At 35.8% G+C, this 71,926-nt stretch overlaps 6 protein-coding genes across 12 annotated transcripts in view; 3 read left to right on the top strand and 3 right to left on the bottom strand.

Annotated features, from left to right (window-relative positions):
* The window catches only part of LOC127805789 (uncharacterized), a 2,084-nt gene extending 900 nt beyond the window's left edge, over positions 1-1,184 (top strand). The window contains exon 1 of the mRNA XM_052342568.1: positions 1-1,184. This exon is cut by the window's left edge and continues 900 nt beyond it. Within this exon, the coding sequence (XP_052198528.1) occupies positions 1-758 (758 nt within the window). The 3' untranslated portion in view covers positions 759-1,184.
* A 9,786-nt stretch (positions 1,185-10,970) lies between these two features.
* LOC127806844 (thioredoxin-like 2, chloroplastic) lies at positions 10,971-21,587 on the top strand. The gene is made up of 4 exons (XM_052344382.1): positions 10,971-11,304; positions 19,550-19,732; positions 20,476-20,640; positions 20,998-21,587. Exons 1-4 carry the CDS (start codon positions 11,104-11,106, stop codon positions 21,133-21,135), a joined length of 687 nt encoding a protein of 228 aa, XP_052200342.1. The 5' UTR covers positions 10,971-11,103; the 3' UTR covers positions 21,136-21,587.
* A 2,052-nt stretch (positions 21,588-23,639) lies between these two features.
* Positions 23,640-28,239, top strand: LOC127806672 (protein PLASTID MOVEMENT IMPAIRED 1-RELATED 1). Of its 4 annotated transcripts, none has more exons than XM_052344100.1 (4): positions 23,640-23,785; positions 23,897-23,973; positions 24,158-26,604; positions 26,714-28,239. In XM_052344100.1, the coding sequence occupies exons 3-4, from the start codon at positions 24,161-24,163 to the stop codon at positions 27,855-27,857; spliced, it is 3,588 nt and encodes a 1,195-aa protein (XP_052200060.1). In that variant the 5' UTR covers positions 23,640-23,785; positions 23,897-23,973; positions 24,158-24,160; the 3' UTR covers positions 27,858-28,239. The 4 variants fall into 4 exon arrangements, with proteins under 4 accessions (XP_052200060.1, XP_052200058.1, XP_052200059.1 ...); XM_052344098.1 differs by having other exon boundaries at positions 24,155-26,604; XM_052344099.1 differs by having other exon boundaries at positions 23,694-23,785; positions 23,900-23,973; positions 24,155-26,604.
* A 14,651-nt stretch (positions 28,240-42,890) lies between these two features.
* LOC127806755 (protein MAIN-LIKE 1-like) lies at positions 42,891-46,174 on the bottom strand. 4 transcript variants are annotated; one of them, XR_008024495.1, is made up of 6 exons: positions 46,089-46,174; positions 44,694-45,043; positions 43,917-44,590; positions 43,688-43,784; positions 43,192-43,611; positions 42,891-43,102 (listed from the first exon to the last, which is right to left on the bottom strand). XR_008024495.1 is itself a non-coding variant. In XM_052344250.1 (3 exons), the coding sequence occupies exons 2-3, from the start codon at positions 45,039-45,041 to the stop codon at positions 44,204-44,206; spliced, it is 735 nt and encodes a 244-aa protein (XP_052200210.1). In that variant the 5' UTR covers positions 45,042-45,043; positions 46,089-46,174; the 3' UTR covers positions 43,800-44,203. The 4 variants fall into 4 exon arrangements, 1 of the variants encoding a protein (XP_052200210.1); XR_008024494.1 differs by having other exon boundaries at positions 43,688-43,718; XR_008024496.1 differs by having other exon boundaries at positions 43,405-43,611; positions 43,688-43,718.
* Positions 46,175-47,582: 1,408 nt separating this feature from the next.
* LOC127806994 (ankyrin repeat-containing protein BDA1-like) lies at positions 47,583-50,219 on the bottom strand. The gene is made up of 2 exons (XM_052344650.1): positions 49,404-50,219; positions 47,583-48,720 (listed from the first exon to the last, which is right to left on the bottom strand). Exons 1-2 carry the CDS (start codon positions 49,980-49,982, stop codon positions 47,866-47,868), a joined length of 1,434 nt encoding a protein of 477 aa, XP_052200610.1. The 5' UTR covers positions 49,983-50,219; the 3' UTR covers positions 47,583-47,865.
* A 5,616-nt stretch (positions 50,220-55,835) lies between these two features.
* LOC127806184 (PHD finger protein ALFIN-LIKE 4-like) lies at positions 55,836-68,869 on the bottom strand. The gene is made up of 5 exons (XM_052343303.1): positions 68,679-68,869; positions 68,496-68,528; positions 58,642-58,870; positions 57,769-57,904; positions 55,836-56,338 (listed from the first exon to the last, which is right to left on the bottom strand). Exons 1-5 carry the CDS (start codon positions 68,773-68,775, stop codon positions 56,078-56,080), a joined length of 756 nt encoding a protein of 251 aa, XP_052199263.1. The 5' UTR covers positions 68,776-68,869; the 3' UTR covers positions 55,836-56,077.
* Between the last annotated feature and the right edge of the window lie 3,057 nt (positions 68,870-71,926).

The raw sequence follows: 71,926 nt of genomic DNA, 5'->3' as shown, positions 1-71,926 counted from the left end.
TTGATGCTGTTTTAAGCCACTTTGATCTTCCGAAGAATGAAATTCCGGTGTTCATGACGCTGTATTTCGAGGACCCAGATCACCAGGGGCATCGGGTCGGGCCGGATGACCCTCAAATCACAGATGCCATTGCTAGGGTTGATCAAATGATTGGGAGGCTGATTCAGGGCTTGGAAAAAAGAGGGGTTTTTGAGGATGTGAGTATAATCATGGTGGGTGATCATGGAATGGTTGGAACGTGTGATAAAAAACTAATCTTTCTGGAAGATCTAGCTCCATGGATTGAAATTCATGAAGACTGGGTTCAGTCTTATAGTCCATTGTTGGCAATTAGGCCGCCTCCAAATTTGGATGCTTCGGATGTTGTGGCAAAGATGAACCAAGGATTGGGGTCCGGCAAAGTTGAGAATGGGAAGAACTTGAGAGTTTATCTCAAGGAGGAGCTGCCCGGCCGGCTGCATTACTCAGCCGGAGACCGGATCCCGCCGGTGATCGGGTTGATCGAGGAGAGCTTCAAGGTGGAGCAGAAGAGATCGGCCAGGAAAGAGTGCGGAGGATCCCATGGCTATGACAATCAAGTGTTCTCGATGAGGACCATCTTCATCGGCCATGGCCCTCAGTTTGGTCGGGGGAGAAAGGTGCCATCTTTCGAGAATGTTGAGATTTACAATTTGGTGACTTCAATTCTGGGCATACAAGGAGCTCCCAACAATGGAAGTGCTTCCTTTGTCAATTCACTTCTGTTGCCTAGCAACTGATATGCATATCCATTCGGGGATGGCATGCAGCTCGCTTGTTGATTCGGCAGATTGAGTTTGAAACTGCAACATACTTCGGTTGGTTCGGTTTAGAAGTGTAAAAGGGTTTCGGAGCTGGCATGTGGAGTATAATCACGTAGAGTGAGGAGTTTAGATTGTTAGATGATAAAGGGGTCATTTGGGATTTTTTTTTTTTTTTTTGGTTGGGGGGGGGGGGGCATTGGCACTCGATTACAAATAGAAGTATGAAAGTTTATTATTAAGTAAAAACAAACGATTTAAGGCATCGGCCATTGAAGCATAATACAAGGGAGACACTACATGTAATTCTGGTGATTATACGAACCATATGTGACTCTTTGAGATGTATAGTGGAGGCAGAGGCAATTATTTTTGTACAACAATTACAAACATCTTTGTACTTTCTTTTCTTGTGATAACAAGATACGAAGACTAAAATCATCGTACTCTCCAAACAAGGCTGTGACTTGTCTTTTTGAGTTTGGGTATGAATGTTAACATATATATATACATATATATAATTGCAATGAATGCTGATAAATAATGTGAATGTAGGCCCTTTTTGTTGTCTTTTTGTCTTGTAATTTGAAAATGTTGTCAAAGCATGTGGACGAAAATGGATTCGTCATGGAAGGACAACCTGAAATCAGCATATTAGGGCAATATGCGAGTACATGTGAGGAGTATATAAATAAGTGAAAATCTATTTGCAGTAGTCATATGTGTTTTTGTTGTTCACAATCATATTTTACTAAAATTTAATATCACTAGTAGAGAAACAATCCATTTTTGTCCTTCATTTACAATCACGAATATGTTCTTCTCCGTTCATCATCGTCGGCGACTTTAGTCGCCGACTTGCTTCCTTAACAACAGCCACAAAGGGTTTTAGTTGTCAAAGAAGAAGGAGGGAAAGAGATTGAGGGCTATCGCGATGATGAACAACACACGATGATGACCCAAGACAACGAGCAAAAGAATAAGACGTGTTGGCCAAAACGAAACACGAACCGTCGACCCATGACAGTGGTAGTGATATACATGGAGAAGATGACGACAACAACAGTTACCATAGCGGTGTTGATAGCCGTCGCATTGAACACATCCCAATCCTAACGCCATGAACGCGTCCAAATCCTAAGGTTTGAAAGCGTTCAAGCGTCCCCAAATCTTAGGATTCGAGACGCATAATTCCTAACTTGCACACACACACACACATATATATATATATATATTATATTCTACATAATACATGTAAGTTTGGGAATTACACGCCCCCAAATCCTGGGGTTCGAGGATGCCTTCATGGCGTTAGGATTGTAACATGTTCAACGCACTAACCATCGATAGCCGTTATGGTGGTGGTTGTCGTTGTTGTTTTCTCTATGTATGTTGTGGACACTACCATGGTTGATGGTTTGTATTCCGTTTTGGTTAATGCCTCTCAATCTTTTGCTCGTCGTTGTGAGTTATCGTCGTGCGTCATTGCCATAGTTGTCGATCTCCTCCCTTTCTTTTTCCTTGATGACCGACAACCTTTGTGGCTACTATTAAGGAAGCAAGCCACCAGTGATGATAAATGGAGAAAAACATATCTGTGGTTGCAAATGAAGGGCAAAAAAGGGTTTTTCCTCTACTTTATTTTAGTGATATTAAATTTTAGTAAAATGTAACTGTGAAGTGCAAAACATATGGTTGCTGTAAGACCCCGTTTCGGCATAAGGTCGCCACGTAATTTAAGCAAGTTTAGAATATCAAAAAATTGGCTTGATAACAGTTATAAATACCGAATCGACTACAGGGAATGCCTCGGAGTAAAATTGTTTGAGGGAAATGATACGACTTTGATAAGCATACTAAGATTGGATTTATGATATCGAAAGAAATCAAATCGGGAATAATTTTTGGTACAGTTAAAATGTAGCTGTCATTTAGGCTGCAAAATCGAATCTTTGTAAGAGACTCCCAAAAAATCAACGGAACCCTAGGGGGATTCGGTTTTGCGTAAGGATCAACCCTTCAGTGGTTTTGGGATGAAACGACAGCCCGGTGAGGATACTAGGGCAAAATCGTCACTATTGAGTAACTTTGAAGTTATTAATTTTGCGTTTTCGGTATTGTAATGCAAATTAATTTGAGGTTTAAGGGCATAGTTGCAATAAGAAAATTTCTCAAGTGATACTATAATCAAATTAAGGATTAATATGTAATTTTTTTTAAATATATTAGTGTAATATATAATTATATATATATAGATATGTATGTTCGTAGCAACGCAGGGGCTTGAGGCCATGCCTCTGCAAATTCATCCCATGCCCTACAACTCCAAATCTCCAAGCCCTGCAACTCCAAATCTCCAAGCCCTGCATGATTTAGAAGATTTCATACACAAAGAAGAATATAGGCGAGGCAGGCGTGAGGCAATGGTGTGTGATGCCTATAAATAGGGGAATAATGAGAGTAGAGAGGCATGGAGCTTGAGCTTCGGCCGAGAGAGAGGCAGAGAGGACTCAGGGGATTGAGAGAAAGAGGGAGATAGATCGCGAGAGAGAGTGATCGGCCGAGGAGTGGCCGTTTCCAGCGGCCATGGCCGCGAAGTAGAAGCTTCGATGCTTGGCCATAGCGGATAAGGAAGAAAAAACAGCAAGCGGGTGACCGGCAGCGGCTGAAACATCGACCCAACAAGGTATGTGGGTGATCGAAAGGCTCGGTGGAGGCCCAAGAAGAGACAAAATAGCAGCCATGGCCGCGAGCTCATGACCGGACGCAAAGTAGGGGAGGCTACAATGGGCGACCGAGGGTATGGTGCAGCTCAGCAGTGGTCCGGCGCGACTGAGGAGGCCTGGGGAAGGCCAGGTGGAGGTCGGCGGAAGGCCAAGTGACAGCAGCTGCATGGCTGGTGCACGCTGTGCGGGAGTTGCAGGCACGAGAAGAGGAAGAAGAAAGAGGAGAAGAGAAGAAAAAGAAAAAGAAGAAAGAAGAAAGAAAAGAAAAAAAAAAGGAAAAGAAAGAAAATATAGAAAAATCTTAGAAAAAATTTTTGGAAAATAGGGAAAGGAATTTTATTAATATTTCGGAGATTTTGGACGAGAAAATGGTTCGGGCACAAGTTTCGAGGATATGACACGCATATCGAGAAAGTCTGAGAGGCTAAGTTAAGGTAAGTAAAAATTCTATAAAAAATTTTAAAAATTCAGAAATATTATTTTATGAATTTTCATAATAAAATATTCGAGGAAATATTTAGTTTGGATTTATTGAGGAAAAATAGGAAGAAATAGAAAGAAAAATAAATAAAATGCAAGAAATTATGGAAAATAAGTTTTAATTCTTATTTAAATAAATGTGGTGATTAGGATGCTTTGAGACTTAAAGTTGAAGTGACTTGTGCAAATTGAGGCGATGCACGAATTTCGAGACAAGACACTAATATCGAGGTAGATCGATAAGCTTGAGAAAGTAAGTGGTACTTCCTAATTAAATTTAGTTTTATGAAAAATGTTTGATTTATAAATGATTTATGTTTAAAAGACCTGATCCTCGAGAATGCTTTCATCATATTGGCATGCTCTGATATGTATCTATCACGTAGACTACATACATGACATGCTATGAAATGTATATGTACACGTTGGTATCATTGATCACACGCATTGTGGCTGTAGGGAATACGAACTGGCACCGCTGCTTTACCAAGGGTGCCCTCATACACCCCGGCTTCGAAAGAGGTGGCCGCAAAAATGGTGAGTAGCATGAAGGGTGCAGTTGACCCCTACGATGAAGTAAGACATTGCATACATATATGATAAAATATTTTGTGCCTTTACTTAGATAATTCATCATCTAACTTGGGTTTTGCTCCTAAAATATTCAAACGTTCTAAATGGAGATTGTAGCAGATACGAGAATGAATAAGGTATAAAATGACACTTAACAGAATGCATCAAGAATGAAATGTATGTTATGTAACCCATGTATTTAAATTTTGCTACTTTGAATTCTGAATGTTTTGAAAGAATGATAACATATAACCCTATTTAGGGTTAATATTAGTTGAGAACTTATGTTTTGTATTAAGTTGGGTTGAGGAATGATGATGTAAGAATTGATTTATGATCAAATGTTAATATATCAGGTTCAATCCTTGCTTCCGTATATGATGTGTGCATAATGATTCTCTTTCGAGATAAATGAATAAGAATTTTGGGACGAATTTGAGGAATGATGTGGTTTAATATTGATTTGAAAAAAAAAATTTATTATCCTAAATTATAATGCGCATGAGAAAAGGGGCGTTACAGATGCAAATTGAATTTCCCTTATAAATGGACGATTCTGTGTCCCATTTTAGCAAAGTATGTGTTGTTGGCCGTGACTGAGGGGATATATGCCCAGTTCACCCTTCTCACCCCATGTTTATGTTATATATTAATATTATTATCTAATAATAATAACATTGGTAATTTTATGATGTATATATATATACATATTATAATTTATTCCTTAATTTACTTTATTTAAATAAAGTGATAGCTCTGGAATGAAAATACATGTACTTTGGTTTAAATTTAAAAAGACATACTTTCAAATTTTAAAATTTATATATTTTTAAAGAGTTGTGACTTTTTTAAAGAACAAGTCTATTATCAAAAGATATCATCTTTCAATAGATTGTCTTCTTTAGTTTTTGTGTCTATTAGTAGGACCGTTCAATGTTTATCAATAGTGTGGGCATTTAGAATGCAAAATGAGACAATAATCCATCTATTCCCCTTCATTCAATTAATACTATCTATCTTTCTATTTACTCTCTATTTTTTTCTCATTTTTGAGTTGAGTTTTTGGTAGTAGAAGAGATCAAAGAATGCAATTTTGATTTCTTAAAGTTAAACATTGTATTCTCATGGACGGATCCAGGACTTCCCCAGATCCATTAGTGATTTCAGCCCCTCTCCCCTCTCAAATAGTTCAAATTTAAGAGAAAATTTGAGTAAGGGTTAAGAGTGGCATCTAGATCCGTCCATGTGTATCCTAGAGTTAGAATTTTTATAAATCATTTATACTTAGTGAAAAAATTACTATCCTAAAGCTAGTTTTCTTGAAAACGTTTCGCCTAATATATTTTATATTCTTAGTTTATCTTTTCTCTATTTTTGTTATTAATTACTACAACAGTTTAGTCCCCCAGCAACAGATAGGATATCAATGTTCTTTCATAAACCAAGTGTTCAACAACGTGATTAGAAATTGTAGGTCACTAACTGTTTCACATCACATGGAGCTTAGACATGAGGTCAAGCCGACGACTTGTGTCTAAACAGGTGCATGTTTAGACAGACTGTCAACATGACTTGCTTGGAGCTGCCTCGTCCCAACCCCACGGTCATGAACCTATCTCAAACTGGGACAGATTAAGAATCTATGTTGAGATAAATTGAAATTTTAAAAAATTATTATAAGAATCTATGTTGAGAGAAATTGAAATTTTAAAAAATTAATATAAGAATTTTTTTATAATTAAAAAATCAATACAATAAATTGTTATTAATATTATTTGGGTTTGTTTAAAATTAATAATAGAATTTAGATAGGTTTGGTCTTAAACTTATAATTTTTTACTTATAAACCGGTTATAGTCAAGAGTAAAAATCTACGCCTCACAGATTTTGAGGTGGATTATAATTTTTTTAAATTAAATTATTATTAAAAATTAGTTTTTTATATTAAAAAATTAAATATAATTGTGGGCTGCTCTAGGCTACATGTAAATCCGCCAGTAACTTTTATAAACAATACCTAACAAATAACTCTAAAATTAAATTCGAGATGAGAAGAAAGTAGCCAAATATCTTCCTCCAAGTGAGATAATTAAGGGCATCATCTATCATGACCAATATTAAGATGAAAATGCCTCCAGAGATCGAGCAATCGAAGAGTTGATATGTTGAGTTTGTATCGGTGAGTCGTAAATTTAATTCTCATTCCACGTAATGAGATAAATCTCACACTTATGATTTACATCCTCTATCGAAATCAAAAATACGAGCAACGAATATTGCACAAAAACGATCATCCCAGAATTAAGATGAAGATAATTATACTAAAAACTCTTTCTCTCTCTCTACAAGATAAACTTTGACTATTATTATACCTTAATGAGCATATAAAGATAGTTACCCCAATTACAATCAATCACCCTTTCACATCTATTACTTATACTTTTCATTGGCTACTACTACCCTACATTCTTGTATTTATATGATTTGCAAATTATATTATTCATACTCTCATCAATTATTTGCTTCCGTTCACCATTTGATTAATTCTTACTTTAGGATCCAATAGTGTTATTGGCCATAGCTTGTTGTAACGTTTTATTATAGTTAGTTGCATGTATCGTGATTATCAACATATTCTATAAGGTGTTTTATTTTTATATCGTGGAGTCAAGTTAATCTATTATTTCTTATTAATTATTTTTATGTCATCATAATCACTAAAAATACTATCAATCATTAAAGTAAATTGACATCTAAATTAAAAATACTGATTATAAAAAATAGATGCAAAAATTGAAAAATAAGTACTTCTTATTGTGTGCCCACAAAAAAATAAAATAAATTAAAAATAAAAATATCTATAAAAATATTGAATATCATTTAGTGAATATAAGATATATGAAATGTGCATGAAATTATAACTCCTTATAACAAAGTTAATGTCCATGGTCCATAGATGGACATTATATCTATAGAAGTATTAATTTGATGAGCATATGCATTATATTTATAGAAGTATTAACTTGGACATATGAACATTATATTTATAGAAATATTAACTTAGTTTTGATGATCGATAGACATACGAACATTATATATATAGAAATATTAACTTTGACATATGAACATTATATCCATATAAGTATTAACTTAGTTATATATGATAGACATTATATCTATAGAATTATTAACTTAGTTATAAGGGGTTATAATTTTTAAGGGACATGATATAATGTTCAATCCGATTTAGTGATTTTTTTTTTTTTTTCATTTAGCCCATGCACATGTAATTTTATTATTAACTCTTAGCCAAATTGTAGTAAATATGGATTGTGTACTCAAGATTGTTCGCCCATAACGAGTTTTGGATCCAACTCCTAATTTAGATTTAGACCCAAATTCATAATTAAATATGCAATCGTTGTCTGCGAGGAAAGAATAATCGATTACAATTGAATCCCATTTCCTCATTTCATGTTGGAAGTGGGTAGTGGATGAAAAATCATGATATGTATATATTAGTTATATATATTGTAGAAATGATGCAAAAAACAAATACATAAATTGCTATGAGAAACGGATTTGAAAACTCTCAAACATTTAAAAAAATCTCTATGCGCTTGTGAAACATTTAGGCTATGAAAATAAACAATTTTTATTGTGATTTTGTTTAATACTGGTAACTCAACCAATCAATCTTATTTTCACTGTATAAATTGGGTAAGTTCAATTTATTGTATGAAGTATTTGGTTTCATTATTTCTAACACAAACAAAATCTTAAGCCCACAAATTCCATGAGGTGTGAAACCACTCAAGCATGTCAAAGATCACTCAAATTACTACAAGACCCAATATTTTTCATGATGTCCAATTCGGTACAAAAACAAGTTTGTCTCAATATTTGATTCATAAATTTTTGTTTTTAGATCTGACTCTCATTCGCATTAAAGTATTTTTAAAATTTAAAGATATATTCAATTATAAAAAATGTTTTTTTAATTTTGATTTTTATTAAATAATTGAGTCTTTCATTAAAAAATAGAAAACTTAGACTATGTTCTCTTTATTTTTCAATTTTTAATTTTGAGTTTTGAATTCATTTTTAGTTTTCTATTTTGATAGTTTGTTTTTAGAAAATTAAAAATGTGTTCTCTTTACTATTTTGAAAAACTATTTCTCAAAACAAAAAATAAGAAAATACATTCTCTTTGAAATTTTGAAAATAATTTTTTAATAATATTTTATTCAATAAATTTTATTACTTAGTAAATTAGAAATATTTAATGTTATTATATTATTAAAAATATATATATATTTTAAAGTTAATGAATTTTGTAATATTTTTTTCATTACAATAATAAAATATAAATAAATAAATATGTTTTGAGTTTAGAGTTTATTTTAGATAAGAATATTCAAAACAACTTTTTGTTGTTTTGAGTTTTCTTTACAATTTTTTTTTTCAAAAATGCATTTTTAAAAACAATAAAAGAGAACGCGTTTTCATTATTTTAGAAAATCGAAAACTAAAAATGACTTGAAAACAGCAAAGAGAATACAACCTTAGTTTTCTAATTGTTTTCAATTTTATATTGTTAATTTAAAAACATCATTTTTTATATTCTTTAAGTCTTTTAAAAATGAATGTTATAACTTTTTTAAATATGAAGTGTTAAGACATCTTTAATTACAAAATTAATAATAGAATTAGAGTCCAATCACCAAGATTGTGTCTTGAACTAAAAAGACGGGGTTGGTTTTCTTGGTATAGTTTTCAACACTAAAGGTGCGTTTGATTGCAATGGTAGAATTTGGGTGAAAAGAAAATAAATTACAGGGAATTGAATTACCTATAATTAAATTCTAAGGAAAATATCAATTGAAAGTATTTGATTAACTTAATTTTCTATCTAGAAATTGTTATATTTTTTTAACTTTTGGTATTTGATTATTATAATTTTTCATAAAAAAAAATTATATATACATATGCAGATAATTAATAAATACACAAATAATAATTAATACATAAAATAAATTAAATATACATACACAAAATATTTAAAAAATAAAATAATACATACACACAGCAAAGATGATGAAGAATTGCTGCTGCCATCGCCGCTGCAACCACAATCGCTGTCAATGGCCGTCACTGCCGCCCTCATCGTTCACCCCTTAGTCGCGCAACGTCACTCCATTGCTGGCTGTTGTTCACTCGCCTTTTCTCTCACTCACCCTCTTTCTCGCTCGCTCCATCACTGGCTGTAGATTGCTCACTCACTCTCTCTCTCTCTCGCTCACACTCGCTTTTTCTCTCACTCGCACTCACTCTTAGCCATGGCTTCCCACTGAGCTCCAGTCACTGCCCCTCCCCCTCTCTCGCTCCATCGTTGGTAGTAGATCGCTCGCTCTCTCTCTCTCGCTCGCACTCGTTCTTAACCATGGTTTCCCCACTGAGCTCTAATCGCTGCCCTTCCTCCTCTTTCGCTGCAAATCGAAGGTTCCCTCTTGCCTAGAAAATAATTTCTCTCCCCCACCCTAAGAATTGATTTTTCAGCAAAAGTGAGAAAAGAGAGTCATGTGACTCTCAAGTGAGAATTTAACTTACCTAGAAAATTAAGCAATCAAACATTACCAAAACTAGAATTTAGATGAAAAATAGCCATTTTCTATAAAAAATGTGGCCAATCAAACATGCCCTAAAGTTAATATATTAAATAAGTAATAAAAAGTATTGAATGTTTGGAGTTGTTTGGTTTACTTGTGGAAGTTCAATACTTTTATATAGGTGGGAGATCAAGATACTCAGAATTATCATATATGAGATTTTTGGTCTTGATAATTTTGTATTATGAGAAAATCTCACTTGTTAGATGGAGATAAAAAGAAATGATTATGTTAGATTTTATAGTTATAAAATGAGTTAAGTAAATATAACGTAGATTTTAGTTATCTGAAAAAGATATGATCAAATAGAAATATAGCTTCTAAATTATTTGAAAATGTGATAAACTAGTAATTATCTATTGATAGTTATTTTGTTCGCAAGTTATCTTTCAAATTTAAGTCAGAAGAATTGTGCCATTCTTTTACCTTTTAATAATATAAATTATATTTTAATAATACGAGTATATGACGCAATAAAATTTATTGTTTATTTAGATATAATTTGATAAATTTTAATTTCTTAAATATATTTACAACAAAAATAAAAATATTTTTTTTAAAATGTTAAATTTTATTAATCAATGTTAGAAAAACATTGTCATAAATAAATATTTAATTGAATTAAGACTGAAAAAGAAAAATAAATTCCATTATAAACATCTCGGGTTCGGGTCGGACTCGCATTCTCAACTTGCCATCCTATTCGTGGATGATCTGGTTCACACAAAGACTCTTCCGATATTTAGCGCGGCATAGGGAAAGCGAGCGGCAGACAGAGAGCTTGCTTTCATGGCGTTTACTTTTGCTTTCAACTGATTTAAATAAAATCCGTGCATATATAATAATCAATAGTGTATAGGAAAATCTGTCTCTTCAATGGCCGATGTTGCTCGACTATCTTTTAATTCGCTCAGCTTATCTTCTTCGGTGCTAACCTCCTTCAAATCTCTGCAACCCGCTATCCCGCCCAGTCAGAAATTGTATAAGAGGATTCTATCGGCCGCAAATTGCCCTTCTACTACTGGAATCGTCGCTCGATTTCCTTTCAGACCCGCGAAGCAATTCGATTCCTTCAAGGTGAAATTAAGACCTCTTTTGGCAATACTCTCCCTTTAATCCTTGCTCTGCTTTTGGTTATAGTTACACGAGCGACCGGTACTGAAGTCAATTGAGCAACGCGTTTGCGTCATATGATTTACTGCGCTTTTTCCCCTATTGTTTTTGGATTTTATGATGTTTGTAGGGACGGAAATCTGTAGGTTTTCCGAAATTGAGGGTTTCTCTTAGTTTGCAGACCTTCAGTTTATAGACGCTTTGGTACTGGAATTTTAAGTTGAAAATTAGAAGATTTTTTATGGCGCTCGTATGCAGCATAACACCACGTGTTGATTTTTATTGTATTAATTGATTTCCACTGGATCACCTGCGGCATTTAGCATTTGATGTGCTATGAAGGTAAAAATTGAAAATTGATAATTCCAGATCCCTTTTAGCTTCTTCTGCCGTCCTTTTTCTCACATAGTTATGCGGGGAACACTGGAAGAAGCTATTTTTGGCTGTCATTAAGCTCCCAAACGATATTTTTTATTCATTTGGCCGTGTGGTTTATGTGAAATTGCATCTATTGTTTCTATAGCTTGTTGGTAATTTCACTGCTAATTTTACTTCACCTGCCTGGGAAGGAAAATCTCAGAGCTCTAAATAAATAAATAAATAAATAAATAAACAGTTATTTTGTTTTTGTGTTGGCTTGAAATTTGATTGGTTTACCCAATGGTTATAGAATGTGGTCCTTAAAATCTTCTTCTGGGGAGTTTCAAACGGAGGAGAGGCTGATGGGCATTTCAGCATTAACTATGTTATCTTGGCTAAATTTCTGAAGAAACATGAAAGGTTGCTGCCTTGTGTTTTTTCTTTGTAACGTTTTTTTTATCAAGCTTGTATCCCACTGTATGGGGTCAGTTAAATGAATTCTATCTCATTAGTCATTTCTATCTATAGCCTTATCTTTTGTAAAGCCCTTATAACTTGTATTACATCTTATATAGAAACAAACAAAACAAAAAATATCATCAGGAAAAGCTAAAAGGAGTCTGAGGAGAATGGAGCATCCCCCCATATCCAAAAAAGGGAAACTATAGGAAGGGAGAATGGGTCCTCCTGACACTATCAATTTATTTCTCTATACTTCAAAGCCCCTATAATTATTTGTGCCAACTACACTACATGGCAAAAAAAGGAGTGGTTATACTAGTGTCACATTCCTAGGGGCAGTATTGTAACTGTATTCTTTTCCTGCTATTATTGTTTGTATGTAGTGGTTATGGTAATTATGCTATTCCGGGTTGTACACTATGGAACTTTGTATGGCTGGGCTATAAATAAGCCATAATAGAGGATGGGGATCATCATGCTAATTGATCTTTCCTCTCCAACTTTCTGTTATCTTTTCTCTCTCTTCTCTCTCTCTTCGATCATCCTCCCTCCTACTTTCCCTCTCCCTCTCTTTATTCAAATCTTCCCTCCAAAATTTCCCCAAACTCTCGATTTCACATTTGCCAGATCCTTTGGATCTGACAAGTGGTATCAGAGCCAGACGGTCTTAGGCCAACGAAGTGAGACACATTGATCGCAATCGGAAGTTGCAATTCAATCTCGACCAGTGACCAACATCGACATCCAAGGGCGTTAGTTGGAAGTAAGAGAATGGCGGAAGGTACAAGGATGAAACACCGTAATGGGGGTTGGATTACACCAAAACCAAGAGCGAATGGAGGATCGGTTGGAGACAATGAAAATGGGAATTCAATAGATGTAGGAGGAGGTGAGTCGCAATTAGTCTGAAAATGCGGCATCACATTGTCATTGGAGGAAACGGTCACAGGCTGCCGATCGGAAAACGTAGCTACTTGCTAGGCACAGCTATCATTGGAGAAAACAGTAATGGGCCTCAAGGATGAATTCTCTAGTCTGGGCCAACAATTGAGCGCTACCTTGAGCATGTTCTCCAGGTAATCAAACGTGAGCCTCCGATTTCCCTCCCTAGGTCCACCACGACACTAATCCTATTGGCGCCAAGAAACCGACAACAAGCTTTCGATCCTCTGGAAACCGAGGATCGACTGGAATTGGATAGGGAGACATCGGTTAGGGGAGCCTACGAAAGCCACATAAATCCACCATCTAGGCTTTATACCTTCAAATGTCGAAATCTCCATCCTTAGTGAGAGGTTCTTTCACCAGTATCGAGTAGTAGAGAGGAAAAAGGTCAACATGGTAGCTGCATATCTCAACAATGTGGTAGACGCTTGGTTTTAGGGGTGGAGCTAGAGCAGAATGGAGTGGAGTTGGTTGGAGTTTGTAATCGACCTTTGCACTCGATTCGGAGAAAGATAAAAAACGAATGTAATTGAGGAGTTCAACAAGTTTAGGTAGGAAGGTTCGATGGATGAATGCTAAATCAGATTTGAGGAATTGAGATCCCTCCTCTCACTGTCACACCCAACCCTGGATGAATCCTACTTTGTGTCCAGCTTTATCAGCAAGTTGGATGAGCAACTTAGGCCAACAATCAAAATGTTGCAACCGGCCATGGTTAAGCAGGCCACAGAACAAGTTGAACTCTAGGAGATGGCCTTAGAGGCATTTGCTAAGAAGCACAAACTATCAACCAAGAGTTATCAGGAATATGTTCCACAAAGCAATGGAAGAACGAATCTTAAAAGTAGCAATCAATTGGTGTAGAAGGGAAACCTAGCCTCTAGAAATTTCTCTACTACCACTCTAGTGCAGTCACTTTTAGTGGAGCAGAAGCGTTAACTGGGGCTTTGTTTCTGTTGTGGTGAGAAGTATGGCCCTATTCACCAATGTAGAAGACAACTATTGCAAATGGAGGGACAAGAAGAAGAGGATGAGGAAGGGATAGAAGAAGTTGGAGAGCCGGTGATCATAGGAAGTATGGCAGCAAAGGAAGAAGATGGAGAAATATCCATGCATGCCTTGTAAGGCTACCCCTCGAGTAGAATACTTAAAGTGAAATGATTGATGGGAAAGAAGGAGATGATGATCCTCATCGATAGTGGAAGCACTCATAGCTTCCTTGATGAGGAGACTGCCACAGACTTGCAGTGTGTAACCCAGGAAACCCCTCCCTTATTTGTTATAATTGCCAATGGCATCAAGATGATAAGCAGATGTAAGTGTCGGGGATTTAAATGGGTGACGCATGGCCAAGAGTTCATTGCAGATCTTCGAATCCTGAAGTTAGGTGGTTGCCACATTGTTCTTAGGGTGGATTGGATGAACATGTTTAGCCCTTTGGTATTTGATTTCAATACTCTGGAGGTCACCTTTGAGGTAGAAGGGAAGAAGGTCACGTTAACGGGATGTATGGAGACGGGAGAATGTAGGATGATGTCCAGTTGAAAGATGTAGAAACTGATAGAACAAGGAGGAACTACGATAACTCAATTACAATCCATATACACAGTGGAAGTTGAGGTGGGAGCAGAAGAAGAAAGAGGATAGGCAGCAATAGTAGTTCCAGATCGTTCATGGCCTGCCTCTACTTCTACCTTACATTCGATCACAAAGGTAAATCCTTGCGATCCCTTACACTCATTATTGATTGAATTTGAGGACCTCATTGTCGAACCATCAGCCTTAGCCCCACATCAATTCCTAGACCACTCCATACACCTAAAACCAAATACAAAACCCATTAACATCTGATCCTATAGATAATCTCCCTTACAGAAGGATGAAATTGAGAAGCTAGTAAAAGAAATGCTGTCTAAATCTATAATCCAGCCAAGCCAAAGCCCTTTCGCCTCTCCTATCCTTTTAGTTAAGAAGAAGGATGGGACTTAGTGGTTTTGTGTAGACTATCGCCAATTGAATTTTATCACAGTTAAAAGAAAATTCCCCACCCCCATCATCAAGAACCTACTAGATGAACTAATCGGAGCCACAATCTTTTTCAAATTGGACCTAACATCCGGATACCGTCAAATCTGGATAAACCCAATAGATAGCCCCAATATAGCCTTTCGAACTCATCAAGGGCACCACGAATTTCTAGTTATGTCTTTTAGCTTGACTAATGCCCTAGCCACATTCTAGGGCCTGATGAATCATATTTTTGAACCCTACTTGAGGAAATTTATCCTTGTGTTCTTTGATAACATCCTCATATATAGCCCATCCCTGGACCAACATTTAACTCATCTAAGAACAACATTTGAGATCTTCAAATCTAATCAATTATTTGTGAAGAGGTCCAAGTATACATTTGCTGAAACAAAGGTGGAGTATTAAGCCATATCATCACCGAAGAAAGGGTAAGTATAGACCCTAAAAAGATTGCGGCAACTGGCTAAGACCTCAAACTATCAAGGAGCTAAGGGGCTTCCTAGGCTTAATCGGGTGTTATAGAAGGTTTATTAGGAGATATGGGGTCATAAGCAAGCCCCTGATTGATTTACTTAAGAAAAATAGTTTTTGTTGGAACACGGGGGTGGAGGGAGCCTTCCAGACACTAAAAATAGCTATGACACAAGCTCCTATATTAGCTTTGCCCGATTTTTCAAAGCCCTTCACTTTGGAAATAGATGCTTGTGAGATAGGGGTAAGAGCTGTCTTGGTTGAAGAAGGCAAACCTGTGGCTTTCCTTAGCCCCAAAACACTTGGGACTAAGCATATATGATAAATAATTAATTATAGTGTTCCTAGCTGTTGACAAATGGAGATATTACTTGGAGGGAAATTGGTTTGTGATAAACCGACCATGAGAGTCTTAAGTTCTTAACACAACAGAGAGTCCACACTCAGTTGCAATTGCAAAGGAAAGGGGTTACCAAATTACTTGGTTCGACTACATTATACGATATAGAAAGGGGAAGGAAAATACAGTGGCATATGCTCTGTCTAGGAAGGAGGAAATGTGGAGTTATCAAGCTATCTCAGCTGTAGTTCCTGACTGGGTACAAGACATAACAACAAGCTATGAACAGTCAACATGGACCAAGGACCTCCTAGTAGAGGTTAACCTTAACAGCCGGACTACTCTGTTATAAGGGAAGATTGGTGATTGGGGAGGATGTCGAGCTTAGGGAGAGGATCCTACAATCACTACACGACTCACCAGTAGGAGGGTACGGGGGTTTGAATGTTACCCACCATCGAGTGAGGCAGTTGTTCTGTTGGCCCGATCTTGAAAGGGATGCAACACAATATGTATTAAATTATGCTACCTACCAACAATGCAAACATGAACAGGTACCTTATCCTGGCTTGCTGCAACCCCTGGACATACTAGCTCAAGCATGGGAATATATTTCAATGGATTTTGTCGAAATCAGAGGGTCACGACACTATACAGGTGGCGATGGATAAGCTAACAAAGTTCAGTTATTTTGTAAGCCTGGAACACCTTTTTAGAGCCCCAGAAGTTGCACAGAAACTAATGAATTTAGTGTTAAGGTAGATGGTTTCCCCCATCCATAATTTTTGACTGGGACAAAATATTTACTAGCTGGTTCTGGAGACAGTTGTTCAAGAATTTGGGGGTAGGACTACATATGTTAATGGCTTATCACCCAGAGACCGATGGACAGACTGAAAGGGTGAACCAATGCCTAAAAACCTACCTCAGATGTCTTTGTTTTTCTAGGCCCAAAAGTTGGAACAGATGGCTGCCTCTGGCATGGTGGTGGTATAACTCTATACATCCCTCAAAAGATCCCCATTTGAAGCTCTCTTTGAATACAAACTGCCAATACTCCCTGCAGTCATGCACTACAGCAGAAACCATGGTGGACCAATACCTAAGGCAGAGGCAGGATACCTCGTAGGTGATAAAGAGGGAGCTTACCCTTGCATAGTATAGAATGAAACAACTGACAGATAGAAAAAGGAGTGAGAGAACTTTTGAAATGGGCGACATGGTCTATTTGAAAGTAAAACGATTTCAACAGCAGCTCTTCCCCACAATCCCTACAACTAAGCTCAGTCCTAAATACTACTGGCCCTTTCCTGCAACAGCCAAGGTTGGCACAGTGGCATATGGGCTGCAGCTACCTGATGGGGTGGGAATACATCATGTTTTCCATGTCTTTCTACTGAAGAAAGTGATTGGCCCTACTAATCCCATCAGTGGGGATCTTCCCTCGTCGAAGTGGAACCCCTAGCAATACTGGAGAAAAGGGTGACCTATTAGAATTCGGTGCCCCTGATACAAGTACTAGTGCAATGGACTCACTCACATCCGGATCACACAACATGGGAGTACTTGCTGGACCTCCTCAAGTAGTTCCCTTGGATTGCCCAGCTTTTGTAACTTCTTGGGGATAAGAAGTATTTCCCGCGGGGGGGGGGGGGGGGGGGGGATTTGTCACATTCCTAGGGGCAGCACTGTAACTGTGTTCTTTTCCTGCTATTATTGTTTGTATGTAGTGGTTATGGCAGTTATGCTATTCCAGGTTCCACATGTGAGCTGATTTGGCTTAACAACTCCTTAAGAAGTTGAGATTTGGAGATTTAGGAGCTTAGGCAGCTTATTTGTGATAATCAGGCAGCCCTACATATTGCTTCTAATTCCGTTTTTCATGAACAAACTAAACACATAAAGATAGACTGTCATTTTGTGAGACAACAGTTCATTTCTGGAGAGATTAGTACCTCATTTGTTGGCTCTAATGACCAATTGGTTGATCTTCTTACAAAGGTTGTTGAAGGAAGAAAATACGAAATATCTATTGCTATGTGGTGTAAGAAGAGATTGGAATGAGTGGTAAAGGAGATAAGATGATAAGAAGAGATTGAAAAAGTTTTTAAATTAAAGATGGTTGAGACGATAAAGAAGGGATAAAAAGTTAGAGATAAAGTAGTTCCATAAAGATAGGATGGAACTATCACTTAAGTTTGAATCCTATCTTATTTGTTGTACCATATTTGAATTTTTATTTTGTATCCCTATGTTCTAGGAGCAAACCGGGGCCTGTCATGTATAAATACCTCATCTAAGTTCAAACACAGGTGTGAAAAACAGTTTGTTTTGTTCACCTCCAATTATACCATGAGTTTACCTACTTCGGGTCTTCTATTTGTTCAAAGGCATTATGGGTCCCTGGCTTGACTACACTTGTACCAAGCTAGACACCTATGATATATATGTGCCTGCTTGAGGGGTAGTGTTAGAAGGATGCAGCTTAGTTGTATTGTACACAATGCTGTTTCTTTCAGTTGTACAGAGTTAGTTTTTTCTGTAGAGCTGTATGCATACCTAACTATGAATAGAGAATTTAAAACAACTTGTTTTCTCTCTCTCTCTCTCTATATATATATATATGTATATATATATATTCCAGTCTTAATTTCCCAACTTTTGGTATTGTAAAGCTTGATCATTCTTACAACTGTCCTATGAATTTCTTTTGGGTCTCATAAGCATGCACTGATCATATAAAGCACCCCATGCATTTCTTCACTTAGTTGCCTTAATAATCTTTGGGTCACATTTACACCAGTCTATCCATCCTTGTATTGAATAGAGTTCAATTAGGGTTCTTCTTAGCATTCAATATTGATTGTTCCTTTATTTCTATTCTTATTTTCTGCTATAGTTTAATTCCATATATTCTTCAGTTTTGGCACTACTCGTATTTTTGGAAAACTCCTGATTTTAAAACTATTTCCCGATGTTTTAATTTAACATTCTACAACTGTTTGTGTAAACATTTAAATTATCTTTTTGCCTGAATTCTAGGAATTGCATTAACACTTATCATATTCAAATTACCAATTTGAAAACTCTTAGCCTTCAGTACTGATTGTTCCTTTATTTATATTCTGATTTTCTATTAGAGTTTCATTCTATATGCTCAGTTTTGGTTTTACTTGTACTTTCGGAAACTTCTGATTTTAAAAATCTATGAAGGTGGTCATTGTAATTATTTGGCATGAAATTTTGTTATCAAAACGTAATAAATAGAAGTTGAAATTGAATGTTTTAAAAAATCCATCGACATCTAATGTGAGGCTGAGACTTGGTAGCAACATAAGGTTGCTCCTTTTTGATTGGCAAGTCATGGGCTCAGTTGTAGAAATAGCCTTTTTTTGAAACGAGGTAAAGCTGCATACAAAAACAACCCTCTCTTGACCCTCCCAAAGTGGAGAGCCTTATGTAGCGGGGATGCCCTTTTTTCAGACATTTATCATGATATCATTCTCATATAATTACATTGATTTTTGTACTAAATGAACAAAATTTTGTGCACATTGTTTATTTAAAATTTCTTGTGTTTCTGTTGGATGTTAACTTCAGGTACATGCAACTGTTGCTGAAACTGAACAGCCAAAATGGTGGGAAAAAAATGCAGGACCAAACATGATTGACATTCATTCTACACAAGACTTCTTGAGTGCTTTAAGTCAGGCTGAAGACAGACTAGTTATAGTTGAATTTTATGGTACTTGGTGTGCTTCTTGCCGAGCACTTTTTCCCAAGGTAACCTCTGTCACAAATGATTTATTTATGGCTTTATAGCCTTGACAATTTTAGGCTATACTAGTTGAACTGCTTTACTGCTTTTAGTAGCTAGCTTCCAGATATTTTATTTCTCAAAGAAGGAAAAACATGTCCAAATATTATTGAGAAACTACTGAAGATAGGTCTCAAGCAGATATGACCGTGGAGACACTATATTTCCTTATGATAAGTGGGGAATGAGAAATCTTTGTGGTATCAGTACCGTTTTACTCTCTTGTGCTGTGTAATGAGGAAAGCCCTTGTAATATTTCTTTGGTGCTAAAGAGGCTTGAGAATTTTTTTCATGGTGTGCCATCCCTAAAAGGCCAATATAAGGAGTTAAAAATGTTCAGATTGTAGACTTCTTTGAGTTGGTTCAAAATCAGAAAAGCATGCATTTAGATTGCATATAAGCTTTTTTGATGACACAATCTATTGTATTTGATTGGAAAGTGATTGTTTTGCTAACTGCATTACTTTGTCAATTTCCGAAGCCTTTTTTTGTTTTTTGCTTGGTAGTTTCCAATGTCTTCACTTGTAAGTTCCTATCTATGTTCTAGAATACCAAGTTAGAAATCAATTGAATAGACACATACAAATTTTATGAGATCTTTAACATAGCTGAATGAAGTAGATTGCATCTATTTCATGATGTTCCTGAAGTTGGTGTTGGATTAAGTTAATATTATTCTGGAGGATGTATCTGATACTGGAATTTTCAGCTCTGTAAAACTGCTGAAGAGCACCCTGAAATTCTGTTCCTGAAAGTTAATTTCGATGAGAATAAGTCTATGTGCAAAAACTTGAATGTGAAGGTGCTCCCTTATTTCCACTTCTATCGTGGAGCTGATGGACAGCTGGAATCTTTTTCATGTTCACTTGCTAAGGTAAGAACACCTGTTGCACTACCTTTTTCATTTTTATGTGTACATGCAATGCGATGCATTATGACTTTAGGCATGAGAAATCTTCCACTTGTCTGTAGAGAAGAAAGTATAGAAACCATGAAATTTGTAGGATCAGTTGGGATTTTTAAGCAATTGCTTGATATGAGTACTACATAATTATTGCATGGGGGGCTTCTGGGTTAGCAATTTTTCTGTTCAACTTCTTGAAGGACCTTTCTTTTGGATAGATAAATAAAGAAGTTAGTAGAAACAAGGAACCTTCTGTATCCAATATGCTACACATTTGTACCTTTTCTCATGGCTAGATTTCTGATGGTTTTTGAATACGGTCAACAGTTTCAGAAAATAAAAGAGGCCATTGAGGCGCACAACACTGCTCGCTGCAGCATTGGCCCGCCTAAGGGTGTTGGAGATCTCAACCTGGAAACTTTATCTGCTCCAAAGGACACACAAGCAGGGTCCTCTACAACGTAGGGTTTATTTCGATTTGGGAATTTGTCCATAATGTGCATCCCTCTGATTCTTGGCAGCAGCAATGGACGACCATATGGTTGGTAGCTTTGGAAATTTTATTTTGTAAATTTGCATTGTTTTCCCAGAAGAATGGAAAGCAGAGGATGATGCCCAACAGCTGGCTGAGATTTCTGCGTCGGCTCAAACTTCTCTGCTTGTAATATAGTTTAGTTTTGCTCACCGATTGCGGCGAAAAGAGAATGAAATTCAAGGCTGTCTTTTTATTTAATGATGATACCTTTGCTTTTGTGTTAAAATTTTACTCTAGTCAAGGAGATATTTGTTATTGCTGCAGCAAAACTAAATAGGAGACCCAGAGCAGCCTGCTTTATAGATGCTCAGATTTATCCCTATGTATGCCACTGCCCCTTCTTTTAATTATAAGAATTAATGAAGAATTGTTGTTTCCAATCGATCTGGGCCAGCCAAAATAGTAGCATGCAATTCAATCTTTTTGGCATCGCTGCTGCTCTTTACTCATAAACCAACATTAAGTTATTCTCTCTATTATTCGAATTGCAGTTCATCTTCAAATTAATCTCTTTCTTTTTTTTTTTTATATATCAAACAATAAATTCAACTTTTATTTTTAAAATATTTGAAAACTGATGGCACTATCGGACAATAGGGTTAGCTTGCTTTCATGTCTTTTAACAAAAAAATAAAAATAATAAAAATTAAATATAAAATTTTAAGAAAAATATTATAGCTACTCTTAGGTTACTTTTTAGTTACTTGAAATGTGTAAAATGATAAAAATATCCTTTATCTAAGATAGTGAGACACATGACTAAATTATCATTCAGGACGATGAGATAAGACGGTGAGATGCAAGGGATATTTTTATCACTTAACATGCATTATATAGTCTAAGAGATAGAATAAAGGGTATTAATAATATGATTCAAATTTTAAGTACTTAGATCAAATCAAATTATTTAAATAATAGCATAAAAAGTAAAATTGTTGAGACGCCAAATTCTTCTCAACTTTAATTAATGTTTGAGATCAATGAATAATTTATTAAACTAATATATTTAATAAGTGGATAGTTGATTAAAAATGAGGATTAGCATCAGCATGCCACTTCCATTTCCACTGCTAAATTATTATTACCGGTAGCAATAATGAAGTGAATCCGTTGAAGCATAGGATTAGGATAGGATAGCATATATTATTATTATTAAGCAACTTGTGAAACAGTCAATATGAATAATTAGGATGTGACAAATGGGGTTGGATTGATAATGAGATCCACATTGCACATTGTTCATCTGAGAAGTAAAGTATTTTCGCCAAATGGGACACCTACCCTTCCCGTTTATTTTTGGCTTTCTTGTAAACAAGACAAAGCGCGTATTTTTAGCTTAATTCCTTTGCTTCCTACAGGTTTTCCCTTATTGCACTAACTACCTCATACCTTTTTGCAAATTACTAAAACTTCATATCAGTCGGTACAGCCAGCAAACAAACACGTGAATTGATTTGAATCAACCTTATTAAGTTGGATTTTTTATTTGAATTTGATTTAATTTTTTTTGGATTCGATATTATATCATTAAATGTATTTGGTTTAACCCATTTATTTTTTTTTATTAATATGCTTTTATGTTCATATGTTATATATGATTGTTTTTTTAGAATTTATATTAAAATGAGTTTTTTGAATCTTAATATTTTAGTGTTCCAAATTTGAATTATAAAAATTTAAATGGTTGTATAAATTTTGACTCCAATTAAACCAAAATTTAATTGCGACTTATTAGTTCAATCATGCTATCCCAAATTTAATCTAAATGTGTTGGTTTAATTTTGTTTTGTGACTGAGTGATATTAAAATTTAAAATTTCATATTCACATAGGATTGGTTTAAGTTTGAGTTTATATAAAATTCAAATTAATCCAATATATATAGAGTAATTTTAATATAAGTCTATTAGGTTGAACAAATATTTAAATATATCATAGCTGAATATTTAATCTTAGTTGAGAGATATAAATGAATTTAATATTTTTTACTTTATTATTTGGGATCATCACTTTTGCGTGGTCTTTGATGCCAGTGCTATCGATTATGTCAAGAGAGGTAAATCATAAGTGTGAGATTTCGTCTCATTGGGTAAGGTGGGGATCGAACTCATGACCCACTAGACTGACACTAACATATCGCTTATCCAATCATTTGACTTATGTTTTGAAATTTTTTTTACTCTTTTACTTTAATTATATGAAAAGAGAAGAGAAAGAAATTAAATTTATAAATCTTTAAATACACGTTTTTATTATATTTTATTTATATAAGACATTTTAATCTTTCAACAACAAAATGACAAAAACAAGAAAGTGTAGGCAAGGGTATAGAAGACAACAACTGAAGAATGGAAGCTGAATTGCAGAAAATTCTAGAGTAGATGGGGCACAGTGATATTCTTCCAAACACAGGGGCTTCTCTGGAAACTCCGCCATAAATATTCGATTCCACTTCAAGTTTGAAACTTTGAATGTGGCGTCGTCACGCGGGTCACGCCACAATAGGGAGAGAAATTAAATTTAGAGTGAGAGAGAGGGAGAGGGCCCTTGGGAGGAATCTCCGGCGGAAACATCGTCGCCGGTAATAATTCTATTCCAATTTCTTCTATTTGTACTCTTCAGCTATATATATATATACGTATATGAGGTTGTGAAAAGTTTGTGTGATTTTTGAATTCTTTTTCTGAATCAGAAGTGTTGCGGAGGTAGAGGCGATGAAATTATAGTCTAGGGTTTCGTGCTCTGGGTCACTGTTGGAATACCATCCAGGTTAGTTAAAACCAATCAATTTTTGGCGAGTTCTATTCATTACTGGTCCTAGTTTCATCTTGTTTTGTTCGAATTTACCGAATGAATTTGAATTGTTAAGATGGAGTGTTTTCTGATTTGAGTTTCTAGTTATGGGTTGTGAAGTATCTGAGTTCCTGTATTTCCTCTTTTCTTTCTTCAGTAGAAGATGATGTCAAAAAAAGTCGAAGCTCCGAAGAAATTTGGGGATAATTCGGGACACGAGAAGTTGTTACATGACCTTGAAGCCATAAATAAAGCCCTGTACACAGATAGAACTCGTTCAAAAAGCTCTGTTTCTACTCTCAATAGTCGCTCTAAGTCTACAGGGAAAGCCCATGTAGTGGATCCTAAAGCTAAGCAGAAGCATAAAAATGAAGAGTCATTGCGGAAGGATAAGAAATCTATCTGGAGTTGGAAGGCCTTAAAGGCTTTTAACCATATCCGCCATCGCAGGTTCAATTGCTGTTTCTCTCTCGAAGTCCATTCAATTGAAGGGTTACCATCTCATTTTGATGGTCTTAGTGTGTATGTGCATTGGAAGAGGCGTGATGATGGGTTGGTCACTCGTCCATCTCAGGTTTTTCAAGGAATAGCTGAATTTGAGGAACAATTGACATACACATGCTCGGTTTATGGAAGTAGAAATGGTCCCCATCATTCAGCAAAGTATGAGGCAAAGCATTTCTTGTTGTATGCAGCAGTTTTTGGTGCTCCAGGGATTGATTTGGGAAAGCATCGGGTTGATCTCACAAGGTTGCTTCCTATTACTTTGGAGGAGCTAGATGATGAGAAGAATTTTGGGAAGTGGACAACTAGTTTCAAGCTATCTGGCATAGCTAAAGGTGGAAGTTTGAATGTCAGTTTCGGGTATTCCATAATTGGTTGTGATCCTGTTGCTCCCTCTGCTAACAAAGATCCTCCACCAATATTTAGTTTGAAACAGAGTAACACAAGCATGGTCAAACCTATAATAAAAGTTGATCAAACTGATGATAAGGGTAGAGTACATCGTGCTGGACGCCTTCCCACAAAGTCTTCTTCCTCATCTCATCCCGTTGAAGACATAAAGGACCTTCATGAGGTTCTACCGATATCAAGTTCAGAACTTTCCAGTTCAGTAAGTATACTGTTTCAGAAACTTGATGAAGAAAAGCTAGATGCTAGAGTTGATTGCAAATCCGAGCTTGATGTTTCCATGGAACCCCTCGAGTGCCACAAACAGTCATCTGATGCTGGTCAGGAAAATGATGAAAGGGTGCATGAAGATGGTGATTTTTCTGTCGTAGAGCATGGGATAGAGTTATCCTCAAAGAAACAGATAACATCTGAAGAAGTTAACTTAAAGTGTACAGATGGTTCTGAATTAGAAAGTCATGGCTGTACTAATATTCAAACTGCTGTTGCAAAGGCCTTCAAAAAGGAGACCAAACTCCATCACCAGGTTGAGGAAAGTGGAAGTCAGACAGAAGATTTTGTCATAAGTTCCTTATCCTCAAAGGAACAGGTATTGTTGGAAGAGGCTAAGTTAAAGCGTACAGATAGTTCTGAATTAGAAAATTCTGACCTTTCAATTATTGACACTGCTGTTGCAATGGCCTTTGAAGAGGAGACCAAGTATCAACCCCAGGTCGAGGAAATTGGAAGTCACAGAGAAGATTTTCTCATAAGTGCCTGCATCTCCAAAGAGAATGAAGACAATACCAAAGAATCACTCATGAAAGATTTGGAGTCAGCTTTGCATAATGTGGCAGATGCACAAATAGAGGTGGAATCTACAGAAGTTGAAAGTGATATTTTAGGTGAAGAAAATTATATGGAGGTTAAATCAAACTACAAAATGAGGAGGAAGGAGAAGTCACATAGCTTGGATGATGTTACTGACTCTATAGCTTCTGAATTCTTAAACATGCTAGGGATAGAGCATAATCCATTTGGCTGGAGTTCTGAAAGTGAGCCAGAATCTCCAAGAGAGCGCCTGTTGAGACAGTTTGAGGAAGATGCTCTAGCTGCAGGGTCCTCCTTACTCAGTTTTGATGTTGAAGATGGTGATCATGAAGAACAAAACTATGAAGCTCCAAGATGGATGACCTACAGCGAAGACTTTAATCTATCTCCCATGGCTCAATTAGCAAGTCAGGTGGAAAGTAGTAAAACTAGTGTCTCAATGCTAGAAGACTTGGAAACGGAAGCTTTAATGCGTCAATGGGGGATGAATGAGAAGGCTTTTCAACATTCCCCACCTGACAGCTCTGGTGGGTTTGGGAGTCCCATTGATTTTTCAACTGAAGAGCCTCAACAATTGCCTCCTCTTGGAGAAGGCATAGGTCCATTTGTTCAGACCAAGAATGGAGGATTTCTCCGGTCTATGAATCCTACCCTTTTCACGAATGCTGAAAGTGGTGGTAGTTTGATTATGCAAGTTTCTAGTCCCGTTGTGGTGCCTGCAGAAATGGGTTCTAGTATAATGGAGATATTACAGCGTTTAGCTTCAGTTGGAATTGAAAAGCTCTCCATGCAGGCAAATAAGTTAATGCCACTGGAAGACATTACAGGGAAAACAATGCAACAAATAGCATGGGATGCTATGCCTGGTCTGGAGGCACGTGAGAGGTTTGTATCAAAATTTGAATATTGCCTCCTTGTGTTTGAAGCTGTATTCTCTTCTCACTCATGCACTATAAAGTTATAATAGTGGTAATTATTCCATCCCTTGTTGCAGGCAAGTTCTGTTGCATCATGAATCTGAGTTGGGACAAGATATAGCTGGTGGGCAAAGGAGAGTCAAAGGAACATCCCTTGACTCAAGTTCAATTGGGAAGGAGACGTGCTCAGAATATGTATCACTAGAAGATCTAGCTCCATTGGCAATGGATAAAATTGAAGCACTCTCACTTGAGGGGTTGAGAATACAGTCTGGCATGTCAGATGAGGATGCGCCTTCCAATATCAGTCCACAATCTATTGGTGAAATCTCGGCCCTTGAAGGGAAGAGGGTAAGCATTGGTGAGTCCTTAGGTATGGAGGGAGCTGGTGGATTGCACCTGTTGAACATTAAAGACAGCAGTGATGATGTTGATGGACTAATGGGCTTATCACTAACACTTGATGAATGGATGAAGTTGGATTCTGGTGAGATTGAAGATGAAGATCAAATTAGTGAGAGGACTTCAAAAATTCTTGCAGCCCATCATGCCAACTCCATGGATTTGATGCGTAGCAGGTCGAAATCAGAGAAAAGACGGGGCAAAGGCTGTGGCAGAAAATATGGCTTGTTTGGTAATAACTTTACGGTGGCACTAATGGTGCATCTTCGCGACCCCTTACGAAACTATGAACCAGTTGGTGCACCGATGCTTGCACTTATTCAAGTGGAGAGAGTGTTTGTCCCTCCAAAGCCAAAAATATATAGCACTGTTTCAGAGGTGAGGAACAACAATGAAGAGGATGATGAATCTATATCTGTTCCTGCCAAAAAAGAGGAAATTGAGGAGCCTAAAAAAGAGGAAACTCATGAACAGGAAGGCACTCCCCAGTTCAAAATAACTGAGTTACATGTTGCAGGCCTAAAAACAGAGCCTGGGAAAAAGAAGATTTGGGGTTCTGCAAGTCAGCAACAGTCCGGGTCACGTTGGTTGCTTGCTAACGGAATGGGAAAGAACAACAAAAATCCTTTTGTGAAATCCAAGGCTATTGCTAAGTCTGCTTCACCTGTGACAACCACAGTCCAGCCTGGTGATACATTGTGGAGCATCTCTACTCGTGTTCTTGGCACTGGGACTCGGTGGAAAGAATTGGCTAAGCTTAATCCACACATCCGGAATCCAAACATTCTCGTCCCTAATGAAACTATCAGGTTATGCTGATGGGCATGCAAGCCTTTTCCTCCATTCAGAAAATCTCCATCTTTAGCAAATGGGTATTTGCAAGTTATGACATTGTAAGTGACTCAAAATTCAGAGGGTTTTTTATGCAATTTAATGGGTTTTGTTTGTAGAGATATAGCTCCGATTTACACTGAATATGGCCTGGCCCTGGACTTGAAAGCTAATATAGCTTTTCACAAAACATCAGGGGTTTGAGTTCCCTGTCTAGACCCGTTGTGAAAAAAATGGTTAACGGTGTAAGAGTCTCCTATTTTGGAGACACAGTGTGGCGCATGTTTATCACCTATTTTAAGTTAATATGATTGTTATTAAATAACCATTTGATTAAATTAAAGGGCGATTAAAGGGGGTGATTATCTAAGGTCTGGTTTTTATCTATTAGTAGGATGGAGTTATTCTTGAGAGGATGATGTATGTTAATCTCTATGGGTTCTCAATTTTGCCTGTAAGTATAGCCTATATTGGCCTATTATGATACACTGTACATGGGATTGAGTAATCCCGAAGAGTTCTTGAAGTCAAATCCAAAGAAGATGGATTCAAGTTCATTGCTTAATCAATTATGGCTGGAGGTATGATATATACATTTTTTTTATATTCTGTAAACGTTTATCTGCTTTTATGATTTCTAACAAACGACTCATGGATTGAATGTTTTGAATGCATTTGTTTTTAATAGCAAACATCTGTTTCATCATTTTCTGTCCTCGGGAGCAATTGTCTAAATTATCTCTTGGTAGAACAGATTGTAGCTTGTTTTGTTGCAAATAACGGCCAATTAATTTCCAGGTATATTTTCCTAATCTGGGTGGTGTAATAAAGTGGGATTCTCCTACTGCACAGTGCCTTCTTGTTAGACACGTTAGTGGTTTGGTAGAATATGACTATGCAATTCTACATCAACAGTATGAGACGGGTTTGGGTATATTATTTCTCATTTTATAAACCCGAATCTGTCATCTTCACAATTAGCAGTTTTGGATGAGTGCCAATCCGTAGTATTATAAGTAAAATCAAAACTAACCTAAGGCAGTAGTTGTAAAAATTATCTTGTAGCTAACGTGATACTTAAAGGAATATTTTGTTAGATATGTTAGCTGATCAAATAATTGAAGGGTTTAATAAGATAATTGATTATTAAAGTTTTATTTGGTTTAAAAGATAAATACAACTCTTGATGAGACTTGATGTGAGGCTATTTTTATAATTATAAATAAAGGTTTAGTCCTCTCTCTACCCTAGGTATAGAAAAATAAATTATTGATATATATTTTTATCCATTATCAAGATTGGAGTTAAGGAGAAATTAAATCCGATTGTTTTAAGTTCTAATGAATCAAAATATGTTTTTAAGGGCCTGTTTGGCTAAGCAGTTTGATCGCTTATAAGTTAGTTATGTAGCTTATATGCCATCCAATGTTTTTCCTTAAGTGTTTGACAACACTAAATAGTTTAAAAACTATATAGCTTAAATGTTAATATTACAGTGTTTGAAAAAAGCTTCTAACCCTAGCTCTTGCAAAAACGCTATCACTAGCTTATTGCGTTGACCGAGTCATTTACTATTTTGCCTTCCAACATTTTTAATATTTACACTCATCCTTTGCTAATATAATGTTACCTCTTCTCTTCCATTGCTATCTCTTCTCCCACATTCCCTTCGGATTTTCCATTATTGCTGTTACTGTCGTTGCCCAGCTCGGTCACTGCAAGTCGCCTCTTGTTGGTGGGTCTCTTCCTTAGTCGCATCATCGTCGCCTCTATTTCTAGATTTGTTGCCACAAGTTGCCCAACGTTGTCGCGTCTCCTGCCGCCTTCTTCTTTTCCAAATCAATCGTCGTCGTTGCTGTCACCTTGTGGGTCTTTTCTTTGGTCATGCCATCGTCGCCTCCTGTTTTCGTCGCAAGCTGCTGAGATTTCTCTCCAGATCAACTATCGCCTTTGTCGTTGCTTGGTGGGTCTCTTGGTCTCACTTGTAACGTCCCCATTTTATAATCAATATATATATATTTTTTTTGAGGACTCGACGTCGGCACGATTACCAAAAACTCATGGTGACCTCTTCCTTGGAAACCCTTGCTGAGGAATTCAAAGGGAAACGTCAGAATGATTGGCTCATGCCAGAGTCTTACTGAAAACATCATAACCAGCACACCAATTTCTGATAATAAAGCTTTATTACCACTACATACATCATCTATTACATTCCTAAGCATTCATTAAGCAACACAAGAGCTAACATATAACTCTCTATTACAAAATATCCACAGGAAAACGTCACTACTAGGACCTTTTAGTTGGGACTACTCTGTACACGTCTAAACCCTCGCCTCAAGTTCTGTCTAGCTCGCCATCAACTGGCGTTGCCTTTACCTGGAATGACGCAAGCAAACATGAGTCTCAAGGCTTAACAAGCATAATAGAATAAAGACAACAGGCTAAGGAAAGAGCTCTTCCCATACCACATGCGTTTCATACCAATGCAACAACATATCATGCCATGTACAGTACGTGTTTTAGCCCTTAAATGCATAAACATGAAGTAAACTACACATATACGGTCCTTGGGGCCCACATAAGATGCACACACTGGCTCCCAAATTCCTACATACAAACTTGCTAGCAACTAAGCATAGGCTACCAAATCATTACTTTAACATTACCACGAGTCCGACATATAACCCACCCAAGCTTGAAACATGCCTTTCATCATATCATTTAACATCTCTCGCCATCATTCATAACATATAGTTGTTGTGGGTCTCATCCCCACAGTTTTATGCGTATTTTTCTTATCCATCATAGTCACTCTTGCTCACCATGCAATGTAACATATAAGAAATGCAATGGCTTGTGTAGCATAAATGTGATGACAATGCCCCATAAACCAAGTATCAAGTTATGCTACGCCCACATAAGAACTCACACAGGCAAAATGTTCTAAATGCATATGCTCGCCTAATATACCCAAGTTAACATTGCCAATCTGGTTATGCCAATGCTCACACTTCCCCCCACACACAAAGTATGTCTCCCCAATGAATGCAACCCAATCCCCATGTGTCACAACAATACCATGATATGCACAAAGTCAAGGTGGGTAACTGGCAGTACTAGCTCTCTTGGTTCGTCTGTGGTTTGTCACAACGATTGATAGTTGACGCTTATACATCCAAAGATCGATTGTCACGACCCAGCGGTCAGTAACTAGTAGTTTTGCACCCCACACCCTTAAACACCCATAAACCCACACATACCATTCCCTTCACAAGGAGACACAAATCCCTACATCATCTGACCCTAACAATAACGCGTCATTTCTTAAGAACTTGAGGGCGATTCGACACCCTCGTTGAGATTACAAGCGTGGCTCAACCGAATTTAACATTATAGGCTAAATAAATTAAATCGAATCAGACTATTTAATATTGAAGAGGATAGTGCAAGAAGAGCTTACAATCGAAATCGAAGGAAGGAATAACTCACAGTCTGTAAGAGAGTTAGGAGCTTGCCTTTTAATAGTAGATCCGATAGTTTCCTATAAAAAACACTAATTTCTATAATTCAGACATCAATTATTTTTACATAATATTGTTCTACTTAATCTAACTTTTTTTCTATGAAATTACAAGGGGAAAGGAGTTGGGATGCTCATTGGGAAGGGTGCCCACTCGTTTCCACACATAGCCTTCCTCGGCATGTGTACTGCACGCGCCATCCTCTTCTCTAGTGACGACGCGACAACCTCTAGATTTTTTGATCATATCTCATTCGTTTTATCTCCGATTCGACATTCGTTTGAACTTATGACTTCCTCTCTTTCCCCTCTAAAGGAATATATGATTAAATGAGACTTACCTCATTGTTTTACGACAGCTTCTGCCTAAACTTCAGCGAGTACTTCGAAACTCCGGCAAAGCCCGTTTCTCCTTCATTCTTACACCGATTTCACTCATTTTTACATAATTTCCCCCTCTCTTAAGAATAGATTCCTCACCTCACAATTTCTCAATCCAACCCAATTTTGGCTTGAACTCATTTGAAATGGCTTGGGTAACTTTGGTCCTATTTATAGAACTTTCCGGCCAATCATGTGTCACCACCTTAGGGTCATTTATGAGGCATCATCATGACTTCCTATTGGCTAATAACTTCATGCCACATGCCCCGCCACCTATGCTCCTTGGTTTGTGTGCTTCATCATTACTTTCAACGACCCATTACACCAGTTCGTTTCTTTAATGACCCAATTATGGGTTTCTAAAAATTATACCTCAGCCCGTAGCTTTGTACTATTGCACTTTAGTTTGAGCCTTTGTGTTATCACACTTTGACCCGAACCTTTCAAAGATTGCACTTTTGCACTAGAATTTTCAAAAATTGCACTTTTACTCTAGTTCAAAAATTACACTTTTACCTCAGAATTTTCATAATCCTTTGGGCAATATCCTATTTTTGCAAATATATGATTTTATGAGATTCTCGACTATTACAACGCCATTGTCTCCCTTGCTTCCAGATCCACCGCTGCAAGCCTCTACTTCCAGATCCATTGTCGCAATCACAATAACTGTATGCAAATTTGTAATTTTGTTCTACTAACCATTTTTTATATATGTATGGGATAATTGAACTTCAATTCAAATATTGTGTGTTATCTAATTTTGGAATTTGTAATTATCAAATTTATTTGATTATCAATTATTGTGTTTTATCTAATCTTGTAATTTTGTAATATATATCAAATTTATGGACGAAACAAATATATATTTAAGTATTAATATTTATTTGTATATTTATACTTGATTTGTATTGATAAAATATAAAAATTACAAAATTTTATATAATGTCTCAACTTATATATTAAAGATGTTTATGAATTAAATTTAAATTTAAATTTAAAATATTGTATTAATATATTTTTTAATAATTATATATAATTTATTAACATGTAATTGTAAGAATTTTATTAGACATCAATTTATAATTTTTTTTTAAAAAAAATAGTATTTGTATGAATTTTATTTATATTATTCAACAACATGTCCATATAGTCTTTTTGTCAAGTTTTGACAGTTTATCAATTTTTACAAACCAAACACATAATTATTAGCTGATAATTTAAAAACATATTTATCCAAACACATATTTGTTTGAACACAACATAGCTTAAAAGCTCCCTAAAAGAAAAGAGGGAAGGGTCTAACCCATTAAGGCGTTGGGTCGGGTGACCCGACTTACTTAAGGGACAAAGATTAGACCCACTAACTTACCCATTAATGCGCAGATCTAGCGGATCTAGATTGGGTCAATTCGATCCAGATCCTTGATCCAATAACGGACCCATTTAAAAAAAGAAAAAGAAAATGAGAATTATGAGAAATATTTATAACTTGAAATTTATATTAGGAACAATTTGTTAGTTACCAAATTGGCTAAATTTTTACCGTAAATAAATATTGAATTATAAATTATTTTTAATTACTCACAAATTTTATGTTTAATGATGACATTAAAATTATACATGATATTTGTTTATGGGTAAATTTGGAGTTTACACTATAAGACAATTCAAGATTAGCCCAAAGGTTAATTTTCTATTCTTATAATTGACAAATTTAAATGTGGTGATTTGTATATCTATCTGTCTTACTTTGCATATCCAAAGATAGCAAAACAGATCTAATTAATACATATATAATTATCAATGATTGTTTTATTTTGTACATCTTAATATCACTTAAAGGAGAAATTTGATGTACCTTACACTTATTTATGTTATATGTCTGAATCTGAACTTGTGTGAAATTTTATGTTTCAAAGCATTAATGTATGAATATTTCAATTTTATTTGCAGTATCTGTAGTTGTTTCAATGCATTCGCATGTTTAATCTATTCTTCTATTTAAGAGATTAATTTTCTCTAATTAAAGTGAACAAATCTAGTTTCACTTAGGTGTTTTGAATCTTGATTTGACACTTCAAATTGAGAAACCCGCTACTATTATTAGCGAAAATAGTGATGATCAAAGAGCTTTCCATAAAGTGTGGGAAAGATTAAATAGATTGAGCTTGATGTTTATCAATTGCAAACAACTTAAAGACAACTCTTCCTAAAACTAATGATGCTAAGGAATTTATGAAATTTGTAGAAGAGTACTGTTCTCAAACTGTTAATAAATCTTTTGTTGATACATTAATGAGTATTTTGACCATCATGAAATATGTACCATGTATGAGCATATTTTGAGATGACGACCTTAGTAGCAAAATTAAAGACTGGGAATGAATGTGGATGAGTATTTCTTGGTACAATTTATACTCAATTCATCACCTCCTTAGCAATATGGGTAATTTCAAATGAATTATAACACTATAAATGATAAGTGAAATGTAAATGAACTGACCAGTATGCTTGTTCAAGAGGAGACAAGATTAAAGAATCAAATAGCTCATTTTGTTCATTTCTTGAATTATCAAGAAGCTGGAAATAATGTTATAAAGAAAAGTGGAAAGGGTAAGAGGAAATGTTTTCACAATCTGAATGAATCTTCTAAAGGTGCTCATAAGAAAGAACATGGGACCATTAAGTGTCACTTTTGTAATAAAAGTGGACACCTCAGGAAAAATTGTCTAAAACATAAAGTGTGGTTCGAAAAAAAAAAGTAAGCCTTGTACTTTAGTATGTTTTTAATTAAACTTTACTAAAGTTCCACATAATATTTGGTGGATTGATTCTGGTTCCACTACTCATATTTCTAATATGATGTAGGGATTCTTTATGATGCAAACCATAAAGCCAAATGAAAGTTTCGAATTCATGAGAAATAAAAGCAAAGCTCCTATCGAAGATGTTGGCACTTATCGTTTAATTTTAAATATTAGACATTATTTAAATTTATTAGAAACTCTTTATGTGCCTACATTTTCTTGTAATTTAGTTTTTTTGTAAAAATTTGATGTAGCAAGGTTTTCTTTTAAATTTGATTTTGGATCTTGTAGTTTATTTAAAAATAATAGTTTTATTGGTCCTAGAATGTTACGTAATGGTCTTTACAAGTTTAAACTTGATAATATTTTTGTTGAGACATTGATGGCCGTGCATCATAATGTCGATACTAAACGTAATCTAGTTGATGTGAATTTTGCTTACTTGTGGCATAAACATTTGGGCACATATCTAAAGAAAGAATGGAAAGACTAACAAAGAATGAAATCCTTTCGTATTTAGATTTTACTAAGATTGAAGTGTGTATTGATTATATTAAAGACAAACAAACATAATACACTAAGAAAAGGAGCCATAAAGAGCACACAATTTCTTGAAATTATACACAATGTATTTGTGGACCTTTTGATGCTCTATCTTTTGGGGAAGAAAAATATTTTATCACTTTTATTGATGATTTTTCACGTTATGATTACATTTATCTATTGCATGATAAATCACAATTGGTTAATGCACTTGAGGTATATATTAAAAAAATTGAGAGACAATTAGATAAAAAAGTGAAAATTATAAGGTCAAGTAGAAGTGGTGAATATTATGGAAAGTTTGATGAATCAGGTTAATGTTTCGGTCCATTTTCCAAATTCCTTAAAAAACATGTTATTTATGATTAATGCACATTGCCAGCTACACTATAACAAAATGGTGTTGTTGAAAGGCATAATCGTATCTTAATGGAAATGATTAGTAGTATGATGAGTCAATCGTCTTTACCATTATTTTTATGGATGTATACATTAAAGATTGCCATGTATTTGCTAAATAGTGTTCATAGTAAGACAATTTCAAAGACTCATTTTGAATTGTGGACAGGTAGAAAACCTAGTTTAAGACACTTACATGTTTGTGGTTGTCCATCAAAAGTGAGAATTTATAATCCATATGAAAAGAAACTGAACTTTAGAACCACCAATGGTTATTTTATTGGATATCCGAAAAAGTCTAAGGGGTGTAGATTTATTGTCCTAATCACAATACTAGAATTGTTGAATATGGAAATGTTAGGTTTATTGAAAATGGTGACATTAGTGAGAGTTAAAAAGTGCATAATGTTAGCATTCAAGAAATCAAAGTGGAAGTTCTTATACCCAAAATTGATATGGTTGTTGTTCCTTAAGTTGTAATCCAACCAAATAACAATTAAGAACAACAAATGAATGATCAAAGACTCCACGATGAAAATGTCAATAATGAACCAACAATAGTTGAACCACAAGTGGTACCATTAAGGAGATCTTAAAGAGAAAGGAGATTTGTTATTTCTGATGACTATGTGATTTATTTATAAGGGTAGAATTTGACTAAGGAATTGATAATGATCTAGTTTCATTTACGTAAGCCATTGAATATGATGATTCTACTAAATGGTTAAATGCTATGGAAGAAGAATTAAAATATATGGAATAAAATTAAGTTTGGGATCTCGTTGAATTGTTCGAAGGGTATAAAAGAGTTGGATGTGAATGAGTCTTTAAAACCAAATGTAACTCAAAAGAAAATATTGAACAACAAAAAGTTAGGCTTGTTGGCAAAGGTTTTACTCAATAGGATGATATTGATTATAAAGAGACTTTTTTGGCAGTTTCTAAGAAAAAATCTTTTAGAATCATTATGTCTTTAGTGGTTCATTATGACTTAGAATTACACCAAATGAATGTTAAAACTACCATTTTTAATGGAAATTTGGAGGAAAAAGTTTATACGGATTAACCTGAGGGCTTTCCAGTTAAGGGAAAGGAACACATTGTAATTCTCCAGAGCCCAGAGAAGGGTACCATATATCAAGGATAAGTAAAGAAGTAAATAACACAAGTTAAATACCTTTTGAGATGAATGTAGACAAAGAACTCATCGGTTAAGCATGCTTGACCTGGGGAAGCTTAAGGATGGATGACCCCTGGAAAGTTCGCGTAGGCCCATCAGGGTAAGTTGTTTCGGTCATTTCTATTGCTTGATGCGAGATGTTATAAGTGGTATCAGAGCCGAACCTTGGTGAAGGCGGTCCGATGAGGGCAGGGAGTGGTGTCGGGGCTCGAAGGCTTGTACAAGAAGCAGGTTCTAGCGGGCTTCTAGGATGGAAGCTCCCAAAGGAAAGAAGATCTGGGACTAATTGTAAGGTCGCAGACGAGGACGTCATGTGCTCAAGGGGGGGAGAATGTAATACCCTGAGAGTCCAGAGAAGGATAATATATATATCGAGGATAAGTAATGAATGAAATAACATCATCTGGATACATTTTGAATTGAATGTTGACAAAAAACTCCCAGGTTAAGCGTGCTTGAGTTAGGGAAGTTTAAAGATAAATGACCCTTGAGAAGTTCACATAGGCCCATCGGGATAAGTTATTCCAGTCCTTCCTATCGCTCGATTTGGGATGTTACACACGTGATGTGTAAGTTAAATAAATCAATATACGGACTTAAACAAACCTCTCATCAATAGTATTTGAAGTTTAATAATACTATCACTTTTTTTGCCTTTCTGGAAAATATCGTTGATCGATGTATATATGTGAAGGTTAATGGGATTAAGTTTATTTTTATGATTCTGTATGCTGATGATATATTGTTGGCTACTAATGACCTTGGTTTTTATATGAAACCAAAAAATCTCTCTTTGAAAATTTTGAAATAAAAGATATGGGAGAGACAACCTATGTGATAAGAATAAAAATATTTTGTGATAGATCATAAGGAGTGTTAGGGTTGTCTCAAAAGACCTATATTAATAAAATTATAGAGAAATTCAAGATGGATAAGTGTTTAGTAAACATAGTTCCAATTCAAAAGGGGTACAAATTTAACCTTATGTAGTGCCCGGAAAATGAATTAAAATGAGAGTAAATGAGAAATATTCCTCATGTAACTTAAAAAAAAAAAAGAAGAAATACTCCTTATGCATCTGCAGTTGGGAGCTTAAGGTATGCTCAAACTTGCTTCATACTCATTAGTTATGCCGTCAGTATGCTGGGCAAGTATCAAAGTAATTATCTAGGTTCAAATCACTAGAAAACTACAAAGAAAGTTTTTGGATACTTGCAAGAAACGAAGGATCATATGCTTACTTATAGGAGATCCAATCATCTTGAGGTGATTGGATATTCAGATTCAATTTTTTCTAGATGTGTTAATACTATAAAATCTACATTTGGTTACCTGTTCATATTAGATGGAGGAATGGTTTCATGAAAAAGTGCAAAACAATTTGTCATCGCTGCATCCACTATGGAAGTTGAGTTCATAGCATGCCTTGAGGCCACTATTCATGATTTATGGCTGTAAAATTTTATTTCAGGAATTCGGGTTGTCGACAATATTGCCAAGTTGCTAAAAATTTATTGTGATGATTCTGCAACAATATTTTTCTCTAAAAACAACAAGTATTCTAAGGGTGCTAAATATATGAAAATTAAATACTTAGCCGTTAAAAAAGAAGTTTAGAAACAAATATTGTTAATAGAATACATCAGCTCTAATCTCCAATCTTATGATTGCAGATTCTATAACCAAATGACTATTGCTCAAAATATTTAATGAATATGTTGAAATGATGGGTATTTTTGGGCATCATTAGAGATATTGTAATGTAATTCTATTAAAGTTTATACATTTGACACTTTGAGTTTATTTATGTGTTTCTAATATTTACTATTTTTATTTGTATACATAATTATCTTAGAGTGATGTTGACATGAATAGTCTTATAAAAAAAATATTAAAGTTAAACCGTTATGATTATTTTTATTAAAGCCATGTTAAACTGGAAGTTTGTGTTGTGGTACATGGAAGGGACTGTGTTAGAAAATTGACAAACAACTACCATGACTCGTATTAATATTTTAATTTAATAATGATATAATGTTATAGCCAAAGCGAATAAAATTTTAATATGATCTTTGCGCACATTACGTTCTTCTTATTAAATCGTAAAAGTAATATCATATGAATTAAGTGAAAGAATGTAAAAATTATCTTGTAGCTTACATGATAATTAAATAAATATTTTATTAGATATGTTAGCACTTAGAGATAATTAAAAGATTTAATAAGATAATTGATTATTAAAATTCTTTTTAGTTTAAAAGATAAATACAACTCTTGATGAGGTTTGATAAGAGGTTACTTCTACAATTATAAATAGGGGTTTGGTCCTCTCTTTATCCCATGTACAGAGAAGCAAATTACAATTATATATTTTCATCCATCATCAAGGTCGAGGTTAAGAGGGAGAGATCAAATCCGATTATTTTCTTCATCCATTGGTAATCTGCTTTATGGTCTTAAGCTCTAATGAATCAAGATACACTTTGATGATGGTTTCTGGGACCGACCACCATGTGCCACCTCTGTGAATGGACCTCGGGAATTGAATCTCGGACTTGGTGATGTCAGACCTCGGTGATAGAACCTGCAAGACAACGGAGTGGCGGGGCTAGGGTCCTCCGGAGTGGAATTCGATGCTCAAATCAGTAGAATAAATGTAAGTAGTAATAAATGTGAGAGCTGTAGAGTCTGGTCATACCTGGTGAGAACTCTTGTCTTTTATAGGCGGACCCGTTATGGGGTACCCGGGATAAACCCGTGATGAGCGGGGGCACGACTTTCGAGGATCCTGGTCAAGTTGGAACAGGTCTTGCGGCCTGACCCGGATTTTTCGGGCTTCGCTCCAAATTGTTGACTTGCCACGTGTCAGTCTCTCAAGCGATTCACGTGGCAGGCGAAACTATTAGCGCATAGGGGTATTTTGGTAATTTTAGGTGGTGCCACATCACACTTTTATTTATTCGAATAATGTGAAATACATAAGAGTTTCTAAGATTTATGGGCATAACGTTATATTATTTATTGTTATCTTTACAAGCAATATAAGAAGTTAGAGCAGTGTGTGTGAGTTAAAAGTAATATTGAAGCTAACCTAAGATGGCAAGCACTAGTGTGTGTGAATTAAGAAAGTGTTTGAGATGGGATTCGGTTAGATTGAGATTAAATACCAGAAAGTGTTAGCTCCCTTCTCCTCTCTGGATGTACTTAATCGTCATCAGGTAGCCTGTTTACTGGTATTTGATCCAATCTCACATGTTTTCGGTTCTTACTTCAACAACGTACATTTTGGAAATTGCAAGTGAACCATATGAGCCATAGAATTGCCTTCTTTCTTTTTAAATTACTACCATTTTAATCTTTGTATCTAACATATAAAAAATATTGTCTGTCTGTAACCAACATGTAACGTACATGTTCAAAAATCAAATGTTTCAACATGGAATACAACTTGTTCAAAAGCACTCAATAAAAAAAGAAAAAGAAGAAAAAGAAAATGTGCCTATCAACACATATACACAAACATTGAGTCTGTAAAATAAATGTCTATTTGCAAAAGTTACTGGGAAATCCACATCAAAACATCAATATATAAAAACCCAAAAATGAATTATCGAGAAATCGAGATCGATAGTTGTGTCAAATATTTATCGATTGCTCTTGCAATTAATTCCCCCCTCTATTATTAATGATACCTTGGGATGTTGGTGCTGCGATACCTAACATATCACTATTGCCTTGTCTTAACCTTAGGGCTTGACACTAATACAAAGTTGGCACAAGATGTTTTGGTTGAGTGGCTTGTGTAGAGTTTTGTCCTTCTACCTCCGCAACTATATGTGAACTTCAACATAACATCCCCATCTAGGACATTATGCTTTTGTCTATCGACAACTGTCTGTCTTCGTGCACGACATTGGTGTAAAAATATTTATGATTCTATACAAGAGTGTGATGGGATCTAATGCATGTCCTGGAGTAATTGTGACTGATAGAGAATTAGCATTGATGAATGTAATATATAAAGTCTTTCCAAGTACCACAACCTTATTATGTAGATGGCATATATCTAAAAATATACTTGCTAAGTGTAAGAAATTCTTTGATAGAAAGGAGACATGGGAGAAGTTCATGTTACAATGGAATCTTCTTGTTTTTGCCTCTACTGAGATTGAGTATTAAAGTCTACTTTCTCACTTAATGGTTGAGTATCATGCATATGAAGGAGCACTTGATTATGTGAGAAATACATGGCTGAATGATTACAAAGAAAAATTTATTGCAGCGTGGACAAATAAAGTATTACATTTTGGCAATGTTACTACTAACAGGTATTCTTTAGTAAACTCAAATGTTGTTGTTATTATTTTTATTATAATAACTCTAATTAATCTCTTATTAATCTAATACTATTTATGTTTTTATTGAAAGGGCTGAGAGCGCACATGCGAAGCTGAAGAGATATCTGGGATCATCACAAGGTGACTTTGAATCATCATGGAAAATTATAAATTCTCTTATTGAGTTACAACATACTGAGATAAAGGGGTCTTTTGAGAAGAGTTTAATATTGGTACAACACAATTTCAGATCAGAAATTTTTAGAGAATTGAGAGGTATTATATCAAGAAATGCAATGAATATGGTATTAAAGCAAACAGAGATGGCACAAAAAATTGGAGTGGATAAAGTTGCATGTAGATGTGTGATAAGAAGCACACATGGTTTACCTTGTGCACATGAAATTGCAGAATTAATGATGGAGGGAAGACCAATTCCTTTATCATTTGTGCACCCTTATTGGACAAAATTAGATTTAGTGAGTACTGTTGATGTGTCCTCAGTGTTAACAATTGATCCAGAGTTGGAAAGTCTTTATAATATATTTCAATCAGAACCAGAAGGAGGTAAAATCGTATTAAAACAGAAGTTGAGAGAATTAATAGATCCAGCTATGACTTCATTGATCCCACCAAGTGTGAAAGTTTGGACAAAAGGTAAGCCATCATTAAAAAATAAAATTCAAGTTGATACATCCACTCGATGTGATCCATCATATTTTGAAATAGTACAGTCTATTCATGATAGCATATCTCCAACAATACAAAGCTCAGTTAAGACACTGAATGAAGGTAAACTTTATCGTACCAGTGTTAAACAGAGATTGCTAGGCTATGATGCTTTATTCCCATAAAAAATATGTCATTTTATACATAATATTGTTAATGTGAAGTCGGATGGACATTGTGGATTTCGTGCTATTGCTGCGTTACTTGGAATGAGTGAGCACAACTGGAGGGATATTCGTATGAATCTGATTGGAGAGTTGCATACCTTTCGTGATGAATATATAGAGTTATATGGATCTGCTATGCGTGTAGATGAGTTAATGCACGCACTTTCTTGCTTTGAGTGTGTTGCACCTCCTCAACATTGGATGACTTTACCTGACATGGGTCATTTGATTGCTTCAAAATATAATGTCGTGTTGGTTCATTTATCTCGAATGCAGTGTCTTACTTACCTTCCATTGAGATCAGCTGCACCTTCAGTTATACAACATAGAATTATTACTATTGGATTTGTGGATGATTGTCATTTTGTACAGGTATTATTATTTAATAATTTATTTATATGTTTCTATAATTATGTTAATATAAATTTGTTACTAATAATATGGTATTATATTTTTTCAGGTATTTCTTAAATCAGGTTCACCAATTCCTTCTGTTGTACGCAATTGGCATAAATATCGATATGATATTGCACGTGAATAGGAAACACCATATATAACTCGAATTCAAGTATTTATGTCTCTTATTAACAAAAATGTTATTACAAAAGATGTTTTTGATTTAACTGATGAATAATGAATTAACAATGATCAATATGTATGCTTTACATTATATATTTTTGATTTACCTATGAATGACGAATATGTATGTTTTATATTATATGTTTGTAATATTTCTTTATGTTGTTAAAAGTGTGAAAATTGTACAAAGTTATATTTTTTTCTTTTATTAATTTATTATGTTAATTTTTGTGTAAATGGTATTAAAATTACATAAATCATAATAAAATTTACTAATAAATATTAAAATAAAATATTATCACAAGTTATACATAATTCAAAATTATAGTTTACGAATTACAACTATAAATAACAACTATAAGCAACTCGATGTTATAAATAAACTATAAACAAGCTATAGTACGAAGTAAACTATCTGTGCGGAGATGTACGAGACGTGGACGCTTCAATATTATCAGAAGGATGCCGAGAGCCTAGAATGCGATTCACCTCAAGACATGTCTCTCTCCATACATCAGCAGATACAGGCTCACTACTTGAAATCGTCTGCTGGATAGCATATAATGCTAGTCGATTACGCTGAAATAAAAATAAAAATAATTATATTAATTTTTTTAATTTAAATAAATTAAATTCAATAATAACTTAAATATAATTTAAAAACTTACTGATTCAGCAAGCAAGGGCATATCTTCTGCACCTCTATCAAAACTGGATCGATGTACAGGATTTTGTATAATCGGATGTGTAATAGTTCCATACCATGTTAAATATTTAGGTGTAAAATGCCATGGAAATTTAGAATATTTACCACGTTTACGTGGTGGTAATAAATGCATATCTCATCGATTCCACATATCATCAACAAATGTATAAATTACCTGATATAAAGCCGTAGCCGGACCCCGCTTAGCTTTCACAGGTGATAATGGGGGTGGAGGAATAGTTTGTACATACCCAAATTGTCGCAAAACTCTCTCAGGATGATATGGTTCTATAATATTTCCACATTTTAGACAACCTGAGAAAAATGTAATTTCTGGAAATTGATGGTGTGCCTGAACCCTCCGATACGGCTTCCAAATCAACTGTAAATATTATTTAGTTTAAAATTTAATTTTATAATATATTAATTAACTTACAAATCATATATATGATAAATACCTCGTCCGGTAATAAATCATCAAGTTGCTCCCTAATAGATTGTAAAGAATCAGTATCGCGAACAGGTATCCAACGGAGAGCTCGTGGCTTATCTTCACTATATAACAAGTTACATCTAATTCTAGTAAAAGGGAAATGCTCGTACACCCATGCTTGTAAATTTAATATGAATAATTATGTTAAATATATATAAATATATGATATAAAATTATGAAATTAAAATAATTACCTCAAGTAAGGTAAGATATCCAGCAATACTCTTCACCTCTCGTCTAGTAGCAATGCCGAGCTGTCGATATAAATATGCAAGACACCCAGCTCCCCATGCATAATTACTGATCATACTTAAATTTTCTAATAATGTCAAATATGCTACTGAAACTAATGTCCTACTCTTGTCCACAAATAAAGTACAACCTAATAAAAATAACAGATATGCTCTACTAATATGTTCAATCTCTTCATTAGAAACCTCATTTGGTAGATGCATAAATGTTTTTTTTAACCAATCTAATTTTACAAATGCTCCTCGATTCTCTCTAATTTGTTTGATGCTACATCTAATGAAACCCCAAGTAACCTACATAATAAATCACTAGCTTCACTAGGTGTCAGATGATGAGGCACAGATACAGATCTTCCTGTTACTGGAATCTTCAAAATAGCAGCAACATCATATAATGTTATACTTAACTCTCCAAATGGCAAATGAAATATATTAGTCTCAGGTTGCCATCTCTCTGTAAATGCTGAAACTAGAGCATGATTTATATTTCGATAAGTACATTCTAGCAAGGGTGATAAGCTAGAGCTCATAACAGTATCACGAACACAAGGCTGATTATTCAATGGCCATTCAGGAATTTTGAGGCCATGATTTCTACATTTTAATATGCCTCTTTCCTGTTAAAAAATTCAAATACTTAATTATTTAAATTATAAAAAATTACAATAGCTAATTATTTAAATTATAAAGATAAATACTAAAAAAACTAATATTACTTACCTCTCCTGTCCATATTGCAAATGCAACATGATTTTTAAAACTTTTTAGAATAGATGTATCAGTAGGTCCGCCAGGTAGTGGTTCAGAAATATCATCTTCGTGGTGAGACTCGTGATGAGAGTAAGATGGTTGAGCAGTTGCTTCCCCTTCATTAGGGTTGGGATGCTCCTCAACTGGTATCACATAATCTGTCACTGGCTCTTCTACTAGCTCTTCTACTCGTTCTAAAATAGGCGGTTCATTAGAACTCTCAATCTTCTTTCTTCTTCTAGTTGATGTAGTAGGACGCTCTCGAGAAGAAGAAGGCTGTCGAGATGAGGAAGCATCACCTCTTCTACCACGTACCATATCTATAAAATAACACAAAAATAAACAATAGCAATTAACTACAAAATAACAGACAAATATATCACGTATCATATCATAAAAATAATACAAAATATTAAACAAAAAATTACGATAAAAAAATTATTAAACATCTGAAAAATTTAAGTTTCCCAAACTCCGTAAATGTTGGTGTTGAGTTCGGGAAAGTTAGTGTTTCCTGAACTCTGGAGTTCGGGAAAGCGGGTGTTTCCCCAACTCCAGAATTCGGGAAACACCAACGTTCCCGAACTCTGGAGTTCGGGAAAATCAATTTTTCCCGAAACGTAGAGTTCGGGACATGTATAATATAAGTTAATATGATAATTATTAAAATATAAAATATGTTAGTTGGGAAAATGGATTTAAAAAATTAATTAAAAAATATATATATTTACTTGTATTAAAAATTAAATTATTCAACTCCAGTACCTAAATAAAAAATTAATTAGCATATATTAGCACTATTTAATTAAAAAATTAAGTTTTAATAAAAAATTAAGTATACAAAAATATTAATTAGCACTATTTAATTAAAAATATTAATTAGCATATATTAGCACTATTTAATTAAAAAATTATCCCTATTTAATTAAAAAATTATCACTATTTAATTATCACTATTTAATTAAAAAATTTAGTTTTTTCAAATATTTGTATAAAAAATAAAATAAAAATTAAGTATAAAAAAATATTAATTAGGACAATTTAATTAAAAAATTAAGTTTTTTTAAATATTTTTATAAAAAATAATATATAAAATAAAAAAAGAAAAAATTAAAAAAATGAAAGTTGGGCCGCTCCCGAAACCCAGGTTTCGGGAGCGGCCCAACCCTCCGAAACCTAGGTTTCGGAGGCGGGTAGCCGCCTCCGAAAGCTAGGGTTCGGAGGCGACTGCCCCCCTTCGAAAGCCAGCCCATCCCTCGCCTCCGAACAGCTCATCGAACTCAAAAAAATTGCAGTTGTTCACATTAGATTCAACACAAAATCACGGATACAACTCAAACAATAAAAAATGTAAGTAAAACTTACCTCAAGAGCGCACAACAAAGAGACGCGGCTCTGTAGAGAAGGCAACGACTGGAGTGCGGTGTAGGTAACTGTCAAAGGCAATTGGAGATTGAGAACGGCGGTGAGTCGCGGTGGAGAGGTGTATGGGTATAGGAGGGTAAATTTGGAATATAGTTGGTTGTAAGGAGTAATAAGTATGGCTGTGAATAGTAATTATTAAATTTATTTTAATTATAACTGTGAAAAGTAAAACATTCACTGCAAATAGAATTTCCCTATTGTTTATCTAAGTGGCACACGCCTTGAAAATTCTATCAAAGTGGCAGACACACCTTGAAAAAGGGAAAAATGTAGTCTTGTGTTGTGTGAACACAGACATAATTTTGAACGTGTTTGATATGTAATTTTACTAAAAAAATTAAAAAGAGAAAAATCACACTCCACACAAGCCTGTCAAACACTTCTGGACACAATATAATTTCTAATGATATTTAAAATTTAATGAACAATTTATATTTTTATATAAATTGATCTTAAGATGTAAGCATCCTAATAAGAGTTTCACACCTTTATTAATTCACTAATTAATTATTTTTAAAAAAAGGGAAAATATTTTTAGACTTATGATGGGCGGTTGAATTTGACTGCTACTGCCTATTGGTAGGGCTTTTTCTATCACGTGATTCAGGAGTGGCACTATTTGGTCCAAAAGGTGAAATCGTTTATCCCGAACGCCTCTCACACCCGGCCCAATAGAACGTGAGAGGAGGTTAATCATGATGACCCAGTCAAACGTAGTAGCTAGACCCGAGCTCACCGCGCACAAGGAGCTCCCTTACTTTAGAGAGAGATACCCCCACACTGCCGTTTGCGAGACTCGATATTTGATCTTGGTTTAAGATTCACCATGAAAGACACTTTGTGCCCCTTTCTTGACTAACTGGGCTGCCCATGTGGGCAAGGAGTGGCACTATTTGACCTTTGAGTTTGGATGGTTCTAGAAGAAGCAAAACCAACACCTTAATTAAAAGCACCCACCATCAGTTCAGTTCAGTATGCTAGTTATATCAAATTTTAATTTTCAGCCTGCATATATACTTTTTAATTAATTAGGTATCAAATAAAATTGAATTTTTAATTCTAATTAATTAATTAATTAAATTAGTAATTATGACAATAGTTATCCCTAAAAATCCCTAGGGAACAAACTAGGGATTTTGTTATATATATTATATAAGTTGGGGTTAGGTGAGAGAATACAACAGCAATGCTATGTTGTCTACGCCCGTGCCCCCCTCACTGCCGGGCAAATGCTATGTTGCCCGGCAGTGGGCAACATAGCATTGCCGATGAACACAAACCATATGATTACTGATATCTACCAAAACAAACAATATGTCTAAAGAAAAAAAGCCAATAAAACAGACAAACAGAACATGCAAAGACTTGTGCTTTCTCCTGGATTCACACTGCAAACCTCGACCAAGTTCATATTATCAACAATGGATCATCATCTCACATTTAAAACAGTTATTTCATTTCATATTATCAACAATGGATCATCATTTACGTAAGCGATCAGTTTACAACAGGGTGGGTCTGCAGATCATCATCAATATTACACTTACACACCCAGGATGAAGAATATGAATCCAAAAACGAAAAATCTACAAGACACAAAAAATTGTTGAAATGATATAGGCAAACCTGCAAGAAGAATCAATATATATATATATATATATATATGGACTATGGAGAGCAACAATAGCAAACGACCCATCCATGATGATACTCGGTCTTAACTTTCATCATCTTCGTCTTCATCTTCTTCTTCGTAGTCCTCGCGGCGGCTTTCTGCTGCAGGTCTCTCCTTCTCTTTAATGTAACCGTACTTTCTGAGAATCCACAAGTTCATCCGAACGAGATTTCCAATGAAGACAACGCCCATGAGCGTCAGCCATGTCAAGACCGATATCTCTAGCACCTCGCGCAGCGTGCCCTGGACGTTACTCTCCTTGGGGCACAGATGTCGCAGCGAGAGGAAGAAGGTGATCACCTGCGCAGTGATGGCAATCCACATTATCACCATCTGAAACCACATCCATCGCCGCTTCTTAATAGGTAGGCCGCTCACAAGCAGCAGAATTATGCTCAGAGAGGCCAGGAAGGCAACGGTGTTGAATATCATGAATTGGCCGTAAAAGAACGGCTCCTTGTAGGCCATTACTGATGTTCCAACCGTGTGAGGCTGCTCCCCATCGGAATCGTCCTGCCACACTCCCCCCGGTGGGGTTAGCCCGGCTTGGAAGGCCACGGTTGCGATCAGAGAAGCCACCACCATCAACACGCCTCGCTTCCTGCCAAGCCAACCCCCCTGCCTATGCTTATGCTTCTGCTCCACGGCAGCAGGTCTCTGTTCGGAGGACAGGCGTCGTTTTGTGGACTGAGGAGGTATCGATGGATCCAATTCGAATTCGTAGGTGATTACATGTAGGTCCTTCACGCCTAAACCTCCAGCTCGTCGAAGAGAACCTTCAATTTCCAAGTCTCTCAGGTCTCGGGGACTCCGTGTTAGGATGTCTAAAGCTGTTGATCCGTTTCTGTTCAAGGTGTTTACCTCCACTGCACCGGTAGTAAGCAGAAGTTTTACTATCTGCACAAGGTATAACCAATCTTCTTAAAAGCTGAAAAATGGAGGACAGAGCAAAACAAAGTTCTACCATATATAATCAGATTGCACAGATACAATACAGAGATTCTCAACAAAATGCCCTTTGTTTAAACACAATTCCGATAGGGCTAATGCTTGTCTTATCGTTTGAAGTGAAACTGATTAGCATGAGAAATCATTAACCCTTTTGCCTTTCAATCTAGGTGGGCAACCAACTAGGCCGCTCACAGCGAAGGCTCCAACCATTTTGGCCTTTTCTTGCTTCCCCTCTACCAAGATATCATCTCCATTTCTATCTGAACTACACTCCATTCCTCTATATAACCTGAAATGCCTACTTCAAACTTACAGACGCCACCCATTAGATGTTCAATTAGAGCCACTGTTAAGGCCTAAACCTAGAAGGATTTACCCACCCACATTGTAACACCAATAAATAAAATTTTAGGACAAATCCCCATTCATCCTCTTCCCATTTCTAGCCCAATCAAACAAACAAATAAACACCCAATTCTGTTTCTTTCCTCTTCTTTCCCACCACCAACCCACCCATGATCCATGAACAAACAAACATAGCCTTTGGGTTGACATATTAATGAATCATAGTCTGAGCAGAAAGAAAGAAAGAAAGAAAGAAAAAGAAGAAGAAGAAATATCTGAATAACCTCCAGTTGCTTCTTGGCCACAGCAATATGCAAGATTGTATTGCCATCGCAATCTTTCCAATTTAACAATTCCCCATAATCCTTTTTGTCCATCAACTCCTCCACCAACACCTTCAAGCCCTCCACCCTGTTATTCCTCACGCAGAGATGCAACCCGGTCTCGCCGCGGTCGGTCAACACCCGGGTCCACTCGGGCCTGACTCCGACCAACTCAGCCAGCACCGCCGCCCTCCCCTTGATCGCCGCCGCGTGCAGCACCGTCCACCCCGCCGAGTTCCGCACCAGACCCACCTCCGGATCCGCCGGAACCAACTCTTTCACGATCTCCAGGTGACCCTTGGCGGCCGCCAGGTGGAGGGGCGAGCAGCCCTCCGAGTCCAACTCGGAGGCCAACTCGGGCTTCCGAGTCAGGACCTCCCTGACGAAGGCGAGGTGGCCGAGCATGGCGGCGACGTGGAGGGGCGTTTGGGCGACGCAGGAGACAATGGTTTTGTCCAGAATAAGCGGGTCTTCTTCGAGCAGCTCGAGCAGAGACTCTACGCTTCCGTTTATGGCTGCTTCCCAGAGCTTCGCCTCCATTAAGACTATTTAAATTCTGAGTCTCTCTCTCTCTCTCTCTCTCTACGTGTTGGAGCCTGGATTCATCTTGAGTACATCTCTGAAAATGAAAGAGAAAAATAGATAAGAATGAGCCGCCGGAGGAGCAGTCATTGCGGTGGTGGTGGTGGTGGTTAGGTCAAATGACTTGGGGGTGAAGTTGGCACAGTGGGACCGATGAAGAAGGTCGACTTTTCCCTGCACACTTGACTGACATTGTTGTACATCTTATCTTAATGTGTGGTCTCTGTAAATTGTAATGGATACTTGGATGCGGGTCCTTCTACGAGTCCAGACAAATTAACAGAGAATGTTATTAATAGGAATAAAAAAAAATTAAAATATCCCCATCTATTTTATAAATTTACAAATTGAGTCATTCTATTATCCCTCCTTTTTCTTTCCATGACTGTGATCTGACCGTCGATTGTTTAGCGTCGCTCCATTCACCTCATCACCCAGCTATCATTGTCTTGTTGCCATCGTCACACCTTATCGACCATCGTTGTATTTTTCAACAATCAACAAGACAAGGCACGATAAAGGCAACAACACTCGATAGTTGGCGGTCGACGATATCGATCGATCATGAGAACGGAGAGAGTCAAAAACAATGAAATTTTTTGCATATTTATATTTTGAACGAAGACATTTTAATCTTTTTAACTCTATTCGAAAAGTCCCTCAGCCAAAGTAATATGACCCAGTTGGATACTATGCTTCCTTGGCTACCCTCCCTCCCTTGCTTTTATAATTGGTTTAAATTTAATATAGTCAATTGTAAAATTGATTATTTTTATTTTTTTAATAACATTTAGTATATTTACTTTTTAATTAGTAATGTTATTTGTACATTATTTTTTAATACTCACCTAATTAATAGTAGGTCTTCAAAAAATTAATAACACTTCTTTTAAATTATTAATTATTTTCATAACTTATAAACATTTTTTGCTATGTATAAAAAAAAATCTTTCTAATTTTTTCAAAGATACACTTTTTATCATGTAAAAGTTTTTGTAATTTTGGAACACTAAAAACATTTTTAATTTTTAAACTGTTTATAATTTTTGAAAAATAATTGATAATTTGTGAATAAGTATTGTAAATTTTTTTTAAAAAATATTTATAATTTTGTGAGTGCCAAAAGATAGTGTCAGACATTACTAATATTTAATATACTTAAAATATATAAGGTTTTTAAATAGTTTTCTTTAAGAATAAAATTATGTTTAATTCGAACTGCACTTATTTTCTTATAATTTGAGTTATTAAATATTTTAAATATCTCTAATAATACTTTATTAGAACAAAAAGTCCAAACTGAAAATAGCCATCCTCATTCTTTAAATTAATAGTCACCAAGTTTAGAAATAATTACAATATAGTTCAAATATTGATAGCATAACTTGTCCATAGTATAATATAAGAATATTTGTGATATAATATAAATGCATGGATTGTATAACGTAAAAATATTTATACGATAAATTAGTGATATCTGTGATATAAGGTAGAGATAGAGATATTCATAATATAACATAGGGTTATTCTTAGAATAATGTATGAGTATACATGGTATAACATGAGAGTACCCATGATAAAACATTCGAGTATTTGCAATATAATGTAGGGTTATTTATAGTATAACATAGGTGTATTTATAATATAAACATAGAGATATTTGTGCTAAAACTTAGGGATATTTAAGGTATAACGTAAATGTATTCGTCATATAATATAAGGATATTTGTGGTATAATATAAGTGCAGCCATGTTATATATAGGAGTTTTCATAGAATAACATAAAGGTAACTATGGTAAAATGTAAAAGTATCCATGGTATAACATAGGGGTATATTCGTGGTATAAGTTAAAAGTGTTTGTGGTATAATATAAGAGTATTTATAGTATAGTGTAGGGTTATCCATATTGTAGGGAAGTGGGATTTGTGGTATAAAAATAGGGATATATGTAATATAACATTAAGGTTTCTATGTATAAACATAGGTGTATTCTTGGTATAATATAGAAATATCTATCGTAAAAAATAAAGATATCCATGATATAACATAAGAGTTTCCTTGATATAATATAGGGTTATTCATGGTATAATGTAGAAACATTATTGGTATAATATAAGTATATTCATGATATAACACAAATTTATCTGTGGTATAACATAGGTGTATCCATGATATAATGCCAGGTATTCATGGTGTAATATAGAGGTATTTGTGATATAATGTAAAAATATATGTGGTAGAACATAGATATATCCCTAGTATAACATACGAGTATCCCTTACATAATATAAGATTATCTATAATGTAACTTAATGGTATTCGTGATATAAGATATGGATATCCATTGTAAAACTTAAAAATATTCATGGTATAACATAGGTTTATCCATGGTGTCACTGTGCTATAATGTCGGCGTATTTGTGATATAACATAGATTTGTTTATAATATAATATAAAGATTTTCGTAGAATAACATAAATGATATATTATAAGGGTATCTGTGATATAACATAGATATATCAATATTAATCATGGTACAAATTAGGGTATTTGTGATATAACATAGAAGTTTTGTGTACTATATTATAGGTGTATTTACAATATAAACAAAAGTTTTCATTGTATAAAATAGATGTATTTGTAGTTTAGCATAAAGGTATTCATGATATGATGTCTGGGTATCTATAGTATAAAATATATGTATTTGTGGTGTCCATAGTATAACATAAGGACATTTGTAGTACAACATATGATATCTATGTTATAACATAAAGGGTATTCATAGTATAATATAGGGCTATTCATAGCATAATATAGTAATTGACGTGTAAAGTTTTGTTAGCTTAAGAGATGGTGAATTAAGCTTTTTCACCCTTTTAAAAATAAGTGACTTGAAGCAATAAGTAAAAAGTAAATGAAATAATGCAACACACAAAATGTATAGTGGTTCAGCTATGTTTACTCCACTACCTTGTCTCATCAATAATTTTGTCCAACCATACTTACGGGTAGTTTTAAAACAAGTTTACAAATTTTTACAAACAATGGTTTTTTCAAATAGGATCAACTATGACCAATGCCTTTTACATAATCAAGTTTAATCTTTACAAGATTACAATATGAATGTGAATAAAGTGTATAAGAAAAGGTATAAGGTGGTACTGAAACTACATACACTTCTCTTGATTTTTACAAAGAGATGAAAAGAATTGGAAGTTGTAAGCTTTATCTTTTTCTTTTTTTATGTAAACAGTAGAACACTTGTTGAAGAAGTTCTGAACAATCGAGATTCTCGAAATTTAGCATTCCTCTTGTTCTTCAGGCTTTAGCTCATTTATATAGTGTTTTGTCACTTAATACTTCTGTTGAGCTGTCCATCAAAGTGATAGAATGTTCTTTGTATCTTAAGTGCCATTTTTTGTCTCTATAACATCTCAAAATTCAGTTAGAAACATCAAAATCTATATACAATTTGTTTGAGAAACATTTAATGTTTTGAAAATTAAAGACAAATCGCATTTAATGCTTGGTGATGACTATATTTTTCAAATTCTGACAAATGTTATTCGAGTACAAAATGGTGTTTAATCGACTCAGTTTGATCTTTATTCGAGTATATATGTTTTGTAGTAGACTATTATTATGGCTTATTCAAGTACAAATTATCTTTTACTTGATTAAATTTTTAACATAGAAAAAATCAATACATACTTGATTAGAAAGCTATATTTACTCAAGTATACTAAAATTTTTACTCGATTAAATTAATAGTCCAGAGATTTGGCATATTTCTGACATATATTTATTTGATTAGAAAGATTATTTACTCGAGTACAAATAAATCATTCTCCGATTACAAAAACTAAATACTCAATTAATTTTGTATCACCAGAATCTTGTATTATTTACTTGAATACAAAAGCATATTTAGTTGAGTATATTTGATTTCTACTCAAATATACTAAGATTTGTAATCGATTACCTATTATATAACTTATACTTACTCAATTACAAACAGAATAGACTCAATTACAATAACATGTTTACTTTCAATTTATCTTAAAGTTTTTCTTGACAAGAAAATTACTCGAGTATATAAGGCTCTTACTCAAATAGAAACATTAGATCACATAATTACTTGATTATATGATCCTTATTACTCGATTATAAGAACCAATAATTTGAATTGATTTAGAGATATTACTTCATTACTCAATTAACATAGAATAGTACTCGATTGAAAACCCGACTTACTCGATTTATCTATATCTTACTTGATTATTTTTATGATTATTTTTAGCCTTAACACACTACTTTGGTCATCATTATTTACTAAAATTTTCCTATTTTTTCATCAAATCAAAACTTTAATGACTTAATAGATTATTAACATGGTGTATTTATGATATAACAAAGGAGTTTTTGTGGTGTAATATAAAGATATTCATGATATAACATAAGAGTATTTATGATATAATATTGGCATGTTGATAGGATAACATAATGATATTCTTGGCATAATTTAGTGGTATTTTTGGTAACATGTAAGGATATCTATGTTACAACATAGAGTTGGTATGTCACAAAGGTATTTATAGTATATATAAAGTTACCCAGGTAGGATATTCATGATATAATATAATGGTAGCATAAGGGTTTTTGTAATATAAATTATGGGGTCATTGTATAATATAGGGATATTTGTTGCATGACATATGGGTATTCATAGTGTAATGTAAGGGAAGTATTTATGGCATATTGTAGGGTATCTGTGATACAACACACGTGCATTCATGATATAACATATGAGTATTTGTGATATAATATAATTTAGTGTTATTTGTAATATAATAAAGAAATATTCATGATATAGCTTAGAATAATACTATTGGTATACTTTTGTGTACATCTTGAATTACACAAATGTGTACCAATGACAAAAATGTCCCTCATGAGGCGCGTGAGGCACATGGAAGCAAGGGATATTTTAGTCATAATACCCCTTTGTGTTGTCCAAGATATACAAAAATGATATATATGTGGTATTTCTTGAGATTATTTATTGTATAAGGCAGGAGCATCCACTTTATAATTTTAATACAGTTACGAATATACATGCAAGATATGATTTTTTTTCTAAATAGGTTTTCTGTAAATATCCCCCAAAAAATTAAATAAAAAAAAGCTAATTAAAATAAATAAATAAAATCTTACTTTATTTGAAGAAGAACTAGATTTAAATGTTATACTTACAAAATTTATCTCTGATTAAATTTAAAGGTAAAGCTTCCCCTTTTCTTAATTTTTTTTTTTGTAAAAGAATTACAAGAAACAAAATCAAAACATTGTGTTTTAAATAAAAAAAATTGTAAATAAGAAATAGAAAACTAGTGCGGTGTGAAAACACCATATTCATTCATTCTGACCGGATGGTGGACCAAAGACTTTTAGGCTACTAATAAGTTGACATTGCGGGCACCCCTGCCGCCCTCAAGTATGGCTAGTGGTACGGTATGGTAGGAATTTTCCAACTTTAGCAAGATCACTTATTAAATGTTCACACGAGAAGAGTGAAAAGATTGAAACTTAGGAGGAATGGTTTGCTTACATATGATGGAGACGTGACTATTGACAAAAAGACTAAAAATAAGCCCTTTGAAAGATTTTAGCAATTTCTGAATGCAGCAGTTGTTCTAAAGCTGAATCAAAGTTCAAAAAGCTTCCAGAACTCACCAGATCATTGACCCAACTAAGTTAGGGAAAATAGGGATCCCAAAATGGAAAGACGCTTCCCCAGAAGAGTAAGACAGTACAGTAAGCTCCCAAATAAGTAGAGCAATGCTAAAGTTAAAGAAATGCTCCAATGATACAGTAGCAGTGTATCTAACAAGATGAAGATTAGCAAAAGACCACCACCGTGTGAATACAGAGAGAGAGAGAGAGAGAGAGAGACGCACACACACAAATGAACCAAAAGCTGATCAAATAAACAGTTACATGAATCCAGGACCACGATGAGACATACACAGGTTCTAAAACCTGAATCGGGTTTCAAGGCCGCGCTCTCTTGTTGCTGCATGACGGGCACTTGTACTGCTTGATGTGCTCGGCTCTGGCCGGAGTGATCTTCACGCATTTGCCGTGGAACCACCGCTCGCATATGTCACAGCAGATCCAGAACTCATCCGACGCATAGTTCTGACCACAAGCCCCACACAAGGTATCCCCGTGCTCCTCTTCGTCTTCGTCCTCCAAACCCCCCTCTTCCTCATCCTTTGCCTTCGTATATTTTCCTTGGGATTCAGAACCTCGCTGTTCCCAATTTGTACAAGATAAAACAGTTATAAAGGAGGTTTGCTTTCTTTTTCTTTTTTGCTGGATAATATGCGTAAGTTTTTGTGCTTGATGAAATCAAGAACAGAGAAAGGGAAACAAAATCATTGAACATTTAAAGAGAAAGTCACTTGATTAGCCAAAAATCATTAAAATAAAGGTCTATGTAATAATTGGAGTTCAAGATCTAATGAAATGTGCACACAAAAAGAAAAACAAAATCATCAGAAACTGTAAAGCAAAAGTTGGTTGACACTATCAAATATCTGGAACACAGGACGCCGTGCAAAATACAGGGGGCATCAAGTAAAAAGGCTGACAAAAAACAGAAGAAACGAGGAAAAAAAAAAAAAAAAGTTCATAGATTCTTCTTGACATGCAAGTGAGATGTCCAACCCAGGGCACTTTCACTCCTAAAACAGGGAGGGAACAAAAATGATTCCACCCTTGAGATCTGCATATGGGCAGGCAACCTTAGTAGGGGCACATGCATATGGAAGACTTTGGATTATGAATCTCAAGTGCAAAACTAGGGCAATTCAATAGAGCTCCTTATCAGTCCACTTGCACAGCATAATATAAAACAGATCCATTGAGCAAAAAGGACAAGACCAAAATAATCCCATGGAACATATTTGGTATAACACATACGCAAAAAGCTGCATTGCTCATTGGTGCATCACTCTAACTCGGATATGTAATATTGCTCTAGAAGTGTTCGTCATTAATAATGAAATAAACACAACTTCCATTCACTATCTGACTCTTTTTTTTATTAATTTAAGCATTACACACCCAGAACCCTGTGTATTCCACACACTTGCAGAAAAGAGAAGGCTCCACTAAGAGCCAGAAGTAGGAAACATCAATTGGATTTGCCACATATAATAGGGCCTGAAAAACCAAAATACAATAAAATTTTTGTAGATTCCATGTGAATTATTCTGACCCCAAGACCATTAATCCAGTAAAGATACAGCAGCTGCAGCTACTGAAATCGTGACACATGGACCTAATGTTTAACACAGCAAGAACAGGAGACAAATGATGTATTGCACGAAATGAGAATAGATAACATTTTGAAGATGATAACTATCACCAGCAATAATATTTTTACATCACATTATCATCCAAAGAAGTTGACATTACAATAAGGTCCAAAGTCATAACTTGCAACTTAGTTGAACATAGAACGCTTTAAAAATGATAACCATCACAAGCAATAATTATTTTGCTTCATGCTCACATTCAAATAGAACTAGACACTATGCTAGAGTCAAAGAGTTCCATTAATCAAGTTATAATAGGCTAAAGACAATTAAATTAAGGATGTTACCTTAATTAGCTGATAATAAACAATCGCAATATATAATTAATGATGTAGAATCATAACTAAAGATTATTTTTACCCCTTTTGAGTTTGACTTGGATTTGTTGCTGCTATGATTTGAGATGGACGATTTGTCTTTTGCTTGTTTCTTGGCACTCCCTGTCACAACCTCAAATATTGTTGGCAGATCATTTATCATATTGAAAAGTCGTTTCCTGCATCATAAAATCCAGCAAGATTTCCATGAAAAACTGAACACAAAACTAACTTATAGGGACGCAGACCGATGTTGATCACGCTCAGTTCACACATGAAGTAAATTAAATAAATTGTATAGCAGAAACAGATATGATAAAAGCTATTCACAGTAGCAAACATTTTTTAGCATGGACCATGGTACAATTACATATCATAAAGATAATTGGATTAACAAGCAGACACATGCACTTGGTTCAGGATCCAAAAAGCTAAAAAATGATGTTTAACCAAGTCAGATTGCCATAATCCCATTAGCTGAGGTTAGCTACATGGATTCTAGCTCACAAGTATCTCTATTCCTCACCGTATCCGATTTCGGCATAAAGTGCATTCTCAGTGCACAAAACTCTCCTCTCTGTGAGGATTGGGAAAGAATTGTGTGTTTGTATGCAAACTTCCCCTTGCTTTTTGTGTGTTGAGGCTGTTTCCACAACTCAAGAGTTTGTGCATGAGTTGTCAAAAAGCTTTGGTTTAACAAGACAAAAGTGGCTCAACCTTTTGAACTTGGGGTGCCATCATATTAGGTTTGGTTGCTAAAAGGATCACATAATAGAGCACAGAGTATTCTTCAAGCATCCTGTAAAATAATCTAACTATAGATTCTCTATTTTGCATCACACTGAAACAAACAATACAAACTAGGAAATTAGTATTTCAAGCAGATAAATAGATGGGAAGAGGGAATAAAGGATACCTATCAGCCTTATCAAAACCAAATCTAGCACCGAAGTAGAAGGCCACAGCAAGTAACCAAGCATCGCTGTGAACAGCAACTAAGGCCAACCAATCCTTCTCTTGCATCCCATCCCTGGCAAAGTTAATGCCTAATGCAGGCTCTGGGAGCTCTGGAGGCACCTCTTCTGCGGGCAAATTAACTTCCCAGTGCTCACCAGGAAATCCATACAAGCAAAGGTTTTCTTTCTCTGCAAGGTATATCAGTTGCTTAAAGACAACAAACAACCATTGTGAAACAAGATTGACACAAAAGTCCCTATGGAATCCAATTCACTATTGTATGAAAGAGGATGCTATGAAAAAGATAATAAAAAAAATAAATTTGTTATCAGACAATATTAGTTAAAATTAAACTCCTTTGACTTTCTCTAGCAAAGATAAAAGGCAGAAGTTAGAAATGCCATTGTTGGATAACATAGGATGCCACCTATCAAGAATTTCTACATTTTTCATAAATCATTTGCTGCTGCAGCCAGCACCGCAACATCAAAGCTAATGAACAGAAGACAAAAGGGATGTACAAGATAAAATTCCTGCATCACCAAGGGGAAAAAAGGACCCAAAAGATGTTCATAAAGCAAAAAAGAAAAGGAGACAAAAGAAATTATGGGCATGCATTAACTTCTGAATATATTCTTAACCGAGGAAGCACTGTATAGTCTGTATACTAACTTAAATTGGCCAGACATATAAATAGAAAACATTTCCAATAAGAAGAAAGAGAGAGAAATACCACAAACATTCTCTCTCACCAAAAACATACCTCAAATCTCAGTTTCAGAGAAATACAACTAAATGTTGTACTCAGCAAATTATTATCAATGAAAATTATAAATCACACAAATAGAGTTCAATACTGCAACATTGATGAGCAAACAATTCAGACAACCACAGCAAGACTGCAAGAAGCCACAGGGACCAATTAAGTTGTTTATGCAGGGCATTGAACCTTCCATTGAGGTATGTAGATTCATAATGTCATTATCCATTCACCCAAATAAAAATCATATGAATAAAGGCACTGGCTTTTGCACAAAAGGTCAAACCAACAACTTAGGTTACTACACAATAAATCCAGTCCAAATCCATACATCCGAATGCTGAGATAAGAAGAGGCCTCTTGGACCCTCCTTCAGCACAGATTGATCAAGAAGAATCCAGATTCCACAATACAAGTAAGGTGATGGAAATGTCACATTGCAGCTAACTAAAAACCACACAGTAACCTAGCGATCCATTTGGGCGGATACAAGTGTCACATGCTAAGGGTAGCCTAGTAATTTTGATTCTTTTTTTTTTTTGTTAGGACTATTTGTCCTGTAGCTAGAGGCAATTAGGATTTGGGGTCTGCACATGGGCATGTACGGGGTTGGGAGGCTATATATTAAGCCTCAGCTGTAGGATGGATCATTGAGTAGTGAATTGATATTCTGGTTTCTCTCTCTTTGTTATCTTCTCTCCCTCTTGTCTCTTGAACCTCCCTCATCTTCTTGTTGTTTCTCTTCCTTCCATCTGACATCTCCCTCTAAATTCTTCTATTAATTTTCCCAAATTTCCTTCCACTGGCTCAACCCTAGGGGTGTGACAATTAGTATTAGAGTCGGCAGTCTTGGCAACCAAATGAAGGTGGGTTGATAGGCGAGCACATCTGAGGTGACGAGAAAGGACAAGCGTTCGCGAGTAAGCGAACGTACGTCAAAGGATGATGCGGACCACCGAGAGTTTTGTGACTTGAGCAAATGCTGGGTGTGAACGTTCCGAGGTGATCACGAGTCCGTTGGAGGTTGATGTGGACAGCCAGGAGGTCACGATTGGAGCAGAAAACCGGTGTGGGAGGTGATCGTGAGTCCGTCGGAGGTTGACATGGACGGCCATGAAGGTCGTGACTGGAGCGGAAGACACGAGAGCTCCGTTGAAGTCAACGACATAGACTAGGAAGGAATTGAGGTGAGTCCAATAGTTTAGGCGAACGGAATGAACACCAAATCGATTGAAAATATCAGTTGATCGAGTTGGGGAGGATTCCGACCGGTGAATCCATCAACCCAGGTGAACGAAGTGGACATCACACCAATCGGAATTACAAACCAATCAAATTGGGCAAAACGTAGTCACGAAGGAGGGTTAAGAACGAAGATCTGGGTCAGGCGATTCCTACCAGCGAAGGAGTAGGAGCGGGGAGTAATGGAGAGGAGGATGGTGAAAGGCACAAGGATGAAATAGTTGAAGTTGAGGTTGGATGCTTTGGAATTGGGCCTCCGGCAGAACCATGAGCAGGTAGACGAGAGGCTCGACATGGTTGAGGTAGGAATCCAACACACCCTGGAAGAGGTTAGCCACATTCGAGCAGGCGTGGCTATGATGGAAAGGAACCTTCGAGAGGAATTCTCGGGGTTAAGCCAGCAGCTAAGTGCTGCCCTCACCATGTTTTCCCAGCAGCCTAACGCAAGCTTGCCGATGGATTTTTCGCCACGAGCCACGGCCACACCCATCTTTGCTTGACTGAGAGGACGACCGAAAGTGGATAAACAAACAGAGTATGCTGCTGAAGGCTTTATTCAGGGATCCCTGGCAAACCAAAATAATCCACTGACACCGCAACTATAAATTCCACTGTTTGAAGGGGATAAACCCCGATGGTGGATCAAACATTGTGAGCGTTTCTTTTACCACTACTGAATAGCTGAAGGGAGCAAGGTTAACATGGCAACTACATATCTGAATGATGTGGCAGATTCATGGTTTCAATGGTGGAGCAAGTGGAGAACGAAATGGTTGTGGTGGCCTAAATTTGTAGAGGAATTCTACACTCGTTTTGGGGAGTAGAGCCTAACTGGTGTGGTGAAAGAATTTAACAAATTGAAGTTGCAAGGAACAGTGGAAGAATATTAGGTAAGGTTTGAGGCTCTTAGGTCTATAATAAGACAAGCTCACTTGACTCTAGACGAACATTATTTTGTGTCTAGCTTCCTTAGTGGACTGAGTGATGAGCTAAAGCTGATGGTCAAAATGCTATAACCTACTTTGGTAAGACAAGCGGCGGAGAAGGCCCATTTGCATGAGTTATCATTGGAAGTGTTTGTTAAGAAGCACGGGACTGTAATATAAGGGTATGTAATACCCCAAGAGCCTAAAGAAGGGTAGTATATGTAATACCCCATATTTGTATGAGATTGTCATGTAATTTTAATAAGTTTAGAATACCAAAAAATTAATTTGATAATAGTTATAAGTACCGAATCAACTGCAGGGAATGCCTCGAAGTGAAATTGTCTAAGGAAAATGATAGGGTCTCGATGAGTGTTCTGAGATAAGATTTATGGTGTCGAAAGAAATCGAATCGGGAACGGTTTTCGGTACAACTAAAATACAACTCCTATTTAGGCTGCAAAATCGAATTGTCATATGGGACTCCCGAAAAATCAACGGAACCCTAGGAGGCCTCTGGTTTTGCGTAATAAACAACCCTTCAGTGGTTTCGGGATAAAACGACAGCCCAGTGAGGACACTAGGGCGAAATCGTTATTATTAACTTTGAAGTTATTAATTTTGCATTTTCGATATTGAAATTCAAATTAATTGGATGTTTGAGGGCCTAGTTGCAACAAAGAAATTGCCCAAGTGTAATAGAAATGAAAATTGAGGTTTAATGTGTAAATTTCATATATATATTAATGTAATATATGATATATAGATATATATATATATATAGGCGTGTTGTGTGTGCGTGAGTGATGGCTGCCATGCCTCTGCAGATTTTACGCCATTCCCCTGCAACCCCATGCTCTGCAACTTCAGCCATGCCTTAGAAAATTTGGAGAAGTTTGCACGCCACAAGGGATGGGCAAGGCAAGCCATTGGCAGTGGAAGTGGTTATAAAAGAGGAAGAATGAGAGCAAAGAGGCAAGGAGCTCGAGCTTGGCCAAGAAAGAGGAGGAGAAGGAGGAGGAGGGAGATTGAGAGGGAGTTGGGAGCTTGCAACGACGGCCGGAGGCAGCCGCGGGGATAGCCAGAAGCAGCTGCAACAGGTAGACAGCCACCATGGCCGCAAGCCGTGACCATGGCAGCGCATGTAGAGGTCGGCCAGCAGCAGGTGCGCGAGGCAGCTCGATCGGCGGTGTGGGCGTTCGTGCGAGGTGGTTGCAGAGCTCGGTGGAGGTCCTCGAAGTGCTCGGAGGCGGCCAAAGAGGTTGGAGGCGCGGCCATGGCAGTCGCGAAGCTGTTGTTGCAGCAGCCAGGCGCGGCCATGGCCGCGGGCAGCAAGCTCGGCGGAGCTGGGCAGCGCACAAGGGAGGTCGATGACAGCTAAGGCAATGGTCGGCGAGGCCGGTGGCGGCGGAAGGAGGCCCAAGCGGCGGCGTGGCGTGGCGGTAGGCTGATGCTCTGTGCGAGCATGGCAAGGACGGGAGGAGGAAGAAGAAGGTGGAGAAGAAGAGAAGAAATAAAAGGAAAAAGAAAAGAAAAGGAAAAAATATCAAAAAATCCCAGAAAAATCTCAAAAAATAGGATTTGGATATTTATTAATATTCTGGGAATTTTGGGCGAAAAAATTGTTCGGGCATGCGTTTCGAGGATATGACTCGCATACCGAGGAAGCCTGAGAGGCTAGGTTAAGGTAAGTAAAATTTCCTAGAAAATTTCAGAAATTCGGAAATATTATTTTATGAATTGTTATAGTGAACTATTTGAGAAAATATTAAAAGAATATTTAGTTTGGATTTATTGAGGAAAAATAGGAAGAAATAGAGAGAAAATTAAAGAAAATGCAAGAAATTATGGAAAAATAGATTTTAATATTTATTTAAAATAATGTTGTGATTATGATGCTTTGAGGCTTAAAGTTGAAGTGACTTGTGCGAATTTTGAGATTGACACGCAAATCAAGGTGATGCACGTATTTCAAGGCAAGACACGAATATCGAGGTAGTCTGATAACCTTGAGAAGGTAAATGGTACTTCCTAATTGAATTTAGCTTTATGGAAAATGCTTGATTTATAGGTGATTTATATTTCAAACCCCGATCCTCAGGGATGCTTTCATCATAAAGACATGCTCTGATATGTATCCATCACGTAGACTGCATACATGACATGACTATGAAATGCATAAATACACGTTGATATCATTGATCACGCGCAGTGTGGCCGTAAGGAGTACGAACTAGCACCGCTGCTTTACCAAGGGTGCACCCATACACCCCGGCTTCGAAAGAGGTGGTCGCAAAAAAGGTGAGTAGCATGAAGGGTGCAGTTGACCCTTACAATGAAGTAAGACACTGCATTCATGCATGAAATATGTTTTTTGTACCCTTACTTAGATGATTCATCATCTAACTTAGGCTTTGCCCCTGAAATATTCAAACGTTTCAAATAAAGATTGTAGCAGATACGAGGATGAATGAGGCATGAAATGACACTTAGCAGAGTGCAAGATGAATGAAATGTATGTAATATAGCCCCTGTATTTAAGTTCTGTTATTTTGAATTCTAGACGTTTTGAAAGCATGAGGATGTATAACCTTATTTAGGATTAATGTTAGTTGAGAACTTATGCTTTGTATTAAGTTGTGTTGAGGAATGAAGATGTAAAAATTGATTTATGATCAATGTTTAGATATCAGGTTCAATCCTTGCTTCTGCATTTGATGTGTATAATGATTCTCTTTCGAGATAAATATATGTGAATTCTAGGACGGATACGATGAATGATGTGATTTAGGAATAATTTGAATGGAAAAAATTTATTGTCCCAGAATTGTCTTAATTTATGACACGACCGAGAAAGCGGGGCGTTACAGTATATATCGAGGATAAGCAATGAAGGAAACAACACCAGCAGGATACCTTTTGAACTGAATGTAAGCAAATAACTCTCGGGTTAAGCGTGCTTGAGCTGGGAAAGCTTAAGGATGGGTGACCCTTGGGAAGTTCGCGTAAGCCCATTAGGGTAAGTTGTTCTGGTCCTTCCTATCGCTTGATGTGGGATGTTACAGATGGTATCAGAACCAACCCTTGGAGAAGGCGGTCTGATGAGGGCGGGGAGTGGCGCCGGGGTGTGAGGGCCTGAACAAGGAACAACTCCTGGTAGGCTTCTAGGATGGCAGCCCCCTAAGGAGAGAAGATCTGGGACCAATTATAAGGTCGCATGACGAGGACGTCATGTGCTCAAGGGGGGAGAATGTAATACCCCAAGAGTCTAGAGAAGAGTAGTATATATCGAGCATAAGTAAGGAAGGAAACAACATCAGCTGGATACCTTTTGGGCTGAATGTAGATAAAGAACTCTCGGGTTAAGCGTGCTTGAGCTGGGGAAGTTTAAGGATGGGTGACCCTTGGGAAGTTTGCGTAAACCCATCAGGGTAAGTTGTTTCGGTCCTTTCTATCGCTCAATGCGGGATGTTACAGAATATCCTCAAAGCAGTCAGGAAATGGGAGAAAATGCTCGGACAATGGCCCCAGATCGGACTCAAGGTAAAGAGCATCCTCAAGCAAGCAAATCTCCTATTATGGAGTCCAGGAGAACACTCGAACTATGCTTTAAATGCAAGGACAAATTCAGTTCGGGCCACCAATGTAGAAGGCAGTTGCTGCATATGGAGGGTTTAGAGGAAGACAATAAAGTAGGAGAGCCAGTCGATGTTGGATAAAGGAACAATGGATTGACAGTAATAAGAAACAATAAGTTTCTTGAGGACACGAAACATTCCAGGGGGGGAATTTGTCACATGCTAAGGGTAGCCTAGTAATTTTGGTTTTTATTTTCTATTAGGACTATTTGTCTTATAGCTAGAGGCAGTTAGGATTTGGGGTGTACTGCACATGGGCATATGCATGGCGAGAGGCTATATATTAAGCCTCAACAGTAGGATGGATCATTGAGTAATGAATTGATATTCTAGTTTCTCTCTCTCTGTTATCTTCTCTCCCTCTCTCTCGAGCCTCCCTCATCTTTTTGTTGTTTCTCTTTCTTCCATTTGATATCTCCCTCTAAATTCTTCTATTAATTTTCCCAAATTCCCTTTCACACCATAGCTCAATCCTAGGGGTGTGACAACAAGCAACTCTATTTCTAGTTTGCATAGTATATAAAAATCAAACAATGTAAAAAAAAAAAAAACATTCATATGGATGGCATTGAACAATATTGTTTGATTAAACGGCAAATGACTACAAAGATGGTCAAAAGACGTAATATTCATAAATGGAAAAGGCAACCTAAGAGAGAGAAAATCTTATTACACCTAATAAACCAAGAAAATCAATGGCAAACCATCCAAGAACAATCTTGATTATAAGTTATTTTAGTGTAAAAAGTTGTTCTCACACAAAGACGAATTTTGAACAAAAAAATCCTCTCCCCTAGTTTCTCCCCAAGGGGACAAAAGGAACCAAGTTTAACAGTCTTGAAATACAATCTATTACTCCACTCACAAAATTATGCAAATCCAAATAATCAATTTTCTTTTATTCCTTTCCTCATCCACCTCAACAATTAAGGAATATCTCCAAACAGATAATGTGGGAAGCACTAAAAGATATTATAAGTGTTACCAATCCCAAAAATAAGTACAATTAACCACCAATATAATTTGATAAATGTTTTACCAACAGTCAAAAAAAAAAAAAAAAGATCATACTCCAGTGCAATTTTGATTAAGTTTTCACTATAGAATGTCCAAAATCCATGAAAGCTCTTTTAACAAATAAGTAGAGCCTCATAACAGCAAATACATAAGGCAATAATAAATAAGGCAAAAGTAAAACCGAACATTTAAGAAGTTGAACATAAGAATAGACAGAAACAAGGGTATACTGTGCTTTTTGTTGATGTCAGGGAAGACACAAAAAGAACCCACAACAATCCCTTCCAAAATAAATAAATAAGTAAACAAAAAATACCATAACAACAACAATCACAAGCCTTAATCCCAAAGGTTGAGAAATAAAAGATAAATAATAATTTTAATAAATACCAACAATAGAAAAAACTACCAAACATGTCACTTATTAAGCTGATATAGATAAATGGTGGGTAAAAACTTTCTGAAATCAGCTCTTACCAAGATTACCTTAGAACTAAGACCTCTTTAAAAAATTAATACAGCCAAGGAATACCCCTAATATAAATGAATAGCAAACACTAGTTTTTTTACTTAAGCTACCTTGTGTGAAGACATTGAAGCCCAAAAATAGAGAACAAGATTGTCAAGTCAATGTTAAAATAATGCCTATTGTTTATTAACACCATACGTTCCAAAAAAAGCATCAAACATTGTAACTGTGAAATTTTTTATTCTAAGTATGCCCTTGTTATTCTCTCACAACTTTCAAAAATCATCACATAACTTATATTGAATAACTTGCAGTATGGAGAAAAGAGAAGAAAAACAATATAAAATCTATATTCATCCCAACAAATTGCATCAACAGGTAGATGACAAAATTTTAGATGATGCGACCCATTACTTAACAGGAATTTAGAACTTGTGCAGACCAAGGAATTTAAGGGAAAGTGAAGGATTTAAGAGGAAAGATTTAAACATTCACCTTGTCTAGATAGGATAGAACATGGAAAAGAAAGTAAATATAATGATTGGGAAGGCATAAATAACCCCCACTTCGAGCACTTCCTTCCTCTCTGAAACTGGGAGAAATGGAGCGAAAGCTAACATATCTATTATAAATATCCCATAAAATGAGTAAAGATTGTCCTCAATTTTTTAATGATAGATAATAAAAAGTAAAGATTATTTATTACAACTTCCATACTGCCCTATTCCCTTTAGAATCATTGCTAACCAAACTAGAGGAAGCAACAAGAGGAAGGAAAGCTTACCACCTTTCCCCTTAGCTAATTAAATGAGGAATGGAATATCTCCCTTCCTATCCCATCTCTTTCCTTCCTTTCCTAATTTGTGTTTTACTTCAATTCCCATCCCCAAGAAAATGAGTGTTAAGAAGCCATGTACACACAAATACCCATGCAACTTCCCTACACAAACAGTCGTGAATGATTCTTGCTGGTATTGGTTTATGCACTAGCCATGTTAACTCAGTAGATGTTTTAACTTTATGCAGTGACCTTTGAGTATTTTAAGTACAACTAGGAGCTTAGGATGGATGACTTCTAACAATAAAAGCCAAATCCTTTGATCATCTTCAAACCATTAGTGTGATAAAAACCACATTCCATGTATGCACAAACAGAAAGATGAGGACCCCTTCACGCACCCATGACAACCCAAGGGGAAGTAATGTTTCATCCCATTTTATCCCAAAATTGGCACAATAGAAAGTAGAAACAGCGGAAAGAAAAACAAAGTTAAAGGAGGAAGGAAATAAACCAAGAAATTGTCACCTAACATACCGTGCCAGGGATCAACCAAACAGCCACCGCCCAACTTACATCATGTGTGTGTGTGGGATCCATTAATGACACAAAAAAAGCACAGTTACAGATGGACTGCGGATGGACAAAAACAAACGAGAGAAAAAATATCCACTATTGACTGGTCACAATGTGAGGGATGAATGAGTTCAAATCCAGCCCTGGATCACAATAGACTGTAGAAAATCATAAATGCGCCAGGAAATTAAGACGCAGACACGCTCAAATGACAATGAAGTAAGCAAAGCTATGTAATTATAACCATCCAAAGTAGAAAACTTCGAGCATTAATGTACTCAAAAAATGGGAAACCACCATATATAGCCAGAACAAAACATTAAAAGAAGGATAAGGCTAGATTTTCTCAGTCAAGCCTCCCAATAGACACACAGAAACCAAAAACCAGAAAACCCTAGCAAACTAACCAGGATCGCACTGCTGGTAAAACTCTTCGACATCTGCAGAAGAACACAAAACCGAATCAGGAACATTACTGCCAAAAACAGAGCTTCAAGAACCCCTAGAAAACTCAAAAACTGTAAATAAACTATAAACATACAAACAAACAAGTCGGAGATTTTGGATTTCTGCATGTGAATGTAAATTACCGGTGGTGAGGGCTTTGATCATGCCGGCGCGACGGCCCTTGAAATCTCGGAAAACCTCTTCTACGGTTCGAGGATTGTACGGTCCTCCGCCATCCATGGCCGTACACAGCGAAGAAATGCACAGCTTCAGAACCCACTGAGGAGAAAGTTTTCAAATATATATATATACACAACAATGGAGGTGGGGGGTGGAGAGAGGGAGGGGGAGGGGTGTGAAGGAGGGGTATAATCGAAAATAAGAGGCGTATTGGTGGGCTTTTTGTGTTTGGATTTGGATGCCTCGCCGACTCAGGGAGAGCGGGGCATTGAATTAGAGGGGTAGTTTGGACTTTTTGGTACAAGAAGGTGAAACTTGCTTGACGGTGTTGTACCTTGTACGGATGGAACAACGAATGATATTGATAACGGTGGGAATAATTTTTGGTTAGCCAATTTGGAAACAAGTTTGGTTTTTGGTTTTCTATTTAAATTAAAAATTAATGTCAAATAAATTGCCCATTATGTAATTTAAAAATATTTTTAAGGTTTAAATGATCTATTATTTCTGTTTAAATATTTTATCTAAAAGATATATATAAATCTTTGTGTTGTAAAAATATTTTTAGAGATTCTTATGACATAATTTTTTGTTGAAATAACTTTAAACGCGATTTAAATTGACAAAAAAATAAATCACATGAATACTATAAATAGTTTTGAATCAGCAGGGAATTCAAATTACATGATTTTTAAATGTAATTTATTCTAATTTTATATATCCAAAATGCTATTTATGAATGGAGTTCATATACTATGTTTTATATTTTGCTTTACTGAAGTATTGTGTATTCTGATAAATTAAGAATATGAGAGAATTTATAAATTTAGATAACGTTTGTTAAAATAAGTAAAATAAGATTAAAATATTTTTTGAATCAAGATATAAAATAATTAAGATAAACTTGTAAAGAATTTCAATTTTTTTATTAAATTATTTTGTTAAATTTTTTAAAATATATTGAAGAACATATACATCATTTTTTCTTATTTATAAGATCTAAAATATGTTTGTCTAAAAAAGAAAAAACATATTTAAAAAATACCATATAAGTTTAATAATTATATTAAAAAAGATAAAAATTTAAAATATTTTTCATATTTTATTTTTTTTAATTTATATTTTAATTAACAAACATTATCTAAATATAAAATATATAAAAATTGAGTGTAGAAATAATATTTATGTTTATATATAGAAAAGGATAAATTGTTGAAATATTAAAGATATTATATCCCGTGTTTACGTCGAGTCCAAATAGTAACATCTAATTTGGTTAATTGCCAATTGGGGTTGAGAGAGAGAGAGAGAGGGAGGGGCCACTTCCCTAACCCTTCTTTCTTTGAAAGTTGAATCAATTTATGAAGTTTAATAGGATTATTATTATTTAGAAAGTTGAAAAGAGACTATAATTTATGGTATAAAAATTGCTATTATTAACATAAAATAATTGACAATGTGTAACGACCCGATCGAGCGATAGGAAGGACCGGAACAACTTATCCTGATGGGCCTACACGAACTTCCCAGGGGGTCACCCATCCCTGGATTACCCCAGGTCAAGCACGCTTAACTTGAGAGTTCTTTGCCAACATTCAGCCCAAAAGGTATCCAGCTGGTGTTGTTTCCTTTCTTACACTATCCTCGATATATACTAATCTCTCTGGGTTCTCGGGGTATTACATTCTTCCCCCCTTAAGCGCATGACGTCCTCGTCATGCGACCTTACAACTGGTCCCAGACCTTCTCCCCTTGGGGGCTGCCATCCTAGAAGCCTGCCAGAAGCCGCTCCTTGTACAAGCCCTCGAGCCCCGGCGCCACTCCCCGCCCTCATCGGACCGCTTTCGCCAAGGGTCAGCTCTGATACCATTTGTAACATCCCGTTCGAGCGATAGGAAGAACCGGAACAACTTACGAGCCTACACGAACTTCCCAGGGGGTCACCCATCCTTGGATTACCCCAGGTCAAGCACGCTTAACTTGGGAATTCTTTGCCAACATTCAGCCCAAAAGGTATCCAGTTGGTGTTGTTTTCTTCCTTACACTATTCTCGATATATACTAACTTCTCTAAGCTCTTGGGGTATTACATTCTCCCCCTTGAGCACATGACGTCCTCGTCATGCGACCTTACAATTGGTTCCAGATCTCCCCCCGATGCATGGCCGATGTGGGATTTGCCTAAGGTGCCTACACGCACCCCTTCTCGGGGACTCAGCGTCCTCGCTGAGATTTGCCCCACCATCGCGCTCAGAGGCTCGGGGGTCGACTCTGATACCACCTGTAACATCCCGCATCGAGCGATAGGAAAGACCCGGAACAACTTATCCTAATGGGCCTACACGAACTTCCCGGGGGGGTCACTCATCCCTGGATTACCCCAGGTCAAGCACGCTTAACTTGGGAGTTCTTTGCCAACATTCAGCCCAAAAGGTATCCAGCTGGTGTTGTTTCCTTCCTTACACTATCCTCGATATATACTAACTTCTCTGGGCTCTTGGGGTATTACATTCTTTCCCCCTTTAGCACATGACGTCCTCGTCATGCGACCTTACAACCGATCCCAGATCTCCCCCCGATGCATGGCCGATGTGGGATTTGCCTAAGGTGCCTACGCGCACCCCCCTCAGGGACTCAGCTTCCTCGCTGAGGTTTGCCCCACCACCGCGCTCAGAGGCTCGGGGGTCGGCTCTGATACCATTTGTAACGACCCGATCGAGCGATAAGAAGGACCGGAATAACTTACCCTGATGGGCCTACACGAACTTCCCAAGAGGTCACCCATCTCTGGATTACCCCATGTCAAGCACGCTTAACTTGAGAGTTCTTTGCCAACATTCAGTCCAAAAGGTATCCAATTGGTGTTGTTTCCTTTCTTACACTATCCTCGATATATACTAATCTCTCTGGGCTCTCGGGGTATTACACAATGATATGACTTATTTTAAATCATAACATATTAACGGCATTATTATTATAATTATAATGTAGAAAATAGAACATATATTGCATAACTCATGCTCAACAAAAACTAATTTTTATATCATTAAATAAATAGAAATTTGGGAAATAAAATATATTTATGAAGCAATCTAGAGCAGAAAAATGTCAGGTAATTAATTACTTGCTGGTTTTTTAACTTCAAATGTAAACAATATTATTTAATTTAATTAATCATTGAAAGAACATCTAATAAAATATTTTTATCAAAT

Source organism: Diospyros lotus, chromosome 7 (genome assembly GCF_014633365.1).
Source record: "Diospyros lotus cultivar Yz01 chromosome 7, ASM1463336v1, whole genome shotgun sequence".
Taxonomy (NCBI): Eukaryota; Viridiplantae; Streptophyta; class Magnoliopsida; order Ericales; family Ebenaceae; genus Diospyros; species Diospyros lotus.
Note: the sequence above shows the minus strand (reverse complement) of the source record. Positions and strands in the feature narration are given on the sequence as shown.

What these genes read in the sequence shown, in the direction of transcription:
- LOC127806672 (XM_052344100.1), top strand. Translation starts at nt 24,161, where the DNA reads ATGATGTCAAAAAAAGTCGAAGCTCCGAAGAAATTTGGGGATAATTCG. An exon ending in GGTCTGGAGGCACGTGAGAG is followed by an intron (nt 26,605 to 26,713) that starts GTTTGTATCAAA and finishes CCCTTGTTGCAG; the next exon opens with GCAAGTTCTGTTGCATCATG.
- LOC127806755 (XM_052344250.1), bottom strand. Translation starts at nt 45,041, where the DNA reads ATGGTACGTGGTAGAAGAGGTGATGCTTCCTCATCTCGACAGCCTTCT. An exon ending in TTGCAATATGGACAGGAGAG is followed by an intron (nt 44,591 to 44,693) that starts GTAAGTAATATT and finishes ATTTTTTAACAG; the next exon opens with GAAAGAGGCATATTAAAATG.
- LOC127806184 (XM_052343303.1), bottom strand. Translation starts at nt 68,775, where the DNA reads ATGGATGGCGGAGGACCGTACAATCCTCGAACCGTAGAAGAGGTTTTC. An exon ending in GGTTTTGATAAGGCTGATAG is followed by an intron (nt 57,905 to 58,641) that starts GTATCCTTTATT and finishes TTTATGATGCAG; the next exon opens with GAAACGACTTTTCAATATGA. An exon ending in CCAAGTCAAACTCAAAAGGG is followed by an intron (nt 56,339 to 57,768) that starts GTAAAAATAATC and finishes AATTGGGAACAG; the next exon opens with CGAGGTTCTGAATCCCAAGG.
- LOC127806994 (XM_052344650.1), bottom strand. Translation starts at nt 49,982, where the DNA reads ATGGAGGCGAAGCTCTGGGAAGCAGCCATAAACGGAAGCGTAGAGTCT. An exon ending in TGGCCAAGAAGCAACTGGAG is followed by an intron (nt 48,721 to 49,403) that starts GTTATTCAGATA and finishes TACCTTGTGCAG; the next exon opens with ATAGTAAAACTTCTGCTTAC.
- LOC127806844 (XM_052344382.1), top strand. Translation starts at nt 11,104, where the DNA reads ATGGCCGATGTTGCTCGACTATCTTTTAATTCGCTCAGCTTATCTTCT. An exon ending in GCCGAGCACTTTTTCCCAAG is followed by an intron (nt 19,733 to 20,475) that starts GTAACCTCTGTC and finishes TGGAATTTTCAG; the next exon opens with CTCTGTAAAACTGCTGAAGA. An exon ending in TTTCATGTTCACTTGCTAAG is followed by an intron (nt 20,641 to 20,997) that starts GTAAGAACACCT and finishes TACGGTCAACAG; the next exon opens with TTTCAGAAAATAAAAGAGGC.